The 51,034-nt window shown below is 36.3% G+C and overlaps 1 protein-coding gene across 1 annotated transcript; it reads right to left on the reverse strand.

Moving 5' to 3' along the window:
- Nucleotides 1-343: 343 nt before the first annotated feature.
- HAT1 (histone acetyltransferase 1) lies at nucleotides 344-50,831 on the reverse strand. Its single transcript, XM_069471096.1, has 11 exons — nucleotides 50,781-50,831; nucleotides 47,817-47,921; nucleotides 39,823-39,898; nucleotides 32,629-32,749; nucleotides 23,554-23,733; nucleotides 23,156-23,277; nucleotides 22,551-22,655; nucleotides 22,117-22,223; nucleotides 8,482-8,633; nucleotides 4,528-4,644; nucleotides 344-838 (listed from the first exon to the last, which is right to left on the reverse strand). The coding sequence occupies exons 1-11, from the start codon at nucleotides 50,785-50,787 to the stop codon at nucleotides 671-673; spliced, it is 1,260 nt and encodes a 419-aa protein (XP_069327197.1). The 5' UTR covers nucleotides 50,788-50,831; the 3' UTR covers nucleotides 344-670.
- Between the last annotated feature and the right edge of the window lie 203 nt (nucleotides 50,832-51,034).

A 51,034-nucleotide genomic window follows, 5' to 3' on the forward strand; every position in this document is an offset into this window, starting at 1 on the left:
CACTGATTTCTATCTTACTATCTTACATTATTATAAAATGTTTATGCTAACTTCTAAATTATCTTCAAGTGATATTTGATGCCAAACATTTAGGTTTTAGGCTGTATCTAGTTTCCCTTCTCTCTCCCACCTGCTTACCCCCAACAGTTAATAGTTTATTTAAAACAAAACAAAACCATACTAGGAACATTTCCTATTTCAAAAAGTCATATAGAAAAAACAAGATTACTAGGATGACCTTAAAGAAATGTGTTTTAAGATGTTAGATGTAAAATCTTAGAAGCAAACTGTGTGAGGAATGATAATAAAAGTGTAAAATCTAAGGTTTTTAATAAGACGGAAAAAGTTTATCATAATATGTATTTAAGAATCATATCATCACACGTTAACATATCACAACTAAGCATTTATTATACTTTTTAAGAAGGGAAGCAATTGCAGTGGTATTTCAGAAGCTATATCTTTTCTTTAATGCAATATATGCTCATAGACTCTAAGCAGTATTTTAAAATATACAATCTCTCCAAAAGAAAATATTCAACTAAAGATAAGATAGATAACTTTTAAAGTAAGTAAAATGTTACAAGATTTTAAAATTAAAGTCTTCATCAGATTTTTCATAACACATTGTACAGAATTTGCAAGCTTTCTGTACAGAGTAGTATAATTTTTACTCCTGAGCAAGTCGTTCAATAACACGTCGGTAATCTTCCACTAGTTCCTGAAAGCTTTCTTCCAGCTGTTCATGTTGCATGCTTATTTCTATTTGGTTCATCTGGTTTGTCAGTTCTTCTGGTCTGAGACATTTTCTCATCTTAGCAAGATCTCTCTGCTTTTTCTAAGCAACAAACAATTATTTGTTAGATAAGAAAGCAGATATTCTTTATATTTTTACAATTTTAAGTCTCTAATGTTAAAAATAATAGTAAGAATATGCCCAAATTTGTCCCATCCAGTTTTCTTCTTAAGGAAGCTTAAACATAGTGTTAATCATGACTTGCAAACCCTCTAAAAGGAGTTAACAAGAACACTGGCATTTGTGTCAAATGACGTATGTGACTAGCAGCCTCCTCCAAAGCTTATTAAAGAACTCTGGTCAGTGTAGACACTTAAACCTTTCTTTAATGAATAAAAGACATTAACTGAAGAAAGACAACTGAGAATATGGGCTATTACTCTTCATTTCACTATTTAATCATTAATTACATTAATTTTTCATTTCAAGCTGTCATTTTCCTGGCATTATGCTCATTTCTAGGTTCCAGTGATATATTTATGGACAACATACTAATTTTAACATAAACTGTTGGAAAAGTTTCAGAAAGATAAATGAAAAACTGTCATACTTAAAAAAATACTAACTAGCATTTGAGTCTCTACGATGTTCCAGACATACATTATCTTACTAAAGCCTCCCCCATTTTACTGAGGACACCACCACTAGGCTGAGGAGTTTGCAACAAGGAGCTGGTATGCAGGACACTGGGTCAGTGTCAGGACCGAACTGAGGAGGACTGCGTTGGTAGCTACTACAGTAGTTCAAGCTAGAGCTGATGAAAGCCTAGATCAAGTCAAGAGAAGCAGAGATGAAGCAGACAAGACAGATTTACGGGAGAAGGTATTGAGAGGGGAAGGAAGAATGAAGTATAACTCCAAGATTCCTGGTTGGGTGGCAACATTGTGATATATGAAACTCGTATGTTTTGGACAAACTATTCTAGATTATCATATCAGCTCTCTCTTTTATTAGAACATGTAATAAAGACTTGACTTGATAATACAGAGATCAGAAATCACATATATTAACTTTTAATCCTAGCAACTCTATGAAATAGGTATTAGATGGAGGGAAAAAAGGCACAAGGAAGATAAATAACTTGCCCAAGTTGATAGAGCTAGTGAGCTGAGAAGCCAATAGTCAAATATTTGGGAGTCTGTACTCTTAGTCCCTGTGTCAAAATGCCTTTGAAGAGACAATTAAGAAAAAAACAAACCTAAAAATAATACCTTAAACTGGTCCTAAAAACTAATAAATGTCCTTTAAAAGGAACCCTAATAATTTTGGAACACTAGGCAAATGTGTCATGATTACTACTTTAAAAGCTCAAAATTAAGCTAAATTTATAATCACGTGAACATTTCTAAAAGAAGGTACAATAAAGTACTGGAGATAAACCCATATTGAAATAATCTGGCACTACAAAAAAAAAAACAAATTAGGTTGAGCCTGGATCTAAATTATTGGATCTATGTAAATGAAGTTGCTACTACTATATCGAAAAGAAAAAAATAAAACTGCATTAATGTAAGCAGCCCCTCTAAAGCAGTGCTTTTCAAATGTGAATGCACATAGAGATCAGCTGAAGAACTTGCTAAAATTCAGATTCTGATGCAGTAAGTCTGGGGTGGGGCCTAAGACTCTGCATTTCTAACAAGCTCTCCAATGATGTTAATGAATATTCCAGCGATCCCCAACTTTTTGGCACTAGGGACCGGTTTCATGGAAGACAATATTTCCACAGACAGAGGCTGGGGTGGGGTAGGGGGAGGTGGTGCTAGTGCAGTGGGGAGGAGCTGTAAATACGGATGAATGAAGCTTTGCTCACTTGCTGCTCACCTCCTGCTGTGAAGCCAGGTTCCTAAGTTTTGTGGAAGATAATTTTTCCAAGCACAAGGTGGGGGAAGAGGGGGTGGGGAGGACAGGAGAGGAGCAGAGCCCAGGTAGTGATGTGCCACCGGGTTCATAACAGGCCGTGGACTGGGGACCTCAGTGCTAGACAATTGATTCAAATTTATTGCTCCTAAGGCCTGAAAGGGCAGTATATATTCCTTATTCTTCAATCCTGTATGCTGTAAAAGTTATTTTTTTCTGCCAAGAAACATGACTGCCCCATATAAGGGCATCTAACTTAAGGAAATAGTTCAGGAACTAAAGGGAAATTAGGAAATTATTATAGTGTGTGATAGGAATACAAGCTATTTTTCTAAATTGCTAACTAATTATAACATTTATTAAATAATCTATCCCCATTGCCTGAAGATGCCACCAATCATTAAATTCTTATATATTAATAGACCCATCATATTAAATTCTTAAATATTTCTAGACTATCAATTTTGTTCCACATAACCTACAGAATGAATCATGTGCCAGTAACAATTTTAAATTATTATGCTGCTTTTAAATCTCTCTCTAGGAGAGCTTACTTCCCCAATTTATCTCTTCCCTTCTTACCACCTTCAATTTCTTCATTGTTGATTTTTTTTTCAGATGTATGTCAGAATTAATCACTCCTGCAAGGATGATGATACCATTTTGGCTGTTAAGAACCTTAAGAGTTTAATAACCAGTTTTTGTCTGTTTTTTAGACAAGTGAACTGGCTGGACAAGTGAGGGGAGTTAATATAAAACAGTTTTAATACTCTTAAATGTTGTCATCTAGTCATACTGTTCTCTCTGCCCAAATTTCATCATAAAGACATTTTCTACATGCTTGAAGCTCTGATTGGGGGGGCGGGGGGGCCAAGGGCAATATCCGTAACCTAAACTTTTGTTAGGGCAGGGCAACAGAGTGAGACTCATCTCAAAAAAAAAAAAAATGGCTCTATAAAGCAGAATCTATGGCAAATAAAACAAATTTTCTCCAAATTTATGTAGGAAAACCAGAACTACGTGTACTTGATACATTAATTATTCATTAGTTATTTACTTTCTCAAATTTTAAGACAGATTTGACTTGGTCATTCCCAGCTAGTTTTCTACAGGTATTGTGTAAAATGTAGCAACTGCATGTCAGGTGCTCAATAATTATTTGTTGAATAAATTAACAAATAGTCTCCCCAACTGCTGCCAGGCTGCAAGTACACAGCAAACTGCCATTGTTCAAATCTGGAATTTCTACATTCTAAAAAAGAAAAAGAAAAAAAAAAATCCCATTCATACAAGTTGACATGAACATATCCACCCTACCAATGGCCAAATGATAAGGCCAAACCAGGTCTAGGAGGGGAAATTTTTGTATTATAAGGAGGAAAATATGAAAGACGAAAAAAGTGGAAGACAAGGCCAAGAAGAAAGAATGTTAAAAAAATATAAAAGAAATAAACAATACTAAGTTGCAATTTCAGCTATGGTAAAGTACAGAGGTTATAAGGAAACCAAGGCTATTTTTAGGAAGAGAGCAAAGCAAATAGGATATATATGTCAAATGGGAAGACAAGAAAATTGGGGAAAACAAGATTATTTGTTAGGGCCTCGGCATTCAGATTTTTAAAAGATGAAAGAAAAAAACTAACCATGGTAGACTATCTTTGGGAGTAGTTTTTAAATGAATGAAAAACAATTATAGCTTATGTTGGAAAATTATGAGTAGGGATTTTCATATATAACTGGAAGAATATTTTCACTTTTGTAAAAGTTAATTTAGCAAAATGATTTGAACTCTCCCATATACTGGCATTTGCTAGCTTTTCTTCTGTTTAAAACAGTGACAAGAATACAATGTTTAAGATTCTTGAAAGTCCTACCTTATATGGGCTAATTAGTCTTCTTTTAATATCCAGTCTATAGCTTCTGTATTGTTCAGCATCACTCATGTCAGTTACCAGTAGTCGAAGAATTTCATAAACCCGTCTAGCATGTTGCTAATAAAAAAACAAAAGAAAAATGTGAACATTTTGAAATTGAAAAATAGTGACATTTTCCCAAAAGAACACAGGATATGTTTAATATCTGCCACGGGCAAAGAATTGTGCTAGATACCAGAAGAAAAGCAATAAAAGATAGTCTCTGCCCTCAAGCAGTCCAGTGGGTTAACACAAATGATTGAGGTATGATTAATTTAATGACAGAAATATGCACAGGGTATTATGGTAGCATGGCCTGGGAATGTTAGAAGAGGATTCCTAGGGGAAACCTAAGCTAAATCTTAAAGAGAAAAGAATGTGCCATTCTAGAAAGAGGGGAGGGCACTCTGTGTATGTGTGCGTGTGCATGTGTGAACATATGGACAAGAACACAGCAGCTTGACATTGCTGAAGGACAAAATAAGCAAGAAGTAGGGGAAAATGAGGGTGGAGCCTTATAATACTGGGTTAAAGAACTAGACTTTAACCTAGGAGGTTAACAGATTTTAAATGGGAGAGTAAGTGACGTGCATAAATTTGAGTTTTATGTAAATCACTCTTTCAGCTACATAGATATGGTAGCAAAAAGAAGGGCAGAGACCATTAAGAAACTAAGCTGGCCAGGCGTGGTGGCTCACACCTGTAATCCCAGCACTCTGGGAGGCCAAGGCGGGTGGATTGTTTGAGCTCAGGAGTTCGAGACCAGCCTGAGCAAGAGCGAGACCCCGTCTCTACTAAAAATAGAAAGAAATTATCTGGCCAACTAAAATATACATATATAGAAAAAATGAGCCGGGCATGGTGGCGCATGCCTGTAGTCCCAGCTACTTGGGAGGCTGAGGCAGTAGGATCGCTTAAGCCCAGGAGTTTGAGGTTGCTGTGAGCTGGGCTGATGCCACGGCACTCACTCTAGCCCAGGCAACAAAGCAAGACTGTCTCAAAAAAAAAAAAAAAGAAAGAAAGAAACTAAGCTATAGGCTGGGCATGGTGGCTCACAACTGTAATCCTAGCATTTTGGGAGGCCAAGGCAGGAGGATCACTTGCAGTCAGGAGTTCAAGACCAGCCTGAGCAACATAGCAAGACCCCGTCCCCACAAAAATTAGAAAAACTTAGTCGGGCATTGTGGCGCATGCCTGTAGTCACAGCTGCTCAGGAGGGTGAGGCGGGAGGATCACTTGAGCCAAGGAGTTTGAGGTTGCAGTGAGCTATGATCACACCACTGCCCTCATGCCCAAGCAACAAAGCAAGACCCTGTCTAAAACAAATAAACAAACAAAAAAACTAAGTTATTATGGCTGGGCATGGTGACTCATGCCTGTAAATCCCAGCACTTTGGGAGACCAGGGCAGGAAGATTGCTTGAGGACAGGAGTTCAAGAAACTAAACTATTAAATCAGGTTAAAAAAAAAAAATGATAAGGGCATGAACTGGGACAGCACAAGTAAGAATACAAAGGGGCAATTCTAGAAATACAGAGGAGGAACAATTGGGAGGAGGATGTGAAACGACAGCGAGTTTTCACAGCCTATGGGAGATTTACGACGGAGCAGAACGTACAACTCTGAAAAAAATTCTAGTCTAAGGGTGAGAATGTAAGCAATTTCAGTATATAGGTAAGAGTTAAAACTGTAAGGTTGGTTAAGAGCACCCAGAGAAAGCATACACAGTGATAACAGGGGAGAGGTCAGAACCCTGGAGTACAGTGACATTTAAAGGGCAGACAGAAGACAGAAAAATGGTCAAAGAGATATCAAGAGAATCAGGAAGTTTTGATGTTACTGAAGCTGTACGACAGTTTTTCGGTTTATGTTGTTTGACTTACATATTTATTTGGGCAGGGAGGGTATGGGTAGGTTAGGAATATGATATTTGAACTTCTTGGAAGGGACACATGAGTTGAGCCTGAAAAAATGAGTACTATCTTGCTAGGCAAATAGGAGAAGGGAGTATTCCAGGTAAAGGGAATAGTTTATGTAAAGGGATATAGAAGGAAGAAAGATGTGACATAGTTGGGAAATGGCAGGAGGATCAGAAAAGCTAGAGCATGCAGGAAGCTGAAGCTAGCAAGGTAGACAGGATCCAGATTATGATGGGCTTTTTTTTTTTTTTTTTTTTTTTTTTTTTTTATTGAGACAGGGTCTCTGTTGCCCAGGCTAGAGTGCAGAGGTGTCACCAGAGCTCAATGAAACCTCCAACTCCCAGGCTCAAGCGATCCTCCTACCTCAGCCTCCTGAGTAGCTGGGACTACAGGTGCACACCACCACACCTGGCTAATTTTTGTATTTTTTGTAGATGGGTTGCTCAGGCTGGTCTTGAACTCCTGGCCTCAAGCAATCCTCCCAACCCAGCCTCTGAAAATCCTAGGATTACAGGCTTGAGCCACTGTACCCAGCCATGATGGGCTCATTATGACCTCCTGTTAGGGGCTTTGAATTCCTTTTTAAAAAAGCAAGATTTTAAAAAGTAATATGTTCGTATTTTTTCAACAGTTGAGCTATTAAATAAATTGATTAATAAATATAGGTTTAATACAGTCAAAAGATATAAATTACTTCTAAAATATATTTTTCATCTTAAAGCTAAGAAACCATTGAAGTGCTTTAATGCAGAAGATGGAAAGTTTGTGTTCAAATTGAGTTGTTTATTGAAGGTGACTGGCAACCTTTTGGTTATATAGCTCAGGGGGAAAATCTGGAATGGAGATTTAGATAAAATCTCCTAGGAAGAATAAGTAGAATGACAAGAAATAAGGGTTGAATAGAGAACTTTGGGGGAGAGTTACACTTAAGGAGCACATAGAAGAGGAGAAGCCAGTGAAAGTATCCCAAGAAAGACAATCACAGTAGTAGGCAGAAAGCCAGGAAGTGTAGGGCTTTAGAGGCCAAGGAAGGGTTAGTCAACAGTATCAAACACTAGTCCTTATTATTGAAATACCTCTCATCCTAATCCAAATCCTATTCATTCTTCAAGGTTTAGATCAAATGCCATCCTTTCTGTGAAATAACCACTGATTCCCTTGCTTACATCAATGTAATAAACTCCCTTCTGTGAACTCCCATATTATTTTTCATGTACCTATCTTAAGATATTTACTACTTTAGAATTTAAACAAATATGTAGAAGTATATAAAATGAAAGCTTTGTTTTACTTCAACCCCTCTTCCCATGAACACTTGTTTCCAGGGATATAAATAACTATGTTATGGCTTAAACATTTTTTTAAAAAGCAAAAATAAGATCCTACTATCCATCTTTGCTCTGCTTGTTGCACTATTAAGTGAACATCTATTATCTTCCCATTTTATTTATGAGGAAATCAAAGTATAAGGAGGTAAACTAAATTGCCCTAAGTCATAGAGTAAGTGGTAGAGCTAGATTTGGACCCAAGCAATCTGGCTTCTGAGTCTGTACTCATTTTTTTTTTTTTTTTTAAAGAGATAGGGTCTCGCATTGTCACTCAGGCTAGAATGCAGTGGTACAATCATAGCTCACTGCAACCTCAAACTCTTGGGCTCAAGCAATCCTCCTGCCTCAGCCTCCCTAGTAGCTAGGACTACAGGTGTGCACCACCACACCCGGCTAATTTTTTTAAATTTTTTTGTGGAGATGAGGTCTTGCTATATTTCCCAGGCTGGTCTTGGACTCCTGGTCTCAAGCAATCCTGCCGCCTCAGCCTCCCAAAGTGTTGGGATTACAGGTATGAGCCACTGTGACCGCCCAGAGCCTTTACTCTTAATCACTGCTACTTACCACACAAGTATTCTTAATGTCCTTACACTGTTCTAGTTAAGCTATATACTTTAAAAAAAACTTTAAAATTTTAAATGTTTTTTTTCCCTGCAGAATACAAATACCTTATTTATTTTGAACTTCTGTTGTGCCTCTATTGCCATATCTTCATTGAATCCTTGCATTAACTTTTCCCGGGAAAAACAAGGCAAATCTTGACAAAGCTTCACAAGCACAAAGTCTCTTAATTTCACATAGCTTTTGGATGGATCTTCCGCTAAAGAAATAAAGCAGAATAATATTTCCCTTACCCAACATAATTTATCATTTGCAATCTCTCTCTCTCTCTCTCTCTCTCTCTCTATATATATACATACATGAGGTTAGGAAGGCAAATATTCTTTTTTTAAGAGACAGGGTCTCAACTTGTTGCCCAGGAACAATCATAGCTCACTGTAACCTCAAACTCCTGGGCTCAAGTAATTCTGTCTAATCTTTGTATTTTTTGTAGAGATGGGATCTTGATATTTTGCCCAGGCTGGTCTCGAACTCCTGGGCTCAAGTGATCCTCCCACAGTGCTGGAATTATAGGTGTGAACCACTGCGCCTGGCTGGCATATAGTCTTAAAAAAAAATTACCTATACAAATGACAAAGGATTATTCCTTATAAATCAAACAACAAAACTATTATCTTTGCCAAATAAAATTATAGGTGCAATCCTTTTGCAAAGACATTTATATTATTTGTGAAATGAGAGCTACCCATTTCAAATTTAAACTTTTTGACTGGTCCACATGTATCTAAGTTTTAATTCCAATTAAAGAAGCTGTATATATGAGCTTCAAGTTTGGATGAGCAATTCCAAATGCATGCTTTTTTTTATAACTAAGGATTCCAAAGCTCAATTCTAACTCCCTTAATTGAATCCAATAAATAACCTGTATAGTCTACTGTCTTTGTTACCCAATTAAAAAAAATTCTTCCCTTTACAAAAGCAAACATTTTGGATTTAAAGAATAAAATGAGAACATGATTTTGATAATTTCTCCATTGCTCCTGAATATCACAGATGTTTGTCTGTGTTATCTACATAAGACTAAGTAGGAAAACATTGGAACATAATGGATAGAAAGCATACTGCACAAAGAACATGAGTTTGTGTTCCAGTTTGGAATTCATAGACATAGGACCTTGGACAAGTCATCTCACTTCTCTGCATTCCTGTTTTGTGATCAGTAAAGAGGTTGAAATAAATGTTAAACGTCTGAGCTGTTCATAGATTGTAAAACTTAATATTGTTAGGATATCAATACAGTTGTCCCTCAATATCTGTGGGGGATTGGTTCCAGAACCCTGAGAATACCAAAATCTATGGATGCTCAAGTCCCTCATATAAAATGATGTGGTACTTACATAAAACCTACACATATCCTCCCCTATACTTTATATAATCTCTGGATTACTTATTACCTAATATAATGTAAATGCTATGTAAATAGTTGTTATACTGTATTGTTTAGGGAATAATGACAAGAACAAAAGTCTATACAAGTTCAGTATAGACACAACCATCCATTTTTTTTTTTTTTTTTTTTTTGTTTTGTTGAGACAGAGTCTCACTTTGTTGCCCAGGCTAGAGTGAGTGCTGTGGCGTCAGCTTAGCTCACAGCAACCTCAGACTCCTCGGCTTAAGCGATCCTACTGCCTCAGCCTCCCGAGTAGCTGGGACTACAGGCATGCGCCACTATGCCCGGCTAATTTTTTCTATATAGATTTTTAGTTGTCCATATAATGTCTTTCTATTTTTAGTAGAGACGGGGTCTCGCTCTTGCTCAGGCTGGTCTCGAACTCCTGACCTTGAGCGATCCACCCGCCTCGGCCTCCCAGAGTGCTAGGATTACAGGCGTGAGCCACCGCGCCCGGCCTCCATCCATTTTTTTAAAAGATGTGTTCAGTCTGTGGTTGGTTGTATCCGTGGATATGGAAACCATGGATATGAAAGGCCAACTATACTCCCCAAACTGATTCAGTGTAATCCCTATTACAATCCGAGTTCGCTTTTGTTGCAGAAATTGGGAAGCTTATCCTAAAATTCATATGGAAATGCAAAGTACCTAGAATAGACAAAATAATCTTGAAAAAAGAATATCGGAGGACTTATACTTCCTGATTTCAAATTTTAATTCAAAACTACACTAATCATGACAGTGTGGCAATACCATAAGGACAGACATACACATCAATGGAATTGAACTGGGAGTCCAGAAATAAACCCATACATTTATGGTCAATTAATTTTTGAGAAGGGTGCTAAGATAATTCAACGGGGGAAAGAATAGTCTTTTTAACAAATAGTACTTGTACAATTGGATTTCCACGAATAAAAGAATAAAATTGGACCCCCCTTTCTTCAGACCAGTCATAAAAATTAACAAAAATGAATCACAGACCTAAATGTTAAGAGGTAAAACTATGAAACCCTTAGAAGAAAACTTAGCAATAAACCTTTATGACCTTTGGTTAGGCAATGGTTTCTTAGACAATAAAACCAAAGCATAAGCAACAAAATAAAAAATACATAAACTCGGCTTTATCAAAATTTAAAACTTTTGTGTTTCAAATGATAGTACTAAGAAAATGAAAAGACAACCCCCAGAATGGGAGAAAATATTTCCAAATCAAATATTTGATAAAGGACTTCTATCTAGACTATAAAAAACTTTTATAATTGGCTAAGAAAAAGACAACGCAACTTAAAAAATAGGCAAAGGATCTAAATAGACATTTCTCAAAAAGATATACAAATGGACAACAAGCACATGGAAAAGATGTACATCATTAGCCACAGGGAAATGCAAATCAAAACCATAATGAGATACCATTTCACATCCAGTAGGATGGCTAGAATTAAAAACACAATAACAACTTTTGATAAGGATGTAGAGAAACTGAAATCCTGATACATTGTTGGTGGAAATATGAAATGGTGCAGCCATTTTGGAAAATAAGTCTGGTCAGGTTAAACATAGTAACCAGATTTCCCACAATTCCACTCTTAGGTATATATACCCAAGAGATACAAAAACATAGGTCCACATAAAAACTTGTACATGAATGTTCACAGTAGTAGTATTCATTCATGAGAGCCAAAAAGTGGAAACAGTCCAAATGTTCATCAACTAATGAATGAATAAAATGTGATATATCCATGCCATGGAATATTATTTGGTAATAAACAGAAATAAAGTATTAATACATGCAACAAAGATGTACCTTGGAAACATTATGCTAAATGAAAGAAACCAGTCATATACTATATGATTATAATGTCCAGAATAGGCAAATCTATAGAAATAGAAAGTAGATTAGTAGTTGCCTAGGGATGGAAGTTGTGTGTGGCGGGTGGTGGGAGGGTAGAAGAGAGGGGGAAGAAAGGACTGCTAATGGATATTTCTTTTTGAGGGGAAAGACTATTCCAAAATTAGATTATAGTGGTGGCTGCACTATAATTATCATTTTAAAATCTGTGGCTAGCAGATTTATTGTCTGTTTATGAATGAATTGTATGGTGTGTTCATTATATATCAATAAAGCCTTTTTTTTAAAAAAGAAGTCTGAGATAGGGGTAATGTCTTATGATTCCAAGACACATATTCATTCATTCACCCTTATATACTGAATACCTTCTTTATGCTTCTATGTAGCACTTAATTATTAACATCATATGCATGTAGTTATTAAGTGTTATTTGACTATGGCTTTAAAGTAGTAAGAACTGAAATCCATCACTGCATCAGTTTAGGATGAAATTACGGTCTGTTAAGAATGATGAAATCACAGTAAAACAAAGTAACTGAAATACAGACCAATGCAGAAAATCATCAAGTAAATGTAAGATTGTAATATAATCTGTCAACCGTATCTCATTCTTCAGTCTTTCCCATTTTAATTTAGCCGCACCATCCAGCTATACAAGCCACCCAGAAACCTGAAGGACATTTTGATTCCTTCCAACTGCTTCCACCACCAGTATTTTTTCAACTACTTTAATAACTTCTGTACTTGTTGTTCTCCTTACCTTTACTCCCCTTTTATAAAACATAAACTGGACTCTACCACTAATCTAAATTAAAACTGTTTAAGTATATCAACATAAGTATAACATAACCCAGAAAGAGAGAATAGATGAGAGAGATATATTTGAAGAAATAATGGAAAACTTCCCAAATTTGATGAAAAACACTAATCTATACACCTAGGAAACTCAAATTTCAATTTGGAAAAAACACAAAGAGATCCACACTCAAACACATCATAATCAAACCATCAAAAGCCAGAGACAAACATAAAAATCTTTAAAGCAACAAGAGAAAAATGATTCATCAGAAATTAAGGGGTTCAGAAGTCAGTGGAATGAAATGGTCAAAGTACTAACAGGAAAAACCCCTATCAACCAAGAATTCTACAGCCAGCAAAACTATCCTTCAAAATAAAGGCAAAATCAAGACATTTCCAGAAAAGCAAAGACTGAAGAAATTTGTTGCTAGCACATCTTCCTTATAAGAAATACTAAAGTTCTTTAGGCTAAAAGAACATGGTATCAAATTCACATGAAGAAGTAACACTGATAATTACAAAACTATATACAAAAGTTAATAGTTTTTCTCTTCTTCTCTTAACTGATTTAAAAGACAATTACATAAAATAATAATTATAAAACCAATGTTTGGCTTATAATAATATATAAAGATATAATATGTATGACAATAATAGCAAAAAGGAAGAGAAAGAGAATAACTATATTGAAGCAATTTCTTTTCTTTTTTTTTTTTTTTTGGAGACAGAGTCTCGCTCTTTTGCTCTGGCTAGAGTGCCATGGCATCAACCTTCCTCACAGCAACCTCAAACTCCTGGGCTTAAGCAAGCCTTCTGCCTCAGCCTCCTGAGTTGCTGGGAGTACAGGCATGCGCCACCATGCCCGGCTAATTTTTTCTATATATTTTTAGTTGTCCAGCTAATTTCTTTCTATTTTTCAGTGGAGACGGGGTCTCGCTCTTGCTCAGGCTGGTCTTGAACTCCTGACCTTGAGCAATCCTCCCGCCTCGGCCTCCCAAAGTGCTAAGGTTACAGGCATGAGCCACTGTGCCCAGCCTGAGGCAATTTCTTTCTTTTAGTGGAATTCAGTATTAATTTGAAGTAGCCTGTTATAAGACATATCATAATCCCCAGAGCAACCACTAAGAAAATAACTCTAAAAAAAAAAAAAAACCAACAAAGGAATTAAAATAGTTCACTAGAAAATATTATTTAACACAAAAGAAGGCAACAAAGATGAAACAAAACAAAAGAAATGCAACATATAGAAATCAAACAGCAAAATGGCAGGCATAATTCCAAGCATAGCAATAATTACATTAAATGCAAATGTATAATATTAAACATTCCAATCAAAAGGCAAAGATTGTCAGAAAGGATTTTAAAATATCCAACTATATGTTGTCTACAAGAGAAATTTTTTATTATTTATTTTTATTTTTTAGAGACAGAGTCTAACTCTCTCACCCAGGCTAGAAGTGCAGTGATGTGATCACGGCTGACTGCAGCTTTGAACTCCTGGGATCAAGCAATCCTCCTGCCTCAGCATACCAAAGTGCTGGGAAGGAGAAACTTTCTAGATTCAATGATAGATAGGACGAAAGTCTAAGGATAGAAAAAGATATACCATGCAAACAATATGAAGTCTGGAGTGGCTATAATAATATCAAACAAAATAGAGTTTAAGACAAAAATGTAAGAGAAAAAAGGGCACATTTTATAATGACAAAAAGTTAATTTATCAGGAAGATATTACAATGAGATACACAACTAACAACAAAGCCCCAAAATACATGAATGAAAAACTAAGTTTAAAATTTCAAAACTACACTCTCAATAATGGATAGAACAATTAGACAGAAAATCTGCAAAGATATAGAAGACTTGAATGGCACCATCAACCAACTTGACCTGATACTTATAGAACATTCAAACCAATAGCAGCAAAATATACATTCTTTGCAAGTACACATGAAACATTTCTCCAGGATTAGACCGCATGTTAGGCAAGGGATCAACAAACTATAGCCCCATGGACCAATCTTGCCCATGGCCTGTTTTTGTATGGCATGTAAACTAAGAATGGTTTCTAAAAATACACACTAATAATGTGCAACAGAGACTGTATGAGGCTTGCAAAGCATAAAATATTTACTGTCTAGCCCATTAAAGAAAAAGCTTGTCTACTCCCAAGCCTGGCAATAACAAAACTCAATAAATAAAAACAGACTGAAATCATACAAAGTATGTTCTCTAATAACAATGGAATTAAATTAGAAATCAATGACAGAAGAAAATTTGGGAATCCACAAATATTGGAGTTAAAAAAGAAATCACAGGGAAATTAGGAAATATTTTGAACTACATGAAAATGAAAGCATAATTTATAAAAATTTATGCAATACAGCTAAAGCAGTACTTATATATAAATGTATATTACATGTATATATTCTATATTAGAAAAGAAAAAAGACCAATCTTTACCAGAAAAGGAAGAGCAAATTAAACCCAAAGCAATAAGCAGCATCAATATAATAAAAGTTAGAGTGGAAATCAATGAAATAGAAAACAAAAACAATAGAAAAGTTCACATAAATGCAAAGTTGGTTTTTTGAAATGATCTATGAATTGACACACCTTTAACTAGAGTGACTATGAAAAAAAGAGAGCAGATAAAAATTACCAAAATCAGGCATGAAAGAAAGGACATCACTACCAACTTTACAGAAATTAGAAGAATTATAAGGGACTTTATGCCAACAAATCAAACGGACAGATTCTAAAAAGATAGAAATTTCCAAGATGACTCAGGAAGTAACAGTATATGGGAACTGACCTATAACAAGTAAAGACATTGAATTACAAACTAAAAATCTTTCCACAAAGAGAAGTCCATGACCAGATGGCTTTACTGGTAAATTCTATGAAACATTTAAAGAAATAATGACAATCCTTCACAAACTATTCTAGAAAATAGAGGAAGAAATACTTCCCAACTCATTCTATGAGGCCAGAATTATCCTGATACTAAGGAACTAAGACAAAAACTACAAATCAATATTACTCATGAATGTAGATGCAAATGCCACAATAAAATATTAGCAAACCGAACCCAGCAATATATAAAATGAATTATATACCAGGACCAAATGAGACTGAAATCAGAAATACAAAGTTGGTTCAACATCTAAAAAATCAATTAATGTAACACATTATATTAACAAAATAACTGAGAAAAACTACATGATCATCTCAATAGATGCAGAAAAAAGCATCTGACAAAATCCAACACCGATTCATGATAAAAACTCTCAGCAGTCTAGGAACAGAAAGGAACTTTCTCAGTTTGATAATGGGCACCTACAAAAACATGTAGCTAATATTATCCATAACGATTAAAGACTAAATGCGTTCCCTCTATGGGAGCAAGGCACAGACACATCTGCTCTCACTATTTCTAGTCAGCATTATATTGGAGGTTCTCAGCTATGCAATCAGGGAAGGAATAAAATGCATCCAATTGCAAAGGAAGAAGTAAAAATGTCTTTTTTGCAGACGTGATCCTGCATTTAGAAAATCTTAACCAAAAAACTACTAATGAACAAGTTCAGCAAGAGCACAGGATAAAAGATCAATATATAAAAACCAATTGTATTTCTATGTACTAAAACAATCAACAATCCAAAAATGAAACTAAGAAAATAATCCCATTCTAAACACCAAAATACACTGCAAGACTTATACACTGAAAACAACAATATTGCTGAGGAATAGTTTAAAAAGATGGAAATAAATGGAGACATCTCATGTTAACGGGGACTCAAAATTGTTAAGATGGCAAATCTCTTCAAATTGATTATAGATTCAATACAATCCCTATCAAAACTCAAAAGGCCTTATTTTTATTTATTTTTTTTTGCAGAAATTGGTGGGCTGATCCTAAATGTTTTATGGGAATACAAGGGATCTTGTATTAATATAACCAAAATAATTTCGAAAAAGAACAAAGTTTGAGGACTTTCACTTCCAATTTCAAAACTCAATATAAAAGTCGAGGCATTGCCTCTGCTAGAACCTCTGTGCCTAAAGAAAGGAGAAAGGGAAGCCACAAAGACTGGGCAAGGCAGTACATGTGTCCCAAGGAGATTAATGCACAGCTCCAAGTTAAAAAGCAGAAAGCCAGGGAAGAAGGGGAGCAAGAAGAGAGTGCAGATGGGGCTGCAGGTGACCCCCCCCCCCCAAAGCAGAAATCTCTAGCATGAGACAGCAGTGAGAATAAAGATGACTGTCAGCAAAAGCCCAAAGGTGTGGAGGGGCTCCTCAAGTATCCCAAATGGATAGCACAGACCACCAGAAAGGTCATACAACTGGATGTGGACAGGCCAAAGGCACTTGCAAGAAGAGAACAAGATGACACTGAGAAGAGAAAGCAACAGAACATAATACGAAGTTGATTTAGCTGGGAAGACAGAGCAGGTGATTATCTGAAAACAGCAGGAGGCCAGGAGGAAGAAAGAAGAGAGGAAAACAACAGATAATTTACCTTTGTCAGGAAATCAAATGCAGTCACTCTCCCTGAATTTTAAGTATGGCTTATAGGAGGAGATACCAAAGAACGGGGCCATGCTGCCAAGACCTCTGCCATGTGTTGCCCATCCTGTGCCATCACACCATTGCAGCAACCCTTCGCAGCTAGGAGAGCCTACGGCCTGGGGCCTCCTCTTCATTTTAGCACAGAAATTGTTTGAAGGGAAAGAGGAAAGACAGGAGGAAGGAAGCTGCTATCTTTGAGACAGAAAAATGCAGACAGCATTTCATACTAACCATTTGATTGATTGATTTTTTTTTTTTTTTTTACTGTTTTTAGATTATAGAACTCTTGTGTGTGGGGTGCCTAGAAGGTGAGGTCAGAAGAGTGAGCTTCCGTTTGTCACACAGACTATACATTAGGAGTGGCTGTGCCAGGGATCAGCCACTGATGAGTGTGTGACATCCAACTGAGTCTGTGTTGCTTGGGTGCTCACTGAGAAAGGGGCTGTCCTCTGGGAGCCTGTACCCTGTGTCCCTAAGGGTCATGGCCCATCCCCAGCCAATCCTTTCTGACTGAGGCCTCCCATCTCTACCCTTCTCTGTCTCATTCCCACCCTGCTGGCCAGGGCCAGTGACCATTTTTAACCCTACCCATTCTATCATTTCAAGAAACCTCTGTTTACTCTGCAGCACCTAGACAAAACATGTTCCATGAATTAAACTTGTATATTTGGCAGATTAAACCAGACATTATCATTTAAAAAAAAAACACAACAAAACCCAATATAAAGCTACAGCAATTAAGACAGTGTGGTACGGGCATAAGGATAGACATATCGATCATTAGAGAGTCCAGAAATAAACCTTCATATTTATGGTCAACTGATTTTCAACAAAGGACCAAGGGAATTCAATGGGAAAAGATATTCTTTTCAACAAATGGTGCTGGAACAATTTGATATCCACATGTAAAAAGATGAATTTCGATACCTCACACCATATACAGCTAACTCAAAATGGATCAAAGACCTCAATGGAGACAGGGTGTGGGGATGGTGGCTGACTACAAATGGACGTAAGGGATCTTTTTACAGTGATGGAAATGTTTCTAAAATAGGACTGTGGAAATGATTGCAGATTCAATAGAAATCACTGAACTGTATGCTTAAAGTGGCTGAATTTTATGGTATGAAAATTATACCTCAATAAAATTGTTTTAATTAAAAACTCTACTAAGTGACAAACTCTTTAGCAAACATCTCTTAAAAAACATTTTTTAAAGTACTAATAGATAAAGCACAAGCTTATCTAATGTCAGTTTTTCCACATCCACCTCTTTCTAAACTGGTTTAGAAAAAAGAACTGCATTGCTATTATCAACTTAAAATTTAGTATGAGTGAAATCTTTTTTTTTTTTTTTTAAATCCCCTTCTCTTCTAAATGCATGAAATCCTAAGTAGCTTATATACCCTCAGGAAAGTTCAGGAAAAAAGTATCATAGGAAAATGAATTACAACTGCGAAAAATCTACAAACCCATGTGACATTCTTACCTGAAATTTTCACATAACTCAAAAAACCATGCACAAAATTCCATTTTCAATAAGCCATTATGATTAATAATATTTTGTTTGTAATTTAATATAAGGGCCAAGTCACCAATCTCTAAGCTTTTTTAAGTTCAGCCTGAAATGAACTTAAAATGATGTCAATAATTTATGACATTCCTCAGTTCCTTTATTTCTATGCTACAAAGATAAGCAATACATTTTAAGATGAAATTTGCTTAAATATAAATCTACAGTGATTATGCAGCACGAAAAACTGAGTTTTTTCCAAATTAAATAAATTAACAACATAATCACTCCCCTATCATTTTTTAAAAAGCCTCTCCATGTTAATGAGCTATATTAGAAATAGAAAAATCATACTCTAAAGAAGGGAAATGAGATGATAGCACAAATCACCTAAGTATAAAAAATTCACATATAATATTCTAAAGAGCTACATAACACATCCCAAAACAAAAAGGAAAATTTAAAGGACAAATATAATTATCTCTTAATATACTGACAGATAATAATACTGATATATATTCTAGCCCACAATCAATTTCTTTCTTTCTTTTTTTTGACACAGAGTCTTGCTCTGTCGCCCTGGTTAGGGTGCAGTGGCATCATCATTGCTCACAGCAACCTCAAACTCCTGGGCTCAAGTAATCCTCCTGCCTCAGCCTCCTGAGTAGCTGGGACTACAGGCACATGCCACCATGCCCAGCTAAGTTTTCTATTTTTTGTAGAGATGGAGTCTTGCTCTTGCTCAGGATGGTCTCCAACTCCTGACCCTCAGGCGACCCTCCTGCCTTGGCCTCCCAGAGTGCTAGGATTATAGGCGTGAGCCACCATGCCCGGCCAGAATCAATTTCTATTGCCAAATACAACTCTTTAGAATTCTAAAGGAAACAAATTGTTCATTGTATTTATAAAGTTATACAACTGAGATCTATTCAAATCTTAAGAGACTGACATCCTGAAAAGGAAGATGGTACGTGGTAAGAAATTGTCTGCTAGTATTTTCCTTAAAATTGAGCACTAAAAAAAAGAAATAGGTAACAATTACACCACAAACACCTATCCATTGGAAGTAAGATATAACCCAGGCCATAGATAGTAAGTTTCAATTATTACTATATCTGGCTATATATCGAGCAAGCAAAAGGCCATCTCAATATAAAGAATATCCTGGATTAGGAGTTCAAGACCAGCCTGGGCAACATAGCAATATCCCTCTCTATAAAAAAATTAAAAAATAGGACAGACATGGTAGCTCATGCCTGTAATCCTAGCACTCTGGGGGGCTAACGTGGGAGGATCTCTTTAGCGCAGGAGTTTGAAGTTGCTGTGTGCTAGGCTGACACCTTGGCACTCTAGCTTGAGCAACAGAGTGAGACTCTGTCTCAAATAATAATAATAATAATAAAAATAATTTAATTAAAAATTAGCCGAGCATGGTGCCACACACCTATAGTCCCAGCCACTCAGGAGGCTGTGGCAGGAGGATCACTTGACCCTAGGAGTTCAAGGCTGCAGTGAGATATGATGATGCCACTGCATTCCAGCCTAGGTGACAGAGCGAGACCTTGCCTCAAAAAAAAAAAAAAAAAAAAAAAAAAAAAAAAAAAAAAAAAAAAAAGAAGAAGAATATCCTGGATTGAAAAGGGAAATCTAGAGCTAAAACATCCACAAAGTTTAAAAATATACAAAATAATGGAAAAACAGGCAAATAAAATGACTAAAAATAGAAAATTCTGTAAGTTTTGTTTTTTAAGGACTGGATATGCAAATCTAGGAGAAATATCTTAATGAGAACAGCTGATAAGCCATTTTTAGTATTTTATAATGCTGAGAAATGTTAATGCTGAAAATAAAGGCCAATACCCAGTTGTCAAATTCAGAAGTCCTTTAGCATGTTTAGCCTTTTCTCTTTAGAGACTTCAGTTTCTAATGAATAACAGAAATGAATAAAGGCTACCATTATTGATGACTCTTCACTGAGATTTAAGAAATAAAATTCTTTATCTGCTAATTGGTGCTAAGTATCAAGGACTTTATTGGTTGGAGTAGACAGAAGAAAGTGGATAAGAGGCTTCAGAGAAACAACCCCTGCTGGCACATTACCCACTAGAGTAGACAAAGACTACTTATGTGAACTCCAGATTAAAATCACCAAAAATGTCCCTTCATGTAGCACCAAGTCCAAGCTCTGTAAGTAAATAGAAGCTAAACAATGTTCAGCTCAGCTAAAAGAAGTCATATAGTTTGTATTATGTTTCTATAGTTTTACAAGTCACTAAGCTACTGAAGGTATCACTTAAAACAATTTATAACTTTTCATATAAACCAAGTTTAGTATTATAATTACTTCGTTATCTCCCAAGTTTCCAACCCATTTAACAGTAGCAGGAAAATCAGATGAAAAGATAATTCAATTCTATATATGTGGAACATATATAGAATTTAAAAACAATATGCTTTCCCTCCAACTTATTAATCTATAGGATCAATTTATTCTTCTGTAGCAACTTTAATTTTATTTACCTTGGACCACTATACTATATGAGAAAGGAAAAAACTGATAATCTGCCTACTAGCCTATTTATATACTTGCTAGTATCACATCCAGTATTGTTTTCTTGGTGTCTTTAAACAAATTGACAACATAAAATTCCCAAATAGCATTTTTTAACAAATTAACATTTTAGTACATGTTAAATATTAAAGTTTTAAAAACAAGGATGTATTCAAACTCTAGAATTAATAAATTTTAATCCTAATTTGGAAGTGAATATCTGGTAAAATATTTTTCATGGACAAAAAGGGTAACTTTCAGTTTAATCAGCAAATTTATGAGCAACAAATTTGAAAGTTACTCCCAGGGAAAAAAAGTAACAACATAAATGTTCCTTGGGCCACTCTGTTCTTTGGCAGTTCCCATGTTAACATCACAAACTCCATCTAATGATGCCTCCTCCTTTTACAGAGTAGAGGTGACTCTCTTCCCTTCTCCCCAGCATTCTATTCATAATACTACTTCTATGGCTAATCCAGACTGAAAGACATTTCCAAAACAAATAGGCCTACATTTCATTTTATCTACTACTGTTGTGAGGGCATGCATTTTAGAAATATAAAACACCTACTTTAGGAAACGTGCATTCTATTCAAGAACTGTTTACCCTGACTTTTTTTCTCAGTAAGGTTTAGAACATTCTGCCTCTACATGAAAATTAAAGCATGTGCAGCCTCTAAATAATACAAGTGTTTGCCAGATAAACTGAACAAATAAGTTAGAACATACTTGCAACATATTTATGCCTGACAAAAATTTCCCCATATATATTAAGTTCATTATCTTCAATTTGTTCCATGAAGCGCTTCACAATTACAGATGTAATCCAATCCCCACAAAGGCTTATGATCTAACATGTAGCCTAAGCCATCTTTAGACAGTTCCAAAAAGACCCCAGGAGAATGCTGCTGTTTAAAATAGAATAGTTATTTCTGACAAAAACAAAATCAATCAGTAAAGATATTTTTAGAAAGGCTCTTTCAATAACAAATCAAATTTTACATACCTGTAATATCAAGAACTGAAGGAGATGAGATGTAGTATCTATGAACTGTTTCAAGAAGTTGAGCACCATGGCCTTGACCTTGAAATGGAGTCAATATCAGCATCTGACTACAGTAAAGAAATTATTTTAAAATTAAAATATCACAACATGGCCAGTTTAAAAATTGCAAATTGCTATAGTATTCCAAACATTTAAAAAATTTATGTTTTTTTTTTTTCAACCAACCTTCAAAAAATCCAAAAATTACTGAGATACTCAAAATTGGTTAAACTACCACACTATTTCAAAGGGAACAATGAAATAAATCAGTACATAGCCAAGGAATAATGGTGATTTTTTTTAAACAAATCAACACTATTATAACAAGTATTGGAAACTTCAGCAGTTCCTTCTTCTGAAATAAAAGACAAGGCACGTGTTATGCTGCCAATTACCTTACACGTGGCCGGGTTTTGTCTGGGTACACATAGTAATTATAGACTGTCATGTAGCCTACGGTCGCAAAGAGCGTAGCTCCATCCTTATTATACTTCTCAAATCTGCAGATAAAACAGAAAGCCAAGCAGGTCAATTACAGTCGCGCTCCCATGCAGTGTCCATTTTCTTTTCCATTCTCTGACTGAATTTTCAGTGTCAGCAAGCTACTCTGTGAGGGCCCAATGGGTACACCTGCTATGTTCTGAATGTACAATTCACTTAATTGGTGTGCAGCAACTTGGATAAATCAGACCTCTTTACATCACTTCAGTGCACTTGCCTATTATAAAGATGAATAGGTGGCAAGTAAAAGAAAACACAGGCAAAGCTCATTTTACTGTTTAAGCCTACATTCAGGGCCCTAACGGACAACAGCATTTAATTCAGCTCTATTCTCAAGGTCTCCCAAAGCATAATGAAGGAAAACTCAAGCCTCATAAACAATAGTTTTTCTTTCCTGGGAAAAATATCATTATACTGTCCCAATAATTGGGCTGCCACAATTAAAATGCTGGCTTTGTGGAGGTAATAAGGTCTACTGTTGCTTTAGAACTGTACTTACACTAGAAAGTAGTGCCATCTTTCATCATCCACGTCAATAAAGCTAGCAGTTTCAATAAACCACATCAAAAAGGTCTGAAGCCTTTCATGATATTCTCGAAAGCCTCTACATGTCATGTCAGCCTAGGGAAAAAGCCAGGAAAAGTCAGGTGAAACTCATCACAGAGGTAAGTGAAAGTCTGCAGAACACAAAACTATCCTGTGGGAAAGTGTTTAAAAGTCTCAGATTAAGATGTATACACAGACATGCACATACAAAATAGATCTTTGTCTTTAATGCTGATAAAAACTTCTTTTCTGAAGTTAAGAATAAATCACTGAAAATAACAACAAAATTGCATACAGGTTTCAGGCAAATAGAGTAACTTTACTCAAGAAATATTTTAGATTTATTTTTACCTTATATATCTGAAAGGTAAAGTTTTCTCCCCCTGTTGGACTGAGAACTGAGTATGTATGAAGTAAGGTTCCAAATGGCTTGAAATCAACTTCCTTTTCCAGCAAAGAAAGAAAATCATTTGTGTTTGTGCAAAATCCAGGTGGAATGATTTGTCTAATTTTGCCTTCAACATCATCTGCCTAAGGAATGGAAAATAAGGACATAAAAAATTAATAACAATTTTGACTTTTAGTTGAATATGCTCCATTTCTTTGAAATGGGCAAAACCAACAAAAATATCAAAACTTCAGTTCAAAATTAAACTAAAGAAGTAAACACACAGTGAACTGGAAAAGATGAGTTTCATGTGCCCAAACTAGTGTCACACAAAATTGAGATGTGCATAAGTATAACATAAAAATAAATAAGAGGAGGCAAGTAGCCTGATATCAAGTGTAAGAATTAGGGCAATGCTTTGAAATTTCTAACTTCATGTAGAAAATGCTGACTATATCCCTTCATGACAATCTGAACTGGCCAAAACAAAAGGCTACTTATTATTAATATTTTATTAATATATATGTCAAAGAGATCATATTATCCAAGACATGGAAAAGATCACCAGGTGAGCTGAGGTGAGGCTGGAGTCTGACCAAATGAATAGCAATCTTACAATGAACAAGTAGACAGGTTATAACTCCCTCATATACCAAATTCAAAACTAAGATGATAATTTAAAAATATACTCACTTAGGAAATACATAAATTATATGAATGGATATATTATCCACTCATCCTTATATTGTGACACAATTTTTACAGACCTGGATTTGTGATAGTAAAAAAGAGACAAGCCTGGACAACAAAATTAAACTCAGAGATTAAAATTACCCTTGTTAAACAACTTCGATGAATGTTAAAACTATCAGCTGAGCAGACTTCATAATCCTTTTCAAAACCCCAAAAGACCACTTGATTGAATACATTTACTACTTCTCTTTAACCATGAATATTTGATGAAGTCTTACAATAAAGTATTACTGCTTCTCACCAGGCAATAAAACTTAATGAATTGGTCTCAACTTAACAAAACCTTATCCCTCAATACAGTCCCTAAAAGCCTGACATTACATTCAACAAAATGAGCTTGCATTCTATTCAAACTTTTTCATGAACAATGAGGCCAGGTTTTTACTTAATGGAGTTTGCCGTGAGTTCAGCTGTAATGTTTGTATTGTATCTATTTCCACAAGGACTGACACAAGAACACTTTGTGTTAACTTACTAAGCAGCTCTTTCATACCGTTTACATGCATGATGGGTATTAGTTCTAAACCAAGACCCTTGCTACTTAGCATTCAAAACAGGGAAATTAAGATGCTTAGGACAAAATACACTACAAAAGGCTAATACAACATGCTACTAATTCCTGTCCTTTCAACCATCTTTTAACTAAGTAGAAGCAATGCACCTGCAGATGAATAGCACTTTATTATCATTCAGTTACATTTTAGGATAGAGAACCAAGGATGGAGTTTATCACAAACAAGTTTTAGTTTCAAGGCTCTGGAACCACCAACATTTAAATATAATTTGTTTACAGCTATTTTAAAAAGAGCTATTATTTAAAATATAGCTCTTCAGCATTTGTCCAACAGTTTATTTCTAATATGTGCATCAGTCCCTGCAACTCATTCACCCTCGAGATCAAACAAACTGCATTTGATAGACCTATTTTTGCTTATTTTTAAAGTACTATTTGATAAACATTTTTCCTTGAAACTGCTATCTAATGTGAAGAAGCCATCTTAAGTATATTTTATAGAATCAGTACAATTTCAGTAACTACATGAGGAAATTGTTATAATGAGGGATTGTTGTAATGGGTCTGTTGTGTAGCAATTAAAATCCAAAGTAGTGATGTGTAAAGGTAGTATACTATAATTTTAGTTCAGATTTTAAAAGTCAGGAAAAACTACTTTATTAAATAAAGAGACTTATAATCTACAAGTTTAAAAAGATCACTTCAAAACATTCACAGCATATATAATTTTAACTTTTAAAAACTTTCCTGATTTCCTGTCTTCTCAACAAGACATTACGAAGCATGATCAAATCACTATACGTATCTTGCATTAAATTTACTTCAAAGATTTCTAAGAAACTGTAAGTTTCAAGTGGCAGTTCTGGTGGAAGGCAGAGCAACCCAAAGGTTTGAGCTCAACAAAGTTGAAAGAGTTAATGTTTAACTTTCAGCCTTCTAAAGATACCTATTTATTATAATAAATATTTTCAAATAAAATATTTTGCTTTAGGCAAGTTTACACATCATTTTAAAAACTGTCAAAGGGGAAAAGGCTAAGTTTAAAAGCAAGGAATTTATATATACAGAGAGAGAATATATATTTGTAAATATTTATATATACGTGTATCTGATATATTTACATAAAACACATAACTAAAAACCAAATTAACTATTCACACTTAGAATTCAGAACTCTGCTTTACTAAAAAGAAAATGCTTGCATTTGTCTATTAATTGGAATCTGCTTTAAGGAAAAAAATCCTATAAACACCATATCTTAGAGATCTGTACTCTTTTCTAAAATATATACTTTTGTTCAGTAAATTTAAAATATTCATTTTTCATATTGGATTGCTGGTCAAATAAAATTATTACAAGATAAAAACTCTAATCATTTCTAATTGGATACAGAGTTTAAAATAAACAAAACCTTTTAGTTCCAATGTTTATGGCTAAAAGTTTAGATTCTATTTCTAAAGATCATTGAAAAATTCCCTACTGTTACGAACATTATTCTAAACATCAATTAAAATTATATATAAATATAGTTATAGAAAAGATAAGAAATTAAGCTGAACAGACCAAGAATCCAGAATACAACCTGATATACTTAATTAACAAAGACATCCCTTACGTATGTTTTTCTAACATTTGGCAATTTCTTTTTTTAAAAAAAAAGAGTGTAAAAGTAACTATTCTAGTTAGGTCTTATGGCAGGTGGGTCACGATGAAATGTTAGATTGTATACTCTCTCAACTATGGTCATTTCAAGTTCCAATATTCTATACTTTATTACACATGATGATCCTATGGAGCAATGTTTGCTTTTCCTTATCACTGCATAAATCAGTGCACCTGAGAATAACTAGTAATCTATTCTAATATAAATGTTTACACTTGTATTTGTATTTATACACATTTGAAAGCCCAGTAACCTCTCTGGCGTCTTAAGCAGCACCATTTGTCTAAATTTGTCTATAGTGAGTAATTTTTGAGGTTGCAATTAAAGGCATGTTAAGTAAGTGGTACATGCTATTCTTTACTTGGCTACAGCGGCACATAGACAACATTAACTATAGTTCTAAGAATACCTAAAATATCCTGCACAAACAAGCAAAAGAAATTAAAAGTGTGAACTTTTTCACTAATGTAAAAACAAAGGTCACTAGTGAAAAAATAATCTTTGGTGGACTAGAAATATTTCACTATACTTTTTTTGACAATTGTGACAGTGGTCTTGATGGGTAATACTTTTTCATGAAATATCATAAAAAGCTTTAAAATTATATATTGACAATTTTATCTTGTTTCGTTCAAGTAGCAAAACGTGTTCATTTTTTCATTTCCTCAACATTTAATTTTTCCAAGTATGTAGGATTTTCCTATAAAGAGGCTAAAGACTTCAAAAAAAATTTAAATCTGCTCTCAAATTCAATCCATATTAGTGGGAGACAAGGATAAAATGAATGAATTTCACAGATAAAACAAACCGTATCCATGTATTTCAACTTTCTTTACCAAAGCTTTCCCGGAAATGTTAGCAATAAGCAAAATTGAACAATCTTAGTTACAAATCCCTTCACTAAACAGCAGTAATATTATCCCAAGAAAGGGCAGGAGTTATTAATAAAAGCAAAAGTCAAGGATAACCCTAAGATGAACAAATCATCAGTGTCTGAATAATCAAGTTTATTGTACTGTAAAATTCAGAATTATGTTGCCTTTAAGGATGACGGCTAGCAGAGAGATTTTAACAGGCATCTTAATAGTGACTAAAAAACTTCAGCTGCAACTGGAGAATTCAGCTTGGAAAAGAAAAAGAATGGATGATGAAAGAGTAATGTAATGGCAAATTTCTATTAATAATAAGAAATTAACTTCTAAGCACATTTGTATGGATACTGACAACCTATGGTCACTAGTATGCTATGTAGTAAAATCTATAAAAACTCAAATGTATTATATAATAATCTCAAACCTAACACATCCAAAATAAAATTTTTTATTTTTCCACTTAAACCTACTTCTTATCCAATCTTCCCTGTATCATTAATAGTACCACTATTGCTTAGGCAATGGGGTTCTCTTTGTTCCTCTCCCTCATCTATCACATTTAATTCAACAGCAAACTTTACTGGCTCTACCACCAAAATATATCCTCAATTTGACAACTAAACCCAGTGTTGCCTCTAACACTGCAATGTTCTGGTCTCCCTTCTTTCACTCTTGCCCCCTACAGTGTGTTCTCTGCATAGCAGCCAGAATCATCTTTTAAAAATACAATCACATCGTATGACCACCACATACTTACAACCTCCAAAGGCGGTCAACTACTCTTGTCTCTTGCAAATACCTTTTGTGGCATAGAAGATACTACATGATCTAGCTGTGCCATCCCTTCAACCATTTCCTACCTCTCTCTCTCCATCATCACAACGATTTAACCACAGTATTCCTTCTGTACTACAAAAATGCAAGCAGTCTTATCCTTTCAGAGCCTTTGCATTTGCTGGTCCTTTTGCTTGGTAAGCTTTTCCCTCAGATTATAAGATGGCTGGCCTCCTTTATTATTTAGAAACCAGCAAAATGTTTCTTCATAACACTATTTGAATTTAACTTGTTTATTTACTATTTGTTTACTGACTATTCCTGTTGGCTAGAATATAAGCTCCATGAGAGCAGGGACTTTGCTTTGTCTGCCACTGTACCCCTGGCATCAGGAACACAGAAGGCACTGTGGAATGAACACTCACTACAAACTGAAAAGAGGCAAGCCCATTACTCCCACATCCACTATCCAGTCTTTTTTTTGTAAGGGGGGAAAAAGTCTTTGCTTGAACACTTAATATAAATGATCTTTGACCACAAAGCAAGTAAGTAACCCTACAAAAAGACATTATAAAAGATTGATTCCTTACTCCTAACACAGTACTTCTAAATGGAAAAACCTGATTTTTAAGAAAAGAACAATTAGATGTCACTGCAAATACACAGCTATTTTCACTGCACATAATATTTTAAAGATTTACCAATAACTGAGTCAATAGTTCCTTTGGAAGAAATCAATTCAGTGTTATCAGCTGCAACTTAAAAAAAAACAACAACAAAAAACCCTCAAACAGTAAATTTTACACAACACAAGGAAAAACATCACCTGCATTTTTAATAACATCTAGCTGGGGTTGGGTCTAGAAAATTTAACAATCTAATAAGAAATATTTGGTTATGGAAAAAACTCCAGTTTAATAAATCTGTGTTAAACACTAATTTATCTAAGATTATCTTTTTAAACATCAAATCGCCACTACAGTATTACTCAGAATCACTTTTGTATCTACAAAATTTCAAAAATTTCCAAGGGACACAAACTACATTAAATAAAACAAATATTAAAGACAGTTATATATTATTTATCTGACAAGCTCAGTCAACTCACACATGGCTGGGAAGTGGGAGAAAAAAACAAGTAAAAAACCCCAGGTAGTACTCAAAATATTTCTAACGCTAAAGTTGAATAATAAATATAAGAGACTATTTCTGATCTCTTTCATGCTATACACAATTTGTGTCATACATAATTCCATTAAGCTTACCAATATGGTATTTTTATCCATAAGGGGATTGTTTGCTAAAGGGAAGCCCCTCACAATAAGAGCAGTAAATTGGGAGCTCATAGCATAAAACATGAGAGAGGGGGAATAAAACACACTGTCAAAAACAGAAATAAAAAGTAATAAACACAAGCGCCTGGACCCATTCAGAACAGCTCGTAAACAGTCCCAACAGCTTATAATCAGGATATTACTATATATTACACTAATACCACTAAGTAATCATCTCCTAATACGATCTTGATTATTTACTACTGTGACTTTGGGCAAGACCTTTACAATAAAACAAAACCAAAAAAAAATAATAAAAGAGGCCAAATAAGTCAGTTCAACAGGTTTTGGCCATAAAAAGGTGGGGCACAGGGTTAGCAAAAAATGTAAAGTCAGAAGTCAAAGTCAGTTTAATGCCTTAAAAAAGTTGGTTTCATTCTTAATGCTTTAGGAACTGCTACTTCTACAAAAGAAAGTTATGACATCCAGGATCTAGTAATATATAGAATCATTTTCCCTATTTTAATTTTCTGACTACTCGTGTGTACCACAGTATTATCAACAATATGACATATGATTTACTAAAACTTGCTGGATTTGTACGTGCAAAGGACAAGAGATTTTACTATAAGAATGTAATTTTCAATTTTATAAATAGGATTTGGTGACAAAATGGGATCAAAAAAAAATCAATTCTGTAAAATAATCCTTTTTTTTTTTTTTTTTTTTTTTTAGTTTTTGAGACGGAGTCTCACTCTGTTGCCCAGGCTGTAGTGCACAGCAACCTCAATCAAACTCCTGGGCTCAAGCAATCCTACTGCCTCAGCCTCCCAAATAGCTGGGACTACAGACATGTGCCACCATGCCCAGCTAATTTTTTATATGTGTATTTTTTAGTTGTCCAGCTAATTTCTTGCCCTTTTTTTTAGTAGAGATGGGGTCTCACTCTTGCTCAGGCTGGTCTCGAACTCCTGAGCTCAAATGATCCGCCCGCCTCAGCCTCCCAGAGTGCTAGGATTACAGGCGTGAGCCACCACACCTGGCCTAACTCTGTAGAGTAATTCTGGATGAAGTTTTAATGCTTTTAAATAAAGAATGCCCAGAAACAGATATATAATTTTCTTAAGGCCCTCAAAGGTTCATGTCCAACCCACGTGTAAAATACATTCATTTCATCCCAACATCCCCAAAAGTCTCAACCATTACAGAATCAACTCAAATTGAAAATCTTATTTAAATATCACCAGCTCAAAATTCACAAATTTCATCATCTAAATTATCTAAATCAGATATAGGTGAGACTGTGGGTATGATACATCCTAGGACAAAATTCCTGTCCATCTGTGAACCTGTGAAATTAGAAAACATGTTATCACTTCTAAAATACAATGGTGGGACAGGCATAGGACAACAGAGATTTTTCCATTCCAAAAGGGAGAAAACGGAAGGAAGAAAGGAGTCACTGGTACCAAGCAATTTCAAAATCCAGCATGGCAAAGTCCATCAGGCGTGGAAATAACTGTGGCCTGCAGCTCCACCCTCTGGGCCTAAAGCTTTGCCCTTACAGTCATTCTTCCTTTTTCCTGAAGGGAAGCACATGTTTGCAGCTGAGCAGTTTTATTAGCCTGTTTCCTGCCTGTGGAATTCTGGGAGTTCATCAGCCTTCCTTCATTTTGTCTTGTCAGTTCAAGTTGCATTTTGAAGTTTTGATTCTCAAAACCCTTGTGGGTCACCTGTGTATGTCATGAGGGTTCACACCATGAGATACGAGGGTCCTCCACAGATTTTCCCCGGATCTCTAGTCCTGACTTTTTGCTAATGATTGAGGAGATCTGAGTCACATGCCTAAATCACTAGCACTAGCAGAAGGGTATCTTTCCACACCCTAGGCTTTCTCTCCAGAGCACACTTTCCTGACAGTGAATCTCCTAATTTTAGTGTCTTCTGCAATCTGGACAGGCTGAGAATTTCCCAAATCAACAAGTCCTGTATCCTTTTTGTTTAACAGTCTTCCCTAAATTTATCTCTTTCCTCTCACATTTTACTACAAGAAGTCAGAAATCGGTTCCTTTGCCTCCGTGGCTCAGCTGCTTGGCGTGTCCGGCCGTCAACCTGAAGAAGCCAGAAACCAGGCCATACGTTCAATACTTTGCCTAAAAATCTGCTCAGCTAAATATCCAAGTTCATTGCTTGCAAGTTCTACTTTCCACATAATTGCAGGACACAATTCAGCTAGGCTTTCTGTCACTATGTAACAAGGATCTCCTTTCTTCCAGTTTCCAAACACATGTTCCTCATCTCCTTCTCAGGTATGTTTAATGTTCATATTTTTACCAAAACTATGTTTATGATATTAATATTAATATATGTATTCTATAAGATGATACAGGCTTTCTCTCTCATGCTCCTTTCTTCTGAGCCCTAACCAGCAGTGCCTTTAATATCCACATTTCTACCAAGAGTCTATTCAAGGTAATTTATACTTTTTCTATCATGCACCTCAAAATTCTTCCAGCCTCTATCCATTTCCAAAGCTATTTCTACGTTTTTAGCTCTTTGTTATGTAGCACCCCACCTCCTGGTACAAAAATATGTATTAGTTTCCTGTAGCTGCTGTAACAAATTACCACAAACTTGGTGGCTTAAAACAGATATTTATTCTCTCACAGTCTGGAGGTAAAGTCTGAAATCAATATCCCTCAGCCATACATATTCAAGGTGCTACACATACAGGAATAAATTAGCAAAATTTGTGGGATTAGAAATGCAGCAAGAAAAATTTAAATAGACATTCTATATGAAGTAAAAGTAGAAAATTGAGATATTTTCCTTCATCTTCTTTGACTTCTATTTGACTTTTAGAAAAAGAAGTAATTTCCACGTCCATAATAAAAAACAAAAGTTGGTAAAAGAAAAAAATAAATAAATGAAACTCTGATCATAAAAGCGAAGGTTTTTATGGAGAAGGCCCACCCAGGAAACAGACCAGGCTAATGATCATAATCACAGGGTTAACTGAATGACAGGGAGGCAAATGGCTACATAACAAAACACAGAATATGTGATTTCAAAACTACCATATAACAGATTCTCTCCTCCCTGTTTGGAGGAGAGAATTTTAAATTTTAAAACCTGTTTTAAACTCAATTGGAAAAGAGAGTTAAAAATAAATGTATTTCTGTTCTTACCTCCACACAGTCAAAGTTCTCGTCAACTTTAGATGCATATTCAACACGGAACATTGTTGACAGGCTGCCAGCAATATAGTATAACAGGATCTTCAGACCCTTGTAACCAAAAGCAGTTTCACTGAAATGGAAAAAAACAGCAATAATCAAAATGAATTTTTGCTGTCATGAAAAAGTATTAACGCTATATATAATAAACAAGTTTAATTTCACGAGTAGTTTCAAGACTTAAGATATTTATGTTCTAAAAAAGAAACAAATATTAAATATTCGCAATGAAACTATGCCTCGGTTTTCATCTATAAAATAGAGTTAACAGTGCCTAACTCAGCAATGTTGTTTGGGTTAAATGAGTAGGTTAGAATGTGTAAACCACTTACAACACTAATGGGCACATCGTGTAAGTACTCAATAAATGTTAGACATTACTACTACTGCCATTGTTGCTGTCGCTACTATTACTAGCATTTCAAAAAGATGAGTAGCGTTAAACTAGGACCTGGCTAGGCAAGCAGCTAAGACCTAGCCTTGGACCAGCCCTTCCAACTTACCACTTGGTTCTACCATCAACTTCCAGAGCTGCTGAAAGCAGTGATAGCACCCATTTAATTACACTTAAACCCCTCTACGAACTCAGAGGGCAGATCTGGAGCTGCTGATAATTTTTCCAACCCTGCTCCCTGCTATCACATCTATGCTTTGCTATCCTCTTTTCCAGCTTAAAAAGAGTCTTCTAAAAGCAAATTCTAAAATGTCTAGAATAAGTAAATCTATAGAGATAGAAAGATTAGTAACCACCTAGGACAGGAGGGTAGGGAGTAGAGGCAAAGGGATGTGACTGCTAACAGATTATGGGGTTTCTGATGTGAGTAAGGAAAATATACTAAAATTGATTGTGATGATGGTTACACAACTCTGAATATACCAAAAACCACTGAACTGGACACTGCAAATAAATGAAATATATGATATGTGACTATATATCAATAAAGGTGTTTTTTTTTTTTTTTTTTTTTTAAAGTGAGTTCTGAGCCAGGCTTGGTGGCTCACACCTGTAATCCTAGCACTCTGGGAGGCCCAGGTGGGAGGATTGCTTGAAGCCAGGAGTGTAAGACAAACTAGAGCAAGAGCAACACCCCATCTCTATTAAAAAAATAGAAAAATTAGTCAGGTGTGGTGGTGCACGCCTATAGTCCCAGCTACTCAGAAGGCTGAAGCAGGACGATGGCTTGAGCCTAGGAGCCTGAGGTTGCAGTGAACTATGATGATGTCACTGCACACTAGCCTGGGCAACACAGCAAGACCCTCTTTCAAAAAAGAAAAAAAAAAAAGTGAATTCTGAAAGAAGAGTGCTTGAAAGAAGCAGTGTTATTTCCAGATTTTTATCTATGCTATCAAAATAAAATGTGAGCACTGTCCATTCTAGGGACTCTGAAAGTTATGTAAAGAAGAAAGGAGTGGCAATGATACTAGGATGAAGACTAATATCATACTTGGGTCACAAGATACAGGGATATCACAAATATGTTACTGTCATGTCATCTGCCTACCTCAGAAGAGTGGTATATAAGCACACCACTTTCAATGCTATCATGCAAAACAGACAGGTAAATGTGCAAAATGCCATTAAGAAGCAGTATCTGTAAAATTAGATCTTATCCACTAAGACTGTATGGTCCCTAATCCCCAGGCTGCAGACCAGTACCAGTCCTGCCTGTTAGGAACTGGGCCGCACAGTAGGAGGTGAGCAGTAGGCAAGCAAGCGAAGCTTCATCTGTATTTACAGCTGCTCCCCATCACTCACATCACTGCCTGAGCTCCGCCTCCTGTCAGATCAGAGGTGGCATTAGATTCTCATAGCAGCACAAACCCTACTGTGTAAACCGTGCATGCGAGGGATCTAGGTTGCATGCTCCTTACGAGAATCTAATGCCTGATGATCTGAGGTGGAGCTGTGAAGGTGATGCTAGCACCAGGGAGTGGCTGCAAATACAGATTATCATTAGCAGAGAGGTCTGACTGCACAGAGACCATAATAAATCAATTACTTGCAGGCTCATACTAAAAACTTATCAGTGAGTGGCAAGTGACAATTAAGCTGCATCTGGTGGCAGGCTTTAAGTCAGAATCTGATACTTATTTTAGACCTTGCATTGCCCACTCATTATTTTATTTACTGCTTCTGTCCATATCTCTTTCCTGCACTGCCCATTTGTCTCAGTCACAGTTTTAGTAAGCCCACAAGCCAACCCTAGCAAAAATGAGTGAAAAAAACAAACGTCTCTGGAGAGCTTCTTTGAAAATGGGGAAAGACCCAATGATGAGACAGCAGAAGACTCTAAGACTGCCAAAAAAATGAAAGCTACATTTAAAAGAAAATACCAAGAGTTCTACTTAAATTACAGGTTCATGGCCAGGTGGGGGCTCATGCCTGTAATCCTAGCACTCTGGGAGGCCAAGGCGGGAGGATCGCTTAAGGTCAGGAGTTTGAGACCAGCATGAGCAAGAGCGAGACCTCATCTCTACTAAAAATAGAAAGAAATTATCTGGACAACTAAAAATATATAGAGAAAAAATTAGCTGGGCATGGTGGCACATGCCTGTAGTCCCAGCTACTCGGGAGGCTGAGGCAGGAGGGTTGCTTGAGCTTGGGAGTTTGAGGTTGCTGTGAGCTAGGCTGACACCACAGCACTCTAGCCCGGGCAACAGAGCGAGACTCTGTCTCAAAAAAAAAAAAAAAAAAAAAAAAAATTACAGGTTCATTGCAACAGGTGATTCACATTCTCCAAACCCACTCTGTAAAATATGTGGCAACCATCTATCCAATGAAGCCATGAAACCTTCAAAACTGCTTTGTCACATGGCAACCAAGCATCCTGTATTAAAAGACAAGCCTTTGGAGTTTTTCTAAAGAAAAAAATGTGGGCCGGGCGCGGTGGCTCACGCCTGTAATCCTAGCACTCTGGGAGGCCGAGGTGGGCGGATCGTTTGAGCTCAGGAGTTCGAGACCAGCCTGAGCAAGAGCGAGACCCCATCTCTACTAAAAATAGAAAGAAATTATATAGACAGCTAAATATATATATAGAAAAAATTAGCCGGGCATGGTGGCGCATGCCTGTAGCCCCAGCTACTTGGGAGGCTGAGGCAGGTGGATTGCTTGAGCCCAGGAGTTTGAGGTTGCTGTGAGCGAGGCTGACGCCACGGCACTCACGCTAGCCTGGGCAACAGAGTGAGACTCTGTCTCAAAAAAAAAAAAAAAAATGTGAACACGAGAACAAAAGCAATTATTGAAGGCCACCAATTCATCAAATGTGTCTGCACTGAGAGCATCATTCTTAGTGGGTGTTCCTCTTTTGGCTAGCACCGTAACTAGACGAATTGATGAAACAGCAGAGTATACTGAGGCACAATTGTTAGAGAGGATTAATGAGTCACCATGGTATGCAATCCAGGTTGACAAGTCTACCAATGTTGACAACAAGGCAACGATGCTTGTTTTTCGTGTGATGTATTTTTCAGGAGGATGTGCATGAGGGTATGGTATGTGCACTTTTGTTGCCAACCAACACCACAGCTGCAGAACTATTCAAGTCTTCCAGTGATTATATATCAGGAAAATTGAATTGGTCATTTTGTGTCAGTATATGCATGGACAGACCAGCTGCCATGACTGGATGGCTTTATGGTGAAGGAGGTCATTTCTGAATGTGAGTCTACGCACTGTGTTATCCACAGAGAAATGCTGGTTAGCAAAAAAATGTCACCTGAACTTAACAACATTTTGCAGGGTGTGATCAAAATTAACAACATTAAAGTACATGCCCTTAACTCACGTCTGTTCGCGCAGCTCTGTGAGGAGATGGACACAGAGCACACACGTCTTCTCTTATACACAGAACTGAGATGGCTTTCTAAAGGTAGATCACTGGCCAGAGTTTGTGAGTTTTGAGAGCCACTCTAGAGACTTCTTTTAGAAAAACAACACTACTGGCAGCACATTTCAGTGACACAGAATGGGTCACAAAACTTGCTTACTTGTGTGACATATTCAACCTGCTCAATGAACTCAAGCTGTCACTCCAGGGGAGAATGACAACTGTGTTCAAGTTGGCAGATAAAGTGGCTGCATTCAAAGCCAAACTGGAATTATGGGGGCAATGAGTAAACATTGGGATTTTTGACATGTTTCAAACATTAGCAGAGATTTTGAAAGAGACTGAGCCAGGGCCTTCTTTCTCTAAGCTGGTGCGTGATCACCTGTCTCAGCTTTCAAAAGAGTTTGAGCATTACTTCCCAACCATGAAAGATCCCCAAACTGGGAAGGAATGGCTCTGCGACCCATTTGTGAATAAGCCAGGTGAATTGACTTTGTCTGTGCTAGAAGAGGATCAACGGCTTGAGATCACAAATGACAATGACCTTAAAAGTATGTTTGAGATAACTTCAAATCTCCATCTGTTCTGGATTAAAGTCAAGGCAGAATATCCTGAGATTGCCACAAAAGCACCAAAAAGCCTGCTTCCATTTCCATCCTATCTTTGTGAAGCAGGGTGTTCGGCAGTGACAGCAACCAAAACAAGATTACGGAGTAGACTGGACATAAGCAACACACCTTGAGTGCCACTGTCTCCCATCACCCCCAGATGGGACCATCTAGTTGCAGGGAAACAAGCTCAGGGCTCCCACTGACTCTGCATTATGGTGAGTTGTATCATTATTTCATTATATATTAATATTACAGTGTAATGATAGAAATAAAGTGCACACAATAAATGTAATTTCCTTGAATCATCCTGAAACCATCCCCTCCACCCCCAGTCCGTGGAAAAACTGTCTTCCATGAAACCCTGGTGCCAAAAGGCGGACTGCTGCACTAAGATATTACTACAGGAAGAAATTTTTAAAAGTAGTAAAAAGTGGAGAATAAAATAAATCTCCCCTTAAAGATAGAAATTCAAAGAGAAAACATTCTCGGGCCAGACATGGTGGCTCACACCTGTAACCCTAGCACTTTGGGAGGCCAAGATAGGAGAACTGCCTGCCAGGAGTTTGAAGTTGCAGTGAGCTATGATGGATGCCACAGCACTCTAGCCTGGGCAACAGAGCAAGACTCTGTCTCAAAAAAAAAGAAAAAAAAAACAAAGAAAATATTCTTATTTTTAATGATAAAATAAAACTTGTTGAAAATATGGTAGGCTGAAATTTTTGCATGTCTCTCTATATAATAAAATGTAATTATTAATATTTAAAAGCACATAAAATGCTTAACCTAATACATTAATAATGAGAAATTCTTAGGAAATTTGTTCCATGAAGAAACATTTTTCAATTTAAAAACACATGAAATAAATACATCAATGATGTTAAAACAATGCATGGCGGGGGGAACCATGAAGGGAAATATTTTAAATGTCCAGTATCTAAATATCCCTCCCTACTACAACAAACCAGAGTTCCTGGGAAACTGGTTTACTGTAGAACTAGTAGGCAAAGTATAAGATGAATCCAGACTATCTTATTATACCAGAAAGTAAAGAATCTCTCAAATGATGAGGACATATCGAAGACTCAAAAGTGTTTCAAAGGGTAGCCACTTGCCAAATCTGAGATAATTTGAGCATCAAAATTAGTAGCAGTAAGTTTATAACCCACTGAATTAAAAAAAGGATCCCTGAGTCTATTCTGATATAAACAAAGAAATAAATAAGGGGAAGAAGATAACCTCTGCTTATAGTACAATGCTAACTAATAAATGTAGACAGTATGATAGGGTTACAAAATCACCACTTTACAATCATCATAGTAAAATACTGATTCAGGCAAGAATCATTAATGAATGCTAAAGGGCAAAAGTTTGATGGAAAATAGGATAATTTCGGCCTCAGAGTATCTCCCGTAGACTTACAAAGGGAAAAATGTTAACTTTTTTAGTTAACATTAATACTGGAGAAACCTGGCAGACGTCCTCTAAACAAAGTGACTTAAGTGAACTTAACCAACAATGGGACAAATTGGACTACTTCTTGATGTGATACACTGATCAGGACACAATGCCACTACTATAGTGGCATTGCAAAAATATGCATTATCTGAATTTAATCATGAAGAAACTAATCAAACCCTAATCCAAACTGAGGGTTCTATAAAACTAGCCTATACTCTACAAAATACGTCTGTCATGAAAAACAAAGAAAGGCTGAAGAGCTGTTTTATATTAAAAAAGAATGAAAAGATATGACAACTAAATGCAATATGATTCTGGATTGGATCCAGGATGGGGAAAAATTGCTATAAAAGAATTATTGGGAATCAATTGGCAAAATCTGAAACATGGACTACATATTGAAAAATAATACTGTAAACTTCCTGAGTTTTGATAATTCTACCATGGATATTGCCTTTGTTTTTAGAAGATAAATACTGAAGAATTTAGGGTGAGGGATCAAGATATATCTACAGCCTGCTCTCAAACGGTTCAACAACACATTACTAATACATCTTTATAAGAAGAGAAAATGATTAAAGCAAATGTGGCGTAATGTTAAGTGGTGAATCCAGGTAAACGATAGACAGAGTTCACTGTACTATTCTAGCAACTTTCTGAAAATTTGACATTTTTTTCAAAATCAAAAGTTTTAAAAAAAAAGAAAATGATAATTGACTAATAATGTAGTGAAGGTATAGGAAATTAAACAATTGTGCTGAATCTCCTAGGATATATCTTTAAAGTTGCTTCTAAAAATAAATTTCTCTTAACTGTTTATTTAATCATAGAATAACAACTTGAGCTTTCTAGCTTTAGGGGAGTATATGCTGCACTAAAAGTAGTACAGCAAAGTGGTAGGAAGAAAAAAGTAGTAGTTTTTTGGCTCTGGAGTCAGATTCTCTGAATCTGAACTCCAGCCATTCATATGTCCTTAGGCAATTACCCAATTCCACCACTGTACAAAAGAGCAAATAATATTATCATCACTAATACTGTTGTAAGAATTAAAGGAAATAATGCATGGACAGCACTAAATGGTAGGCATTATATAGATTGTTATTTCAGTGTCAAAAATACCATTCTAATATATATTGTAAGATAAACTACCTAAAAAATAACAGAAAAGAAAAGAAAATCTGATTCTAGATCTAAAAAAAGGCCACATTAATTTGGCAAACATTTTATTTTACTAAGTTACTTATACTTACTCATCCCCAAAGAGTTGATGGGTATATTCAGGAAAGAAAGTTCTAATGTCATTCTCAAGATCTTCGGGAAAACGAACTGTTTAAAGGAATAAAAAAATAGAGATATTAAAGGTGACTGGTATTTCCATTTCAAGAGTTTCACTATAACTAGGATACAACCAACATTTTTCTTACTTAAAATGCCGTTTCTCTATTATAAGATTTATACTGGATTCTCATGAGAACAATGAAAATCAGAATATTCCTCAGTGCTTCAGCATCAAAACCTTACTTATTCTAAGATTTAGAAGACCAGGCATAACAGAGGCGCCTGATTTAGTTTTTATTTTTCTGTATGTTTAAACACAGTGCAAAGAATAAAAGGAAAAATAAGACACTTTGAGAAAGGAAAAACTACAGCATCTAAGAAAAGAAAACAGAATACTGTAGGAAACAGTCTGAGAACAAAAATAACCTGAGTTTGATGAAGCCCATATCATCACATCATTCTTTCTGACTGCTAGGTGACATTTATGTTGTTCTCAGTAGTTTTTTTTTTTTTTTGCTATTAAAAATAACATTACAAGGGTTGGGCACGGTGGCTCACACCTGCAATGCTAGCACTTTGGGAGGCTGAGGTGGGAGGATCACTTGAGACCAGGATGTCAAGACCAGCCTGGGCAATAACAAGACCCCATCCCTACAAAAAAAATTTTTAAATTAGCCAGGCATAGTAACCAGTAGTCCCAGCTACTTGAGAGGCTGAGGGAGGAGGATAACTTGAGCCCAGTTTTAGGTTGCAGTGAGGTATGATGACCCCAGCGCACTCCAGCCCGGGAAACAGAGCAAGACTCTGTCTCAAAAAACAAACAAACAAACAAACACAAACAAAAACCACCACATTGCAGTAACATCCGTATAGGCATCTTGCTGTACTTTTTTTTTTTTTTTTTTTTTTTGGAGACAGAGTCTCACTCTGTTGCCCGGGCTAGAGTGCCGTGGCCTAGCTCACAGCAACCTCAAACTCCTGGGCTCAAGCAATCCTTCTGCCTCAGCATCCCGAGTAGTTGGGACTACAGGCATGCCACCACCATGCCTGGCTCATTTTTTTCTATATATTTTTAGTTGTCCATATAATTTCTTTCTATTTTTAGTAGAGACAGGGTCTCGCTCTAGCTCAGGCTGGTCTCGAACTCCTGAGCTCAAACATTCTGATCCACCTGCCTCGGCTTCCCAAAGTGCTAGGATTATAGGCGTGAGCCACGGCGCCTGGCCTTGCTGTACTTTTTATAAGTATATACATGGCGAAAATTCCTGGCAATAGAAAAATAAGGTAAGAGTATTGAAATATTTTTATAAATACTGCTGAAGTGCCCTCTAAAAATATTTTAATAGCTTATATACCCACCAGCAGCTATGTAGACTCCTTTGTTTCCTACATCCTTGAGGATACTCTGTACCCTCAACTTAAATTTCTACCAATCTAAGATAGAAATGGGTATCCCTTTTGTTATTTTTATTTTTATTTGTATTTGTTGTGAATACTGATATATTTGGACATTTTCCTGATACAATTTATCTTATGAAGAATACCTTTATTTATCAAAAAATCCTTAAGCAACTGAAAAATGAAAAGATGAGCTGTAGACGAAAATTTTCTAACACTGTCCTTATGGAACAAGTCATTCACTGGTGCCAAAGTACTACCTAAGGAATGGTATCTTTTCACTGTAGAGATCTGGTAGTCACTACATTTGCAAGTGATCTAACTTAGCATCACTTACTGTGGGACAGACCAACATTACGGGCCTCCTGATTCAATGCAATATGAAGTATATAGCATCACCTATGAAGCTTTCTCACTAAAAAAACATTTATCCTAAATCTAACCAAGCTTTTAACCTTCCAATTTATAGGAAATACAGAGAATAGAGGAACAAATTAAATAACACCAAAAAAAGGAAATAGACAAATGCAGAATATAAATTTGTCTAATAATTCTGTGCAATGACTTTACTCTTCCAAATAAACCAATAGTATAGGGGAAAAGTTGCATGTGGAGGAGGGACTGTTCTGGATTAAAAGAGATTAACAAAAAATTACAACCAAATGCAATGCATTATCCTTGACTGAATCCTGATTTAAATAAATTTTTTAAAGCTATTCAAGAGTTTTGAGAGCAACCAGGGAAACCAGAAAATTACATGATATTGAAAATCTACCATTAATTTTCTTAGGTGTAATAATAGCATTATGGAGATATATTTATATATATTTATATGAATGTTCACATATTAGGCAATGTGCAACAAGAGAAGTGCCATGATGTTTAGATAAGTCCTTTCAAATAATTCAGCAAAAATACATACACACTAAAGCAAATAAGGCAAAATGTTAACTGTTGAATCTAGGTGTTGAATATATAGATGAGTATTGTTCTGTTTTCTTGATTTTTTCAATGTGTTTGAAAATTTTCATACTAAAAATTAAAAGAAAAAAAAGAAGCCTGGGCAATATAGCCAAATGCTAAGATTTGAAAAAGCAGAATGATGGTGGGATCGCAGATATTCATTAGTTTGCTCTATATTTTTTGTCTGTAATATTTCATAGTTAAAAAAATGAAGTAGTGCAATATATGTAGACTCACTGCCCTAAAAATTCCCAATTATTCCATCTCTAATGTTTGAAATGTTTAAAAATCTCTAGAAATTCTGAAAAATTAATTTCAAACTACTGCTTCTAATATAATATGTATGTATGTATGTAATATGTAGCACCTTTTTTTTTTTTTTTTTTTTGAGACAGCTCTGTCACCCTGGGTAGAGAGCAGTGGCGTCATCATAGCTCACTGCAATCTCAAACTTCCGGGCTCAACTGATCCTCCTGCCTCAGCCTCCCAAGTAGCTGGGACTACAGGCACATGCCACCACACCTGGCTAATTTTTTCTATTTTTGGCGAGACAGGGTCTCACTCTTATTCAGGCTGGTCTTGAACTCCTGACCTCAAGTGCTCCTCCAGCCTTGGCCTCCCAGAGTGCTAGAATTAAATTCGTGAGCCGCTGTGCCCAGCAATGTTATATAGCACTTTGGCAGTGATGGGTAAAGAGACATGGACAGAGAAAAAGATAAGTAATGAACAAGAAAAGTGTCACAAGCCTAGTTATGATAATTATCTCTATAATTCAGATTGGCCTTCTTCCAATGCCTGTCATCCAAAATAGTGTGGTTTTAATACTTTCCCATGGAATTTGGTCCATAGGAAATAGGAACTAAAAGTTGGTAAGTAGTGGGTTTAAGGCTGGATCAATCTGACAAATATACATGTACATGAGAACATGATCAAAATGTGAACTCTCTCCTGGATATTTGAAACATTAAATATTTTCAAGTCTTTACAAGGTAGTTATGGCAATAAAGCAAATAAGCAAAGGGGCAGGGAACCTACGGCCTTGGGGCCACACGTGCATGATGACAGACATAGGAAAGTATTCACGATGTATAGTTAAGTGAATAAAACATGACAGTGCAACTTCAATTTTGTAAAAGAGAAATAACATAAATGAATACATAATAAATAATACTAGAAGGAATTATTCCCAAATTATAACACAGAAGTTATTTTGAGTGATGAATTATGATTTTTATTTCATATACTCTTTTGTACTTTCCAAATTTCCTACAAAATAAGGTATTACTCCAATAGTCAGAAAAAGATACAACATAAAAAACTGAATTTAAAATAAGCACTAAAAATTTTCTTTCCTGGAAAACCTACGTCCCTTGCATTTTTGTAGAAAAACAGAAGCTCAGGGCCTACAATACTAAATGGCACCTTATTGCTACATAGAACATAGGGCCTGCAATGAAACTTCCTTTTGAATATACGTCCTGTTGCTTCTACTCTATCTATAGTTCCTTTACTTCCTAGTTCTCAGGATCGCTTCAGTAGTTTTTAGAGAGACAAGATGCATGAAGGAAGATATAATCTACCAGTCTTATTAGCCAAAAGCAAGATCAAGAAATCACCAAATTTAATCAGTTTTAAAGTTTAATAAATATAGCATTTAACATACCCATGACCTGTTAACAGGTGCTCATAATACAGATATAAATGGGTCATAGCCATAACTGAAATTGTAGTGTTTTGGCCAATACATCTTTTCCTGACCATGCTAAATTGAAAAATATGTTTAATTATATTATTTTAAAACACACGGGTGGTCCCAGTGTGTTGGAAGCATTCCTGTCAGCACCACCGGCCTGCAACATTAGCTATCTCAACATTACAGTATTCCTTGAAGAAACTATAATTAATGCTGGGCGCGGTGGCTCATCCCTGTAATCCTAGCACTCTGGGAGCCCGAGGCGGGAGGATCACTTGAGGTCGGGAGTTTGAGAACAGCCTGAGCAAGAGCGAGACCCCGTCTCTACTAAAAATAGAAAAAATTAGCTGGGCATGGTGGCACATGCCTGTAGTCCCGGCTACTTGGGAGGCTGAGGCAGGAGGATCACTTGAGCCCAGGAGTTTGAGGTTGCTGTGAGCTAGGCTGACACCACAGCACTTTAGCCTGGGCAACAGAGCAAGACTCTGCCTAATAAAATAAAATAAAATAAAAATAAAAATACCATAGTATTCTTTATTTCTGTAAACCTCAAATTCCTAAATTGCCGTATGAGGATTCTCATCCTCATACAGTAATGTAAAACTACTGATCTAATCCCACCGTTCCCAACTCCTGTGACCACTGTGAAACTTACAGATCAATCATCACCAAAATTCTCCATATCCTCAACCTCTTCCTATATCTTCTTGCTCTAACAGTTCACAGACACTACTTCTCTTTACAGCCCTCTCAGGTAGTGGTTGCTTTCTCTCTCATCCCTTCATACTGCTAGAACAATGTATCCTCCTTGCTTCTCATTGCTGGTTTGAGAATAATGTCTCTTTCTCCACATGTGAAGAACAAACAGCTTTGAACTCATGCTCTGCATCTCTCCCTCATTCTTTGAAGAATTTAGCTCCTGACATACTTTCAAACATTACATCTGACTTAAATCTTGATGACTTCAAAATTAATGGAAATTAATCTTTCCACCCAGCCTCTCAATACTTTGATTCCTCCTCCAAGAATCTTATCTTTACTGTTCCTTAGCCACTTATTCCCATGACACACCCTGGCCCTTATTTATCATCGTTGACAATTATACCCCCTTAATCTCTATTCCAAACACCATATAATCTTACCATCACCTCTTATCTTCCTACCTCATTCCCTCTGATACCCCAATTCTAACAATTCTTCAACTCCCCTCGAGACTTACAATGAATTGATTCAAACACAATTTCACTGTCCCTCTTCTATTTCATATCCTCACTTTCCTCTCTTTGCAGTGTAGAATTCCATGACCCATGAATATTATCACTCCCTTGCAAACAGCCTCAATGCCTTTGCCCTAATCTTTGTCACGGCAACCTAGCAAAACCCCAACTCCAGTTAAATCTGACTATATGCCCACTCTTTGCTGTACTCTTCCATCTAGATGTGGCTGACCTCATTTTACACTCATGAGTACTAACTTGAAGTGGGCTCCTAGTGCTACCTGACAATCATAACAAAGTTCTCAAGTCCACTTACTCCTCCCACCCACCTAGATGACAGCATATAAATATATTGTTAATTTCTCCCATGTCTAAACATTTCTCATTGTTATATTAACATCTGGCAAAGTAGCATTCAATATGAGGTAAGATGAAGAATTAAAGAGGGGACAGAGATAAAAAGATATCTTTATCACTGGAGATAAAGAAGGAATATTTTATAATAAGTAAGGTGAATTCATCAAAAAGACATATAGCCTAAATCTATATGCATCTAGTATTGGAGGTGTAACATCAAGCAAAAATTGGCAACTGAAGACATATAGACAGATCCACAATTAACAGTTGGAGATTTTAACAGTTCTCTCTCAATAGTTCTAATTGATAAAATAAGTAGATAGAAAATCAGTAAAAATATAGAAGACTTGAACAATGCTATTAAGCCAACTGACATTTTAGAACACTTATAAAACTGCAGAATATAAATTATTTTTCAATGGACCTAAGACATTGACCAAAACAGACCATATATGCTTGGTTATAAAATAAGTCTCAATAAATTTTAAAGGATTAAAATAATTAGAATCTGTTGCCTGACCTCGATGGAATTAAATCAGAAATCAGTAACAATAAGACAGCTAGAAAAACCCCAAATATTTGGAAATTAAGCAATACCTTTTTTATATAACCCATGGGTGAAAGAAGAAAAATCACAAGGGAAATGTTAAAATATTTTAAATTTAGCAATAATAAAAACACAATATAACAAAACTGGTGGGATGCAACTAAATCAGTATTTACAGAGATAAATTTATAACGATGCTAGAATTAGAAAAGGAAAATTTAAATCAATTATATAGATGTCTACTTTAACAAGGGAGATTTTGTTTATTTATTTATTTTTTGAGACAGAGTGTCACTCTGTTTCCCGGGCTACAGTGCCGTGGCGTCAGCCTAGCTCACAGCAACCTCAAAACTCCTGGGCTCAAGCAGTCCTACTTCCTCAACCTCCCGAGGAGCTGGGACTACAGGCATGTGCCACCATGCCCAGCTAATTTTTTATATATATATTTTTTAGTTGTCCAGCTAATTTCTTTCTATTTTTTTTAGTAGAGACAGGGTCTCACTCTTGCTCTGGCTGGTCTCGAACTCCTGAGCTCAAGTAATCCTCCCGCCTCAGCCTCCCAGAATGCTAGGATTATAGGCGTGAGCCACCATGCCCAGCCATAAGAAGAGAGATTTTAAAAAGAGCAAATTGACCAAAAGAAGAAAAAAGGAATTTATAAAGATTGAGAGCAAGAAACATAAATAGAGAAAAGCAATTACTAAAAAGATCAAAAAGATTGATAAACTTGTTGGCAGACTTATCAAGAAAAAACAAGAAAGAGAAAACACAAATTACCAATATTACAAATGATCAATATCCCCAAGAGGGGATAATAGATTCTATAGTAATTAAAATGGTAATAAGGGATTATGAACAACTTTCTGCCAAGTTAAATAAAACAGACAAATTCCTTAAAAAACAAAAACAACCAAAATTGATGAGAAAAAACAGAAAGTCAGAACAGTATTAAATCTATTCATTAGCTTTGTTGTTAAAAACCTTCCAACAAAGAAAACTCAAGGCATGTGAAGCTTCACCAGCAAATTCTGTATTTTATATAAACTCTTCCAATAAATAAATAAGAAACAGTACCTAACTTATTTTATAAGACTAGCAAAATCCTTTAAGAAAAGAAACTACTACCTCTCATGAACAAAGATTCTTATAATATTACCAAGCCAAATCCAGCAAGGCAGGAAAAGGATAATACACTGGCATGCACCACTAATTTAATACTTAAAAACCCACCAATGTAATTTACCGTATTACCAGAATTAAAGGAGAAAAATCATATGATCTCAATAGATAAAGCAAAAGCATTAGTCAGAAAGCAATACTTATTCATGACAAAAACTCTTACCAAACTAGGGATAGAAGGAAACTTCCTCAACCCCATAAAGGGCACATGTGAAAAACCTGCAGCTAATATCATATTTCATAATGAAAAGCTCAACATTTTCCTACTTAAATTGGGAATAAGGTAAGAATATCTACTCTACCATTTCCATTTCACATTATAATAGAGGTCCTAGCCAGTGCAATAAGGCAAGAAAATGAAGTATGATCACCCTCCCCCATATATGCAGGTTCCACATCCACAGATTCGACCAACTAGGGATCAAACTCTGCCACTCACTCCATGATATAAATCAAGACTGAATAAAATGTGAATGTGTTCAACACATGCAGAAAACTATACATTTACATAAACAACTCCTCTTACCTAAAATTCGACTTCAAATTTAAAAAGGAAGATTATATACACACACATAGTACATACATAATATCACTTAGAAATGACATACATACCTAATTTTAGTTCAATTGCTGTATTGGTGTTACATTTGTATTCTGCCAGTTTCTTCTCCACTGCACTCTTATACTCTACCAAAAATTTTTCCATAGCACCAAATCCTAAGAAAAAAGGTTTTTACAAGGTTTAGTTGTAAGTGATTTAAATAGTGAGAACTACAAATAGGAGTTGTTTGGGGTTTTTTTGGAGACAGAGACTCATTCTGCTGCCCAGGCTAGAGTGCCATGGTGTGCCTACCTCATAGCAACCACAAACTCCTGGGCTCAGGTGATTCTCCTGCCTCAGCCTCCCAAGTAGCTGGGACTACAGGCTTGTGCCACCATGCCCAGCTAATTTTTTCTATTTTTAGTAGAGACGGGGTCTCGCTCTTGCTCAGGCTGTTCTCAAACTCCTGACCTCAAGTGATCCTCCCGCCTCAGCCTCCAAGAGTGCTAGGATTACAGGTGTGAACAACTGTGCTGGGCCTCAAATAAGGTTATTAGAAGTGGGATAAAGATAAAATTTAAAACATGCTAGTAGTTTATAAATGTACAGGTCATTCTCCACATTCTCCTACATAAATGTACCGAATATGAATGCCTCATTACAAAAGAGAAAAAGAAATCACTTTTGTGACAGAGGCTTATAAACTAGGCATGCTTTACATAAATAAGCCTGAAAATGAACATGACAGATTACTGACATTTCTGAACATTTAATACTAATACTGATTACTTCCTAGGATTTATACTCAAGTAGTCCTTCTAAAAAGAAATACAATGCTAAAGAATGCCACTGTTTCATTATCAGATATGAGAAGCAAAGTGAGAATGTCCTTTGATAATTATGATAGCATTTAATTTTTAACATTGGAAAAATTCTACCCAGAGTGCTTCAGATAAAAAACTGATATCGCACGGATTACTTCAAGAAGGATACACAAATATCTGGTAAACATGGTTACCCCTGGGATAAGAAAGGAGGAATGGGGATAGGGATAAGAAGAAAAAAATCTTTCCACTGTATTAAACAAATTTTTTTTTTACCATGTGTGCATAAAGTCATAAATTGTAGGCTACTGGATGACCAAATGGTTTTACTACAAAGTGGCTACCCATCAATATATATGACAAATAATTAACACTGGGAGAAATCATCATCAAGAAAACTTTCAAGAAAAGATGACAATAAATCTCCTGACAAAATGAACATAAAATTCAGCCAGGCACGGTGGTTCATGCCTGTAATCCGAGCACTTTGGAAGGCTGAGGCAGGAGGATTGCTTGAGGTCAGGAGTTTGAGGTGAGGAGTTCAAGACCAGCCTGAGCAAGAGTGAGACCCCATCTCTACAAAAAATAGAAAAATTAGCCCGGTATGGAGGCAAGAGCCTGTAGTCCCAGCTACTCAGGAGGCTGAGGAAGAAGGATCGCTTTAGCCCAGGAGTTTGAGGTTCCAGTGAACTATGATGATGCCACTGCACTCTAGCTAGGATGACAGAGAGAAACCCTATTTCAAAAAAAAAAAAAAAATTAGTAAAAATTCAGGGCAAAAAAAGTCATGACTAGAAAGGAAAGAAGGAGTACAACGACAATGCTATAAACTTCAAAAAGTGGTTAAAACACACATACACAGAAAATGTGAAAGACTTGAAGTAGTACAGATTAATAGCTTGAAGTTATAATTCCTGGATTCAAATTCACCATTACACGCTAGCTCTGTGAACTAGAGCAGATTATTTTACCTCTTTGACCCTAATCTATAAAATTGAGATTAGGGAACCCACTTTGAGGAATTTACGTATAACCTAAGCAACAAAGTTTAACATGTTAAATCATATATTAGGATATTCCCCACAATTTTGTAAGTAGGTACTCTATCGACCCCATTTCATAGTCAAAAACTCGGGCTTAGAAAGGGGTTTAGGTGAAGGGCACCCAACTACTAAGTGCTGGAGCTGAGATTTGAATTTAGATGTAATTCTTAGATATGTACACACAGTACATATGTCCCTCCTCTTTTGTGGCAGCAGTGTACTCCAAGATCCTATATTCTCTATCTGGTAGAACAGCCCTTCCTTAAACATCTGCAGAGCTCACTCAAGAGCTTGTCTATGCAACATATCCATAAAAATTGAATGTTTAACGTATAGCGAGTGCACTACGAAGGCCCTGTGAAAAGATGATAAAACAGAAACAGTCCATCACTTCAAAAGATGTGTAATAGTTAAAAAGAATATACTCACACCACAAGAGCCTTAATACACATACAAAGTAATAGCAATTATAAGTTATTAAATGTAAATTGCAGGGACTCCTTAAGGAGAGAGCAGAGTATAATGGACACAGGAGAATTGTATTATAGTAGTGCTACTTTAAAAGAGAAGTTTAGATGAAGGAGGAGTGCAAGAACAACATCTTTCTCAAAGGACATCTAAATATGATCCTAGGAATACTAAAGTGTGCGAGATTAAGGAGACAATTATGAAGTTCGGTCAAGATCCAACTCGGAGCCCTAGAGCAGGGCAAAGCAGCAATGCTCCAGCTCAGAAGTTGACTGTAGTGGAAGGTGGACGGAGACCTGGAAGAGGAGGAGGATCTGAGCATTAAAATCAGCTGGCGGGAACAAGACCAGACATAGAGCCGAAGCAGCAGTGGGCAAAAGGAACGGGAAGAGAAACAGGCCCTACGGCATGTGGCACCTTACAAGACCAAATCGTGACCCTCTCCCCGGGTCTCTTCGGCCCTCCGCTGGGGCCGATTTGCTCGGAGAAGGCACAGAACCCCGAGCAGTTGGGGGCGGGGGCGCGGACTGCGGCCGACAGGCAGCTGGGCTGAGAGTTCCGCAGTTCCCGTCCAAAGCAGGCCTTCTAGAACCCAAGCTAAAGCCTGAAAGTTCCAGGCGGGCACTGTCACCACAGTCTCGGCGTTCTTTCCCAGATCTGCCCGCCTCCTCCCCTTGCTAAACTTTTCCCGGGAACTTACCCGCCATTTCCGAGCTGCGAGCACCCGCGGCTGAGGAAGGACGAATCAACCCGCGCGCTCCCGGGCCGGAAGTGACCGCACTGTCTGACACATTTTCCCCCGCCCACCCCCAGCGTGACGCTAGCCAATGAAGGGAGGAGTGTCGAGGCGCGCGGTGGTGGAAGGGCCTCGAGAGGCGGGGCTAAAGCCGCGAAGAACGCGCGGACCGTTGCCTAGCCACCGCCAGTGCCGTCAGACACTTCGCAGGCCTGAAG

The sequence above is a fragment of the Eulemur rufifrons genome, chromosome 1, assembly GCF_041146395.1.
Source record: "Eulemur rufifrons isolate Redbay chromosome 1, OSU_ERuf_1, whole genome shotgun sequence".
Taxonomy (NCBI): Eukaryota; Metazoa; Chordata; class Mammalia; order Primates; family Lemuridae; genus Eulemur; species Eulemur rufifrons.

Coding starts and splice junctions, on each gene's coding strand:
- HAT1 (XM_069471096.1), bottom strand. Junction 23,278..23,553: donor TTACCTTTCAGATATATAAG/GTAAAAATAAAT, acceptor CTTTTTCCCTAG/GCTGACATGACATGTAGAGG. Junction 839..4,527: donor GACTAATTAGCCCATATAAG/GTAGGACTTTCA, acceptor TTTGTTGCTTAG/AAAAAGCAGAGAGATCTTGC.